This window comes from Sciurus carolinensis, chromosome 8 (assembly GCF_902686445.1).
Source record: "Sciurus carolinensis chromosome 8, mSciCar1.2, whole genome shotgun sequence".
NCBI lineage: Eukaryota > Metazoa > Chordata > Mammalia > Rodentia > Sciuridae > Sciurus > Sciurus carolinensis.
In genome coordinates, this window is record NC_062220.1 from 124257809 (window position 1) to 124329897 (window position 72089).

Genomic DNA, 72089 nt, shown 5'->3' on the forward strand with positions numbered 1-72089 from the left:
AAATGTTCTTGTCTGTTGGTGATGCTTTCCATTGAATTTATAATTTGATATATTAATTCCTTCTTTTTGAGGATTTCTGCTTGTTTTTTTCATGATCTCTATATCTTTATTGAAACGATCTTTCAGTTCCTATATTGTTCCTTGATTTCACTCTTTATATCATCCTTTACTTTACAGATCAAATTGACTTGTACATTCTAAACTATTCCATGAACATTGCTTCAATTGTGATGTCAATGGCTTCTCTTCTTGGGTCATCTTGGTTTGTTTGTGACACTTTCTTCCCTTGTTTTCTTCATGTTGCTTGTGTGTTTTTCCATCTAGTGGTATGGATCTGAGACAATACAAATTCTACCCCATAGACCTATATTGTCACTGATTATTTGCAGTATCCTGGTTTCAAAAGGGAGACCAATATCAACAATACCCAGTGCAAATAAATTAGTGCCTTAAAGCTAATAGTTTCCAGCAAATAGTACACTGCCCTCTCACTATAAACAGCAATGATGAATTCAATTACCGTAAACAATAAAAACAGAAAATTTGTCAAACAGATTTACAGTGTCAAATAATGGACAAAGAAAGAACAGAGGCACTGCAAAACATGGAGTTCAAGAAGAAGAGAGAAGCCAGAAGAAAAATTCACAAAAAGAGTGGAAAAGGAATCAACAGAAATTGCCTGTTTAGTGGAAAAAAATATACAAAGGTAATCTAGGGAGACAGAGAAGCAAGATTAGGTATACATACAAACAGAAGAAAAACATTAAAAATATAAGACTACACAGACTATTCAGCAGAATTGCAAAACAGCATGCATAAAACAACACTTCAACAAACTAATGAACAAGAAAAAGTTTAAAATATAATGGAGAAATATTACTGAGAAGAAAAATATAAACAAAATAAATCTCTGTGGAACATTGAACAACAATCTCTGCACAGAATGGAATTCAGAGGAGAACAGAATGAAGTCACGAACCCTATTGACCTTCTTCAGACATTCCAGAAATTGAATGCCGTTCATCATTTTCTCCTCTTTTGAATCACATCAATAGATTGTGACTGGAAATGTAACAGGATTCAAATGAAACCATCATTTCAATGAGCGTTTTCAGCAGGAAGTTGGGGTAAGAGTCTCCAATACATTCTTAGTAACCTTTCCATGAAGTAATTTTGGCATCTGTCTGTATGGGATCACTCTCAGAAACTGATAGGTAACATCATTCCCATGGAAGACATGAAGAGGTGTGTTGATCAATCTGTTGTTGAAGACAAAAGGAGGTTGTCAAGGTGTGCTTGGCATGAAATTTGAAGCAGCAGCTGCACTGGGTTTGCCAAGAAGTAGCCTTGTGGGGCTGCCCCTAGCTGAATGCAAATTAAGTGGCCTTGTACAGGTGGGCAGGGTAGAATTCAACCTCAATGTGATCTGGGGACACTGTGAGTGATGATAAAGAACTGTTCTTGTGCTCTATATTTTCTGCATCTCTTGTGTTTCAACTTGACAAGGTTTTACATTTCCCAGGTGGAAATGTATGTAGAGATTGTTAATAAATAACTCTACTGTGACTCAGCAGCAATAGCAGCTGTCAAAAATCCTGGCTTTCATGTACCTGAGTACCACCAGTTCCAAGCCTTTTGAATACTTAAGAGGCTTTTGGAGCCTTTGATCAATGCTTGACAGCCACCCTGTGTACAGTTGGATGTAGGGAGCTGTTTTCTCTCCTCCTAAGTTTTCTGTGGACATTTTGATTGGTTTCCTTAGGTAAAGTCATTAAACATGAATTTGTGTTTTGAAACTTTACATTGAAGGCAATGATAGCAAAGTTATTGAGAAAGGGGCGTGTTCCACATGGATGTAGGCAATTCATTGAGAATAATTGGAGATGTATTCAGGATTGCGTTCAGATATGATTTTGGGGTTGTGTAAATATCACAAGGCTCTTAGTGTTTAGAACAAATTTTCAATTTATTCAGGGTAGAATCTACATTTTGTTCTGCAGTAGAGTTTTTCCTGATTAAGTATTTATGAGCAGGTTGCCCTATTTCTTTTGAGAGATATTATTCTAGGTTGTCTTTCAAAATAGGCACTTGTGTAATTTCAAATGTGTGGGGGCCAGTAATGTGGTATAAGGAGTGTCTTTGACTTTATGGTATGTTCCATCAGATGAAAGTCAGGCATTATGTAATCTGCAGTCCATTTCAGGCAAGAGGATGGAGCCCAGAAGCTGCAAGTGCATTTAGGACCTTTAAATGTTGAATTGTCCTCAGGTCTTCTCTTTGCTGCAACTCATCTCTACCCCATTTGTACTTGCTTATGTTTCCTTGGAGTTGAGGAATTTCCTGGTATTATTCAGGAGATACTCTTACCATTTTTTTCAAAGTCTTTTAAAAATTATTAACTTTTCATTTTCAAAATCTTTCTGTTGGAACTACTCTAGAGAGAAGGCTTTAGTTTTTCTGCCATTTAATGTAAGGTCTTTGAGTCATCCTAAGTTTCCTGCCCTTTATTGCAATGCAGATGTAAATTTGACTTTATGAAATGGATAATTGTGCTGATCACTTCTCTCTGAGGTTCTTCTTTCTTTGATCTCACAAACATTTTTGGACTTCTCTTTGTCAGGACCTGTGACACCGTATGAGATCTAATTCCTCCAGGATCAGTACAGGAACCGTTGGCACGCCCATGGAGTGCCCTGTGTCTGAAGACCTAGAGTCAGGCCAAGAGGCTAGATCATTATGATAAGGCAAGTTGGCCAGATGTGATTACCAAAAAGTCAGAGGGTGGAACCTTTGGAAATTTCAACATAAACAGTTTCTAGGCGTGTTCTGGGTGTAGGGAATCCTGGCTTCTGCAGCAGGTTCACAGCCTGGGATGCTGGCTTGTTCCCTTTCTCTGATCCTCCCTCACCCATGCTCAATGACACAGTCCCTCCTTCCCTGGCTTGAAAGCACAGCCTCCACCCACCTCCCCTTAGCTTTCATCCTTCAAAAGTTTCAACTTTCACCTGAATGGGTTTTCCAGGAACAGAAGCGCACCCTGCCATACTGTGCTTGATGTTTTCAATCTGAAACTTGTGGAAACACACATCTGATACTCCACAACCATTAGATATCGAAAGACAGCACTTCTTGTGGCTGCTGGTATCCTAGGCCAGTTCCCTGACTTGACCAAACTTTGAGTGAGCCTGGGGCTCCAGGAGGGCAATGGCGCTGGAGCCAGAACTAAATTAGGTGATTCTCTTGAACTGGCACCACCTCTGGCCCTCCATGATCAATAGGACCTGTGGGGTCCGCATTCCTGAGCTCCATGAGGATTTCAAGGTGCCCTTCATGCCTGGTACTGACAAACACAAGCTGCGACACCTAGCGGCCATGGTGGGTCATGCTGAGTTGTGCTGACAGGTGGGAGTCACTGGAGTCCAAAGCCCTGGGAGGAGTCAGACAGCCCATTGGCCAGATGGGCCGCGCCCCCGACACACTCAAGCTTCACTTCCCAAGCTCTAAAAACTTGGGATGGCCTTTGTTGAGAAGCACATGGCCCTGGGTCATACCTTCTTCGTCTTCTCTCACACCACCACTGCTTATGTGCCTGTTTGAATGTTTTCTGAATCCTCCCGTCCCACAGGTTCTTCAGAATGCCAGAGCACAGCAAAGTCATTGTGCTGTCAGTCAGCCCCTCTGTGACTTCAGAACAGCTGGCTTGTCTTAGCAGGCACCAGGTGGAAACCTTGGCACCCAAGGCTCAGAAAGTTCTGCAGGGAAGTGAGTGCAGTCTCCTACCAGATCCAGGAATTTCCAGGTCTTTGTATCCACTGTAGACTCATGACAGCCTTTTCCACATTGAGCATCCTAATTCTCACATGTTTGCCATCCATTCACAGGAGCAGAGTGGCATTTCTTTGGAAAGAATCAAATCCAGGTTAGCAGGATTTTGAGAGGAAGTGGAGGTTGGCATATTCTATTGGGGGACAGTGTAGAAATTAATCTCATTGCCATGATTCCTGAAGGAAATTGCAGAAAACACCACCAAGAGGAAGCCTGAATATTCAGCATTTATTTTTCCTATGCTTTATTGTTTTTTGTCACTTTTCTTTTACAAATATTGATCCCTGAGGCACATATCCACTGAGCCATATCATTTACCCATTTTATATTCATATTTACAGAAATTGGCTGGCTTAAATGTTAAGTCCTCCATAATTTGCTGAGGTTACATTTGAACTCAGGTTTCTCCTGCCTCAGCATCTGCTGTCCATGGGATCACGGGCGAGAACCTCCACACCACTGGGTTTTTCATTCAAGCCAGAAGTTTGCTGGTAATTTTTTATTTTAGGGAATATCCAGGAGGAGGACAAAGGTGTCATACATGAATGACCTGTTTTTCTAAAGAGCAGTTGTTTAGCATTTGAATTAACCCAAGCATCGCCTTAAGTAGGACGACCTGAGATTTTATTTGATCCAATAGATCTGTGCCTCTCCATCTGCCCCATTCCACCCTGGATCACTGAGGCTTTTTGATGGTAAAGTCTATCCACCACATTTTATTCCCTTCAGAGACAGGGATAAGTTTTTCTTTAATCACACTTACCTGGTCTGTCATTCTTCACAGGTCACTGAACTTTTGACAATATGACTTTCACTTTTAAAACAAGAAAATTATTTTGTACTGATGGAGTGTTTTCCTGGGAGGTGCTGCATGTGAGTCTGATGATAAGAGGATGCAATCACATACAGTAGTGACCATCTTCAGAAATTACAGATATTCAATGCTGTTCACCATTTTCTCCTCTTTTGAATCACATCAATAGATTTAGATTGGCAGTGCAACAGGATTCAGATGGAAGCATCATGTCAATGTGTGCTCTCAGCAGAAAACTGGGGTAAGAGTCTCCAGTACATTCCCAGTAACCTTGCCATGAATTAATATAGGCATCCATCTGGGTGGGAGAGCTCTCAGAAACTGATAGGTAGCAGCATTCCCATGAAAGTGCTGAAGAGCTTTATTGTTGAAGAAGAAAGGAGATTTTCATCCTTTCGTTCAGTTCAGAATGTTGCCAGTTAATTTTTTTGGTGGCAAATATCCAGGAGGTGAGTGAGAGTGTCATACACGAATTTATTTATTTATTGTCTGAAGGGCAGATGCTTAGGATTTCAAGTTTCCCTATAGTCTTCTTAAGTAGGATGAGGTGAGAATTTATTACATCCAGGTGGATCCTGACTCTTCACACACCCCATGTCACCCTGGATCACGAAGACTTATTTTGTAAGAGTTCATCCACAAAATTTAAAGGCAGGGGTAAGTTTTACTGGAGTCGCTCATCCCAGGACTGTGTGTCTTAAAAGTTAACTAAACTCCTGGCAGTATGTCATTCACCTTAGAAACAATAAATGCATGTTGAAATGATGTATTTTGACTATGAGGGTTTTCCTGCAAAACTCTGCAAGGTAGTTAGATGAGAAGAGGATGCAATCACATGACATTCTTACCTTCTTCAGACATTCCTGACATTCAACGCTGTTCATCAGTTTCTCTGCTTTTGTATCTGCTGTAGAATGTGGTTGGCAATGGAGCAGAATTCACATGGAATCCTGATTTTAATGAGTTCCTTCAGTAGGAAGCTGGGGAAGGAGTGTCTAGTACTCATCCAGTTCCCTTTTCTTTCCTAAGCTTAGGCATCACTCTGGGAGGCACAGGTCTCAGAAAATGATAGGTAACAGCATTCCCATGAAAGAGCTGAAGAGGTGTGTTATTCAGCCTATTGGTGAAGATGAAAAGAGAATTCAATATGTGCGTGGCATGAAATTACATGGAGCTGCTGCACTGCTCTTTGGGAAGTAGTAGTATTGTGGGGCAGGCACCTGATCGTGTGCAATTTACATGGCCTGGTCCAGGTGGGCAGTGTGGAAGTCAAACTCCATATGAACTTGGGAAAATAGTGGAGATGATAAGGCTGAGATTTTCCTTGTAATTGTATTTTCTCCATCTCATGTGCTTCAACTTAGGAAAATTAAACACTTCCCTGTGAAAATGAGTGGATACATTGTGAATTCATATTTCAATTTGACCTGATGTGTCTCTGCAGCAATAGCAGTTGTTGAAAAACCTGGTTTCCTTGTAACTGTGAATACTACTCAAATCTTTTGAATATTTAGTGGCATTTTGAGCCTATGGTCAAAACCATTTAGGCATGATGTGTATATTTGGAAGTAGGAGGCAGTTTTTTCTGCTTCTAAGGGATTCTGTGGACATTTGAGATTGGGCTCCTTGGGTCAAAGCATGAAACATGGATGCATGATTAAGAAACTTAACATTTGAATAAACTATATCAATATCTCTCAGGATGGGACACTTTAAGTTGGATGATAAAGTTAAAGTTGCATATACAAATGCTTCAGATCTAATTTGGGGAGTAAGTAACTATAAACTTGCTTAGTGGTGAGTAAAACTTTTCTGTTGCAATACATTCAGAATAGAATCTACAAGTTTGACTTGAAGTAAACTTTGATCCTGTTTAATGATTTCATTATGATGAGGACTATTTATTTTTGAGAGGCATCATTCTGTGCTGACTTTCAATATTGGCACTTGTGTATATTCCAATACTTGGGGAATGGTGCCATTCTGTAAAGAGTGCCCTCAATTTTAGGTTATGTGCCATCAAAGCAAAGTCATCCCTTGTGAAATCTGCACTCCACTGCAGACATAAGGATGGAGCCCAGAAGCTACAAGTGCATGTATGACCTTGGAATATCAAATTATTGTGAGGTCTTCTCTTTGCTTACATTCATCTTTGTCCCTTTAGTACTTGTTCATGTTACCTTGAGACTGAGGAATCTCTTGGTATTTTTCAGGACATGATAAGTTACTATTTTACTTAATGTCTCTTAAAAGAAATGAAATTTTCTGTTTCAAAACTTCTCTGTTTGAACTGCTCTAGAGTTGAGGCCTTAGCTCAGGTGATTTTGAATATTAGATCTTGAATCATTGTTATTAGATCTTGAATCATTGTACATATCCTGTCCTTCAGTGGACTGCAGGTGTAAAGTTGACTTTAAGAAATTGATAAATGTGCTCCTCACTTCACTCTCAGGTACTGATTTCAATCACCTCCCAAATATCTTTTGAGCAACTCTGTGCCAGGGCCTGTGACACTCCATGAGATCTGTTCCCTCCACTGTCACCTACAGGATCCCTTAGCACTGGAACAAAAGGCCCTGTGTTGGAAAGGTTAGAGGCAGGCCAAGGAGACAGATTATCTTGTTAAGGAAGATTGGTGATATGTGTCTGCATCTAATAGAGTAAGGGACTGTTGGAAATGTCAGTAAACTGAGTTACTGGGCAGGGTCTCATTGCAGGGCAGAAGCAGAATCTGCAGGGGATCCTGGATTTTCCAGCTGGCTTACAGCATTTGATGCTGGCTTGCTCCCTCTCTCCTTCCCTTCCTCCCCCATGCTCAGTAGCACACTCCCTCTGACTCTAGGGAGCAGGACTCTACACATGTACCCTTTGCCACAATTCTCAAAGTTTCCAGTTGTCACCTGTATGTGCTTTCCAGGAGAGGGGCACCATGTAATACTGTGCACAAAGTTTTCAATCTCAATCATCCTCTAACACACATTGGGAAGTTCCACACACTCAGATATCAACAGATAGCACTGCTTGTGGTTGCTGGGATCTTAGGCCAATTCCCTAAGTGTGCAACACCTTGAGTGAGCCTGGGACTCAAGAAGGAAAAAGCTGTTGGAGGCAGTGCTAAGTGCTAAGTCCCAGCTCTCTCAAGCTCTCCACAATCCATCAGAACTGTGGGATCCGCAGTGCCTGCAGCTTTCAAGACACCCTGCAGGTTTGCTGCTGACAAGCATCAGCTGTGCCATCTAGTAGCCGAGGGGGGTAGTGCTGACAAGTGGGAGTCCATTGGGACCAAGGCCAGGAAAGGAATCAGACAGTCCATTGGCCACATGGGCACAACCCCAATCACAGCACTCCACCTACACTTTCATGATGTTTGAACTATTGGCATAGTCTTTGTTGAAAAGCACCAACCTGAGTCTCCGGTTGGCTTAGTCTTCCTTCACACCACAACAGCCTCACATGCCTGTTTTGAATCATTGCTGAATCCCCCTGTTCCAGAAGGTCCTCTGCCTAGCAAAACACAGTGGACCTCACTGTGCTGTCACTCAGTCAGCTTTGTGATATCAGAGGGCCCAGCTTGTCATAGCAACCACTAAGTAGGATCCTTGTCACCAAGACCCAGAATATCTGCAGAAAAGAGTAAGCAAGTGCAGTCTCCATAGTCGATCCAGGAATCTCCTAGTATCCAGACTGATGCCAACCTTTCTACTTTGAGCATTGAGACTCTCACATATTTGCCATCTGTTCACAGGAGCTTAGGGAACACTGGCATTTCATTTGGCAAGAAATAAAACTTGGATAACAGGATTTCACATGAAAGTGGATGTTGGCATATTATATGAAGTGACATTGTGAGATGTAATCTCAGTGCCATGACTCCTCACGACAGTTGCACGAAACAGCACCAACAGGAAGGTTGAATATTTGAGGAGAATTTTTTCCATTTTTCTTATTTCTTTTTGTAAACCACTTTTATAACCTGAGGCACTTATCCAGGAGCTATATGGTTTGCCATTTTACGTTTCATATGTACATACAGTGCCTGGCTAAATTTTTAAGGCCTCCATATTTGCTGAGAATGTCTTTGAACTAGACGTTATTCTGCCTAAGTCTTTCCAGTCCCTGAGATGACAGGCAAGAACCTCCACCCAACTGACCTTTTTATTCAGGACCTTTGCTGGGAATTTGGGAATTGTTTTTTGGTGGTGAGTATCCAGGAGTGTGAGAGGGTGTCATACATGAAGTTTTTTTTTTTTTTTTTTTTTTTCTGAAGGGTAGGTGCTTACGACCTCAATTTTCCCAGTGGTCTTCTTAAGTAGGGTGAGCTGAAAATTTTATTACATCTATGTGTATCCTGACTCTTCACCCATCCCTGTACCACCCTGAATCATAAAGGTTTTATTTTGTAAGAGTTCATCCACAAATCTTTATTTTCCTTAAAGGCAGAGATAAAGTTTTCCTGTAGGCGCACATCCAGGAATGTGTGTTTTCAAAGTTAACTAACTTCTGGCAGTATGTCTTTCACATAACAAAAAATAAATTCATATTGAATTGATGGGTTTTGACTATAAGCGGTTTTCCTGCAAAGTACTGCAAGGAAGCCAGATGAAAAGAAGATGCAATCACATGCAGTTCTGAACTTCCTCAGACATTCCTGTCATTGATGCTGTTCACCACTTTGTCCACATTCACGTCTGGTGTTAGAATGTGGTTGGCAATGGAACAGAATTAAAATGGGAGGCATGATTTCAATGAGTGTTTTCAGCAGGAGGCTTGCGTAGGAGTTTCTAGTACTTCTCTGGTTCCCTTGTCTTCTCTAAGCTTAGACATCACTCTGGAGGCACAGCTCTTAGAAACTGATATGTAAGAGCATTCCATGAAAGAGCAGAAGAGTTGTGTTGTTCAGCCCATTGGTTGAAGAAGACAGGAGGTTTTTCAATCTGTGTAGTGACATGAATTTTCATGGTGTAGCTGGCACTGGTCTTTGGCAAGTAGTAGCATTAGCATTGGGGGAAGCTCCTGATGGTACACCAATTACATGGCCTGGTCCAGGTGAGTAGTGTGAAAGTCAAACTCAATATGAGCTTGGAAAAATAGTGAAGATGACAAGGCAGAGATTTCCTTGCCACGTATTTCTCCTCATGTCATAGTACTTCATCTTAGCAAGATTAACCCTTTCCTGTGGAAATGAGTGAGTAGGCTGTGAATCCATATCTTGGTTTCACCTGATGTGTCTCTGTGACAATAAGTTGTTGTTGAAAACTTGACTTCCATGTCACTGTGTTGACCACTCAAAAGGCTTTTGAATATTTAGTGGCATTTTGAGTAATTGTTCTAAGCTTGACATGCATGATGTGTACTTTTGGAAGTAGAAGGCAGGAATTTCTGATTCTAATGAATTCCTAGGAAATGTGAGATTGGGTTCCTTAGGTAAAGGCATCAAACATGAATACATGATTAAAATTCTTAACATTTACATCAACTGTATCAAAGTCTCTAGGAATGGGGCACCTTGTACTAGGATCTAAGCAATTCATGATAATTGTAAAGTTGCATATACAAAATGCTTTCTGATATGATATTGCGGGTGGAGTACCACTAAAATGCTTATTGTGGAGTAAAACTTTTTTTTCAACATTTCAGATAGGATCTACATTTTTGCCTTGAAGTAGACTTTTATCCCTGTTAGTATGTATTAAAGGGGAGGTTTATTATTTTCAGAGGCATCATTCTATGATGCCCTTCAAATTGGCACTTGTGTAAATTCCAATGCTGGGGACTGGTGCCATTGGGTAAGGAATTGCCTTCAATTATAGGATATGTGCCATCAAAGCACATATTTTTAAATAGAGAATCTCCTGGTATTATTCAGGACATGGTAAATCTTACTATTTTTATTCAATGTGTTAAAATAAATGAGCTTTCCTGTTGCAAAACCTTTCTGTTGGTATTGCTCTAGAGTTAAGGATTTAGCTCTTCTACTTTGAATATTAGGCCTTCAATCATCATACATGTCCTGCCTTTCAGTGAATTACAGAATTAAAGTTGAGTTTATGAAATGGATAAATGTGCTCATCACTCACTCTCAGACACTGGTTTCAATCACCTCACAAATATTTTGAAGCATCTCTGTGCCAGGGCCTGTGACACTTCATTGAGATCTCTTTCCTCCACAGTTGCCTACTGTATCCTATGGCACTAGAACAGAGGACCCTTTGTCTCAAAGTCTAGAGTCAGGCCAAGTGTTAGATCAACATGTTAAGACAGACTGGTGAGATGTGTCTTCTTCTCATAGAGTAAGGGACTGTTGGAAACATCAGCTAAATCAGTTACTGGGCATTGTACAGTTGTAGGGTAGAAGCAGCATCTGCAGGGGATCCTGGCTTTTGCAGCATGGTTTACAGCATGGGATGCTGGCTTGCTCCCTCTCTCCTTCCCTTCTCAATCATGCTGAGTGCACACTCTTCCAGACACTCTCTAGGAAGCATAAACCACCCAACTCCCCTTTTGCCTCATACTTCAGAGGTTCCAGCTTCACCTGAATATGCTTTTCAGGAAAGGAGGGACACCATGCACATACTTTTCACAAACGTTTTTCAATTTCAAGCTTCCACTAACACACCCGGGATGGTTCACACAATCAGATATCAACGGCAGCAATTATTGTGGCTAGGGGGGTCCTAGGCAGTTCGTTAGTGGCAAAACTTCGAGTGAGCATGAGGCAGAGGAGCAGTGCCTGAGGGCAATGCAATGGAGCCAGTGCTCAGTTTGGTGATTTCTAGTGTGCCTGCAGCCCTCAGGTCCTCCGGGATCCATATTAGGACCTGTGGGATATGCAGTGCCTGCAGTTCCTTGCGGGATTCATGCATGGCACCCCTTCATGCCTGGTGCTGACAAGCACAGGCTGTGCTACCTAATGGCCAAACTGAGTTCGTGCTGATAGTGAGAAGTTTGTGGGGTCCAAGGCCCTGGAAAAAGCCAGGCAGCCCATTGGCCATGATGGGCCATGCCCCCAACACACCCATTTCCTACTTCCTGCTGTTGAGATTCTGGTATATTCTTGTTGAAAAGCACATGAAGCGGGTCTCAGTTCCTTGTCTTCCCTCACACCACCACATCTCCTGTGCCTGTCTTGAATCATTTTACTGAATTCCCCCTGTCTCAGAGGCTCCTGTGCCTGGCAGTGCACAGTGATGTCATCCTGCTCTCAGTGAGCCCCTCTGTGACATCAGAGTCCACAGCTTGTCATAGAAGCTGCTAGGTGGGATCCTCATCTCCCAAAGCACAGAATATCCTGCAGGGAAAAGTGAACAACGTGCAGTCTCCTAATGAATGCGGAATCTCCAGACTTTTGTATCCAAAGTAGACTGACGCCAGCCCTTTTATTTTAAGCATCCTAACTCATGTGTTTGCCTTTTCTTCACAGGACCATAGGGAACCCTGGCATCTCATTGGAAATAATCAAAACCAGGATAAGAGGATTTTAAGTGGAGTAGATGTTGGCATATTGCATGAAATGACATTCTAGAAGCTAATCTCAGTTCCATCTCCTTCTTAGGAGTTTCAGGAAACCCCATCAACAGGAAGACGGAGTGTTTGGGGAGAATTTTTTTTTCTTTTTTCTCACTTTTAATTTTTTGTAAACCACTTTCATCCCTGTGACACTTATACAGGATTCATGTCATTTACCCCTTTTATATTAATATTTACAGCAGTGTGTGGCTAAATTTTTCAGGGTCTCAAAAATTTGTTGAGGCTACCTTTGAACTTGAGGTTCTTCTGCCTCAGCCTCTCCAGTACCTGAGATAACAGGCAAGAACTCAAGCCAAATAGCCTTTTTATTCAGGTCAGAACTTTGCTGGTAAATGTTTTGGTGGTGAATATCTGGAAGGTGGGAGAGGGTGTCATACATGATTTTTTTGTGTCTGAAGGGTAGGTATTTAGGATTTCAATTATCCCAAATGTCTTCTTAAGAAGAAATGGGCTGAGAATTTATTACAACCAAGAGGACCCTGCCTCTCCACCTGCCCCATGCCACTCTGGATCACTAAGGCTTATTTTGTAAGAGTCATCCTAAAACATTTTCTTTCATTTAAAGAAAGGGATAAGCTCTTCTGTAGTCACACATCCAAGCACTGTCTGTGTTCAAAGATACCAAACTTCTGGCAATATGGCTTTCACCTTAGAACAGTAAATTCATATTGGCATTGATGGGTTTTGACTATGGAGGTGTTTTGCTGCAAAGCTATGCAGGAAATCAGATGAGAGAGGGTGCAATCACATGCCATGTCTGACCCTCTTCAGATGTTCCCAACATTCAATGTTGTTCACCATTTTCTCCTCTTTTGAACCATGTGAATAGAATGTGGTTGGCAATGGAACACGATTCAAATGGAAGCATATTTCAATGAGTGCTTTAAGCAGGAAGCTAGGGTAGGAGTCTTTAGTACTTCTCTATTACAGTTGTCTTTCCTAAGCTTAGGCAACACTCTGGGAGGCACAGCTCTCAGAAACTGATAGGTAACAGCATTCCAATGATAGTGCTAAAGAGATGGGTTATTCAGCCTACTGGTGAACAAGAAAGGAGAATTTTAAATGTGTGTGGCGTGAAATTTCATGAAGCAGCTGCATTGGTCTTTGGCAGAGTGTCATTGAGGGGCAGGTCCCTGACTGGATGAACATTAGGTGACATGCTCCAGGTGGGCAGGGTGTAAGTCAACCTCAATGTCAGCAGGTACATAGGGGTGATAATAAGGCAGAGATTTTTCTTGGACACTCGATTTTCTCCATCTCTTTGCTTCAACTTACCAAGATTAAAACCTTCCCTCTGGAAATGATTGACTAGGTTTTGAATCCCCCATCTCAGTTTGCCCTGATTATCTCTGCAGCAATAGTAGTTGTGGAAAAAACCTGACTTCCATGTACCTATGTACTGCCAGTCACAAGCATTTTGAATATTAGTGGCATTTGAGTCTTTGGTCAAAGTTTGACAGGCATGATGTGTACATGTGGAAATAGAAAGCCTGTTTATTCAGTTTCAGAGGGATTCTGTAGAAATTTGAGATTGGACTCTTTAGGTAAAAGGCATCAAACATGAGTGCATGATTGAAAAACCTCACATTTAAGTCCACTGTATCAAAGTTCCTTAGGGTTGGGCACCTTTCAGTTGGATGTAGGCAATTCATTGATAATAGTTGAAACCACATCTACAAGTGCTTTCTGATATGATTTGAGGGATGAGTAGCTATCCTAACATGCTTTGTGATGAGTAAAACTTTTCTGTTCAAACACGTCAGGGTAGAATATACACTTTTGCTTGAAGTAGACTTTATTCTGTTTAAGTGTTTATTGATAGGGAGCCCTATTCATTTGAGAGGCACTATTTTATGCTTGCCTTTCAAAACTGGCACTTGTGTAAATTCAGATGCTTGCGGTCAGTGCCCTTTTGTAAGGAGAGTCTTCAATTTAGGTTATGTGCCATCAAGAAAGTCAGTCCTTTGGGTTCTGCAGTCCATGAAGCCAAAAGATGCAGCCCAGAGGTGCAAGTACATTTAGTAACTTGAATAAGAGAATTATTGTCAGGTCCTTATCTTTGCTTAAATTCATTCTTGCCCCCTTAGTACTTGCTTATGATACCTTGAAGCTGAGGAATCTCCTGGTATTATTCAGGACATGTTAACTCTATTTTTGTTCTATATCTGTTAAAATTAATTAGCTTTTCAGTTTCAAAACTTTCTGTTGGGACTGCTGTAAAGAAGAGGTTTTAGCTCTCCTGCTTTTAAATATTAGGCCTTGAGTCATTGTGTATGTCTTGCCTTTCAGTGCAGTGAGGGGCAAAGTTGACTTTAAGAAATGCAATGAATGTGCTTATCACTTCACTCTCAGGCATTTGTTTCAATTACCTCACAAATATTTTTGATCATCTCTGTGCCAGGACCTGTGACACTCCATGAGATCTCTTTTCCTCCAGTGTTGGCTACAGGGTCTGTCCCTTGTCAGTTGGACAGAGGGCCCTGTGTCTGAAAGTCTAGAGTCAGGCTAAGAGGATAGAACATCATGTTGGTGAGTTATGTCTGCTTCTAACAGTTAGAGCAAGGGATGGTTGGAAATGTCAGCAAACAGTCACTGGGTAGGGTGTGGTTGCAGGGTAGAAGCAGCATCGGCAGGGGATCCGGCTTTTGCAGCAGGTTCACAGCATGGGATGCTCTCTTGCTCCCTCTCCTCCTTCCCTTCCTCCCCCATGCTGTGACACACTCCCTCTTACCCTGGCTAGGGAGCACAGCCCTCTACCCTTCTCCCCTTTGCCTCCATTCTTCAAAGTTTCCAGCTGTCACCTGAATGGGTTGTCCAGGAATGGAGGGCTACCACACCATACTGTGCACTATGTTGTGAATCTCAAGCTTCCCCCAACACACATGGGATGCTTCACACACTCAGGCATCAACACACAGCACTGCTTGTGACTGCTGGGATCCTAGGCCTGTTACCTGACTGGGCAAACCATTAGTGAGCCTGTGCTTCGGAGGAGTAGTGCCAGAAGCAATGCTGCTAGAACCAGTGCTAAGTTGAGTGATCTTCCCATGCTCCCACTGCCCTTGGCCCTGCGGCATCCATAGGACCTGTGGGGTCCACAGTGCCTTCAGCTCCATACAGGTTTCAAGGCACCCTGCATACCTGGTGCTGACAAGCATGGGCTGCACCACCTAGTAGCCAAGGAGAATTGGGCTGATAGGGGGGGGAAATTGGTGGGGTCCAAGGTCCAGGAGGGAGCCCAAGAGCCCATTGACCAGATGGGTCATGCCCCCAACACCCCCCCCCCCATTTCTGGTTGAGAGATTGGCATGTCCTTTGTTTAAAAGCACAAAGCCGTCTAATCTCAGTTCCTTCTTCTTCCCTCACAGCACCACAGCTCATGGACCTGTCTTGAATCTTTCTGAATCCCCTTCTCCCAGAGACTCTTCTGCCTGCCAGCACACAGCTACATGAGGGAGGGCAATTCGACTGGGGCCTGTGCTGAGCTGGGTATTCCTCACATCCTCTCGAGCTCCTCAGTTCCTCCTGGGTCCAATGGACCTGTGGTTCCCCATAGCCTGCACCAGGATTAGGTCTTCAAGACATCTAGCATGCCCTTAACTATGGACTGCTCCTACTAGTGGCCATCAAGGGTAGTGCTCAAGGATGGATGTCAGAGGGGTCCCAGGCACCACCGGAATGAGGGAGATTGCCCGTAGGCCAGATTGTCTGCCCCAACATACCATGCTCCACTTTCAGTGTGTTAAGAAATTGTGGTCCCCTTTTGAAAAGCACATTCCCCTGGGTCTCTGTCCCTTCATTTTCCTTCACACTATCACAGTTAATATTCCTGTCTTGTGTCTTTCTGTAATGGTCAGTCCCAGAGACTTCTCTGCTTGCCCAGGATCAGTGACTTCATAGTGCTTTCATCAGCCTGTCTGTTACATCAGGAGGTATCTGGGGAGAATCCAGCATCTCACACCATGCACTAAGTGGACCATTGGCACTCAGTGCTCAGAAAGACCTGCAGGGAAGAGAAAGGAAGTACAATCTCCTACCAGAACTGGGAATATCCAGGACTTTGAATCCAAAGTAGAGGAATGCCAGCCTTTCCCACTTTGCATGTTGTAGTTGTCACATGTTTTCTGTCACTGCACAGGAACATAGTGAACATAGTCATTTCATTGAAAATTATCATAACTAGTTTAACAGAATTTTGATAGTGAGTGAATGTTGGAATGTCCAATGAAAGTGACATTCTGGAAGCTAGTCTCAGTGCCATAATTCCCAATTGGAATTTCAGAAAACAGGAACATCAGGAGGGCTGAAAATTTGCTGAGGTTTTCTTTTTAATTTCTTTTCTTTTCTTTTTTTTTTTTTTGGTACCACATATTTATCCCTCAGTTTATCCACTGAGCCATATTCTTTGCCAATTTTATATTTATATTTACAGACAGGGTCTGGCTAAGTTACTTAGGGCTGTGCTAATTTGCTGAGACTGGCTTTGAACGGGAGGTCCTCCTGCCTCAGCATCTCCAGTTCATGAGATGACAGGTGAGAACCTCCACCCACTGTGGACTTCTCCTTTAGGTCAGCTCTCCCTTTTGTTATGCCCAGAAGTGTTTCAAGATGTCAAAACTTCCTAAAAGAATCTGAACATATCTTGTCCTCCACAGTCTTCTTAAATGAGTCTCCTCTATGGAGACCTGTGTTTTGGGGGAGGTGGAGAGGCACTGAGATGGTACAAGGATCATGCTCTGGATTGCAGGAAGCGTTAGTGCCCAACACAAGAGAGTCAAAGTCATTCACAGGGTGGTCCTGACATCCCATAATCAACTTCAGAAAGCTTTTGGCTCCCCAGGACAGGAGGGACATGAGCACTAGGGCATAGCGCCATCCCACCCCCAGAGGCATGCTGTACATCTTCTCAGTAGTACCTAGTTATGCTCCAACACAAGGTTTTTCAAATACTGTTCATTAACAGGAACCTGATTTTTGAAAGGCATCCAAAAGGCAGGAGATCTCATTCACCAACTGGTCTAAAACAAGATTATGAAAGTGTTCACCTACTTTAATTTCATTATGCTTAAGACTTCAAAATTTTAGTTTAGTTTTCCATTATTGGGAATGGACCCAGGGGTGCTTCACCACTGAACTGTATCCCTAGTCCTTTTTTTATTTTGGGATGGAATTTCCCTAAGTTGCCAAGGCTGGTTTCAAACTTGTGAGCCTCCTGCCTCATCCTCCCAAGCTGCTGTGATTACAAGTGTGTTCCACCACACCAGGTATGTGTCAATTTTTTAAATTGGTACATTACAGTTATACAAAAGTGGAATTCATTATGATATTGCCACACATGAATGTAGCATATTTCATTCAATTTTATGCCACAGTCAAATGGGACATTTTTATAAAAGAAAAATATAATTTTTTATGTAAATAAGGCATTAGCAAGTACATTTAAGAAGTTTCATTAATTAAAGCAATGTCAATAATTTAATCCCAAATGCTGGATGTAGTCATGCTCACCTGCAATCCCAACAATTTGGGAGGCTGAGGCAGTAGAGTTGCAAGTTTCAGGCCGGCCTCGTCAACTTAGGCAGGTCCCAAGCAACTTATTGAGACCATGTCTCAAAATAAAAAAAAAAAAATAAATAATATGGGCTGGGTATCTGGATCAATGGTAAATGCCTCTGGGTTCAATACCTAGCATACACACACACACACACACACACACACACACACAGACATAAAAATCACACTTATCTTAATGAAAAACTGGACCATGTGCCTCCATATGAAGATTTACCCTTACAAAGATGTTAATGTCCCCCCAAATATGGCAGAAATTTAACATGATCTCAAAGCAAACCTCAGTGGCTTTGTGACAGCTGAAAAAAACTGATTCTAAATTTTTTTTTCAGAATGATAATAAAGTGATAAATATATGCAATTAATCAAGATTTTGTAATGAAAACTTTTAACACACACATGCCTTATGAGATACAAAAATATGGTAGAAATACCACTTTCGGATGTGTTACAGATAAAGGAATAAATAAGTAGGCTAAAAAATAGAGCAGGAGGTTTAGAAATAAACCAAGTTTATGGAGTCAGCTCTCAGCGATCTCAATCAGATGAACTAATTCCAAACAATAGTAGCAAACACACACACCTGAAGAAGCACACATTGTACATAATAGTTAGGTCGCCAGTGCGTGCCTCCTGCTGTTGCACTGGGTCCCCCTGCTCACCAGCCACTTTCACAGGACACAGTATCCAGCTGTGAAGATGGAAAAGCTTCCCTTTAGGAGCTTCATCATCCAGGAGAAAACCCTTAGTCTCTGGGAGAAATGCTGGGGAGTTCCTGCATGCCATGGCCGTGGATTTGGTAACTGGGTTCCCACTAAACTGCAGTTCTTGGTGGAATTCCTTCTCAAGATCTGCTAGTCCAGTGCACTGGACCTGGTCAAAGTCCATATATCCTGTTCCTTAAGAGAGGAGAGGCAGTCTTTCCTGGATAGGGCTGCCTTCTCTAGGCACTAGGCAGTTTTGGGACAGCTTTATCACCACATACAGGTTGCTCCCTCATCAGGGGATGAACCAAAGACAGGGATGATGGAGTTTTGCCAATTGTCTGCTAGTCACTCAGAGGCACCATGACCTTGGCCTCCTCCAAGAAGCTATCGAGCAAAGAAGGCACCTCTTAGTGTGTTGGATAGTGCAATAAGAAAGTTTTGTTGAAATATCATGTTGGCATAGACATATTTTCAGACTGAGAGTTTGTTCATCTAGGACTGGTGGGGAAGGTGTTAGTAAGCATTTTGAAACACTTCAGTGATTTTCATCACAGAGAACAGAAATGATGGCACCCAAATAAGTGGGCACATTCATGGTTTGTCTCCACTTTCTCTCCCATGGCTGAATGCCATTGGTCCAAACATTGAGGCAAAACCCCATTGTTTTTACTGCACCTGACAAGATAATTCTGGTGAAAGCAAAGTTTGAGAATTTGGTTGAAAACTCTCAAAGAGAGTATGAGGGAGTGACATTCCCTTATGACTGCTGGAAGGGCCTGGCCTATGAATGGGACTCTGTGGTAATAGAAAGTGGGACTGATTGCAGAGGAAGGAGATTTTCATTTATTATTCTTTGGTACCTTTAAAATATTAAAATAAATGTATGTTATTTTTTAAATATACCATAATAAAGAGGCCTAATATTCCCAAACTGAATACATAGACACTTCTGAGGGATCTACAATCAGCATAGTTACTGTTTTCATTTTTTCAAAAATGAATCGTTCTAAGTTCAGCATGATGCTTTGACTGCTGTTCCATTCTCATGCCCTAGAAAGAGTTGAGGCAAATATGGTAGAAAATTATTTACAGTAAGGATTATAGAAAATGGTTAATACTATACTTTATTTCATTTCATTATTAAAATTAAAAATTATAAATTTATTTTATAGTTGACAGATAAAAATGTATCTACTTCTGTTGCACAGCATATTTTGATATATGCATACATTGTGAAATGACTAAATCAGTATAGTTAACATACCCATTGCCTCATATACTTATTTTTTGTGACCTGAACATTTAAAATCTACTCTTTAAGCAATTTTCTATTGTACAATGCAACATTTCTCACTATAATCACCATGCGTACGAGAGATCTCTAAAATTTATTCCTCCTATCTAACTAAAATCTTGTATCTTTTGAAAATCATCTTCTCAATCCAACAACCTCAACACAGAGCCCCTGGTTTCCACCAGTCTGCTATGTACTTCTATGGGTTCAACTACTTTAGATTCTAACCAATATGTGAGATCATGCAGTAATTTTTCCTGCTAAGTTCATTTCACTTAGTGTAATGTTCTTTGAGTTCATTCATGTTATGTCAAATGACAGGATTTCCTTGTTTTTTAAGGTTGCATAGTGTTAACCAGTTATGTACTCCATTTTGTTTATCTGTTTGTTCATTGATGGACACTCATTTGATTTTGTGTCTTGGCTTCTGTGAATGATGCTGCAATAAACACAGGAATGCAGGTGTCTCTCTGACATACTGATTTCTTTTCCTTTGAACATATATGCAAAAGTGGGATTGATGGTCATAAGATAGCTCTATAATTTTTTGAGAAACATCCATAATGTTTTCCATACTGGCTGTACTAATTTACATACCCACCAAGAATGTACAAGGCTTTCCTTTCCTCCACATCCTCACCAACACTTATTTCTTGTCTTTTTGATAATAATCATCTTAACAGGTAGGAGGCAATATCTCATTGTGGTTTTAAATTGCAATATATACTTTATAACTTTTTTGAAAGAAAAACCTATATGGGTGGAACAAGGACAGAAACTAGCAAAGAGAAAGGAGTATGCTGCTATGTGGAATGTTAAGCTTTAACCCAAAAGGGACTGAAGACTGTTTTCGATAAGGCTATCATAGCCATTTTAACTCCAAAGAAACACGTGGTTAAAAAAAGAATAGTATCAAGATGTATAAACTGTTGTTTGATTACGAGAGAAACATCTTCAGTTGCCAAGGAAAATGTCAACTTCTCTCAGAAAGCGTGTGAAAATGGTACAGCTATATAAGACCTCTCTTAGATAATGAAGCAATTTAAACTTGACAGGAAAAAAAAAAACAGTCCTCAGAATTCTATGAAGTTCATTAAGAATGTTTCTTAAAGGTCTAAGAAGCAACAACAGCATCTGAAGCCACAATCTAGTATAAATACTTTATTTCAACTAGAAGGTATAATCTCTCAGGGGTTTCATAGTTTAAAAAGCTACAATCACATCATGTCGAAACTACATAGCTATCTTGATTGAAGACTTGTAATAAAACCCTTAATAGAAAATTGAGTAATCTTCATAGAAAGCAATGTACTCAAAAGAAAATACATTTAGAACATTCAGAATTTGAAACGTCTGTAGTAATTATACAAAGGAAATTAAAAAATGAGGCAGTATTTTCAATCACAAAATATTTTAAATGTATTCTGTTATATATAACTAATTAGAAAAAAATTTAAAAAGAAACTTAAATACTGTATGTTAACTATGTTATAAAAATAAAACTCAAAAAATAAATAAAGTAGATGTCTTAGTTTTTTTTAAAGCAGAATACTCAATTCTGAAACAAAGTATGGTTTTGGAGCAGCTTTAACTTGTTACAATATGTATTTGTAAAAATACGTGTACACACACACACACACACACACGATGTGTATCAATTGTTCTAAAATATTGATATCCTATGTTTGACAAATCTCAACTTAGAATAATTTGTCTTAGGATATTATCCCAATGAAGCTTAACCAAATATATAAAATATTATTACCCCAATATTTATAGTGTTAATAAAATTTAATGTAATTGCTGTATAGAACTTACTGGAATATTACATGGTCTTTGAAAACAACAATTTTTCCAAATAAGGGTGGAGCAAAGTCTAATTGCCTGGATATTCCTTAAGCATTGTTTATGATAACAGAATTCACAATATGGGATTCTAAATATTTATTTAAATTGGTGCTATAGAATTTGTTGACATGCAGATGTGAATACTTCCAAGTTTTTGAAGTGAAACTTTACAAGGAGTGCTAAAGTTAAAATCACACTTCTCAATTTCAAAACTTACTACAAAGCTAGTCATGACACGGTGGTACTGACATAAGAAAATATTTATCAACCAATGGAATTGAATTGAGAACCAGTATAAATACATATCTGTGGTCAATTTATTTTAACAAAGGTGCCAAAGCCCTTTGATGAGAAGTCTTTTCAACAAATGGTGCTGTACAACTAGAGAGTCACATGCAAAGGAGGGAAGTCAAAAAATTAACCTCAGGTCACATACAAAAATTAACTGAAAAGAAATTAAAATGTAAATATGAGAACTAAAAATTTAAAACTCTCAAGAGAAAACAAAGATGTGTATTTTTATGATTTTGAAGTAAGCACCATTTCTTAGATATGACATTGAAAATATAAATGATTAAAAAAAAAAACAGATAACCTGGATTTCATCAAAAGTGAAACTGTATTTTGTGGGGTGGGCAGGAAAGGACTTTTTTCAGATAGTGAAAAGACAACCTACAGAAAGGGAAAAAATATTTTCTCATAATTTACCTGATAATGTCTTTATCCAGAGTGTATAAATTATTCTTGCAATTCAATAGAGATAAATGACTAAATGTGGGCAAAGTACTTTGAGAGACAGTTCTCTAAAGAAAATGTACAAATGGTCAATATCATGAAATGATGCTCACTAGTCATTAGGGAAATGCAAATTAAAACACTAGAGAGATACCACTTCACTGGACACACACCCTCCTTTAAAATTACTATACTAAAAAATGAAAAAAAAATTATTACAAAAAATTTGGAAAATTAGAGTGCTTACACTTTGGTGGTAGGAATGTGAAATCATGTAATTACTAACCAAGATCTCATGATCCAGAAATCCCACTCTTGCGTATGTCCAAAAGAACTGAAAAAGATATGTCCATGCAAAAATGTGCATATGAACATTTAAAATGCTATTTATAATTATCAAAAAGTGGACAAAATCCAAATGTCCATCAGGTGATGAATGTATGTACAGAATATGGCCTGTGCATACAATGGAGTTTTATTCAGCTATGAAAAGAAATGAATTGTTGATTTCATGCTACACAGATGAACCTCAAAAACATGCTAAATATAAGAATTTGGTCACAAGGGATTGCATACTATGATTCTATTTATTAAAATGTCCAGGATATTAAAGAAGAATAAAACTAAGGCATTTGCAGGTAAATTGGATGGACCTGGAGAACATCATGCTAATCCAAATAAGTCAAACCCAAGAAAACAAGGCCAAATGTTTTCTCTGACAAGTGAATACTGATCCATGGTGAGGGAGGGAAGAATGAAGGAACTTTGGATTGTACAGAGGAGAGTGAGGGGAGGGGAGGAGATGTGGGAGGGACAGGATGGTGGAATGAGATGGACATTATTACCGTATACCTTATATATATATATATGCTTACACTACTGCTCTGACTGTGCATCATGTACAGAGTGCATTCTACTGTCATATATAACTAATTAGAACAAATTTTAAAAATATACAAGATAGAGAAATCCACAGACAGAAAGTAGATGGCTGCTTGCCTCATGCTTTGAAGATGGCAGGCACTGGGATGTGACTAACAATGGGTATGGGGTTTCTTTTTGTTGTGAATGAAAATGTTCTAAAATTGATGGTGGTGATGATTGTACAGTATAAGTAAACAAAAATTCTCTGAATGGTACACTCAAACTTTGACTTTTATTATATGAATTGTGTATCAACTTTAAAATTAAAATAAAAAGATTCCAATCCAAATGTACTTATGTATCTGGTTGGTGGAATTACATATATATTTTTAGTTTCTTCAGAATTCAACTCATTATCTAAGTTATATCCAATCAACATTTATAATTTTTTAAATTTTTTTTAGTCATAGATGAACACAATACCTTTATTTATTTATTTATTTATTTATTATTTTTTATGTGGTACTGAGTATCCAAGCCCATTCCTCACACATGCTGGGTAAGTGCTCTACCACTGAGTCACAATCCTAGCCCCAACAATTGTAATTGGAAAGTAAGGAAATTTTTGAAATTCTAATATAAACATGGACAATTTTAATAATCACTTATAAAAGAAAGGATATAAAATATTTGCACATTCTGCAGGTATGAAACAAATATGTAATACTACTAATGGAAAATAGAATAAAATGAAAATAAGTATGCAAAAGTGATAAAATTTTGCATGAATTTTAAAAACTTTAACCTTTTGTGGATGGTAATGTTTATCTTTACAAGTATGGGAAATGACCACATTTGCCTCACAAATTGAATTGGGGTTTTATTTGATGTTGAAAATCCTTATGACAACATTGTCAAGGACAGGTGCCCTCTTCATTCTTCAAATCTTCACTCAATACATTTCCCCTATTTCTTCCTGGAACTTTCCATTCTCCTAATTTTCCCTGTTGTTCAATCTGAGTTTTCTTTTTCCAATTGTGTTACTTTATCCAAAATTGTTCATTTCCTGTAATGGCCTAAAGGTTTTAAGTTTTAACTTTGAATAATTTTTCTTAATAATTTAAACTTTTTATTTATTCCGTTTTTTGAATTTTATTTTTTTGAATCTTTAATTGATTATATTAGTGGCTTATAAATATCACATCTATTTATATCTCATTTTTGCATACTAAACATTCTCTTCTAATTTATTTCACTTCATTTTCATTTCTTTTCTATTTTAAACTTTATGTATATGTAAGTTAGGAAAAACTCTTATTTTTCTTTTTCCTTCTTGTTACCAGGGAAAGATAAAAGTTCCTCTGATTCAGCTTTATCTGATGTATATATGTATATATATAAAACAGATATAAATACAACAGATATATATATAGGTGACACCCTGCTGGGTGGCGAACAACCCCAAGGGCCCAGGGCGGGAGTGCCCCTCGGTGGAAGGGGGGCCCTTCTGGACAGGAAGGCGTCTCAGGGACCTCAGGGACAGCCTTCACTGAAGCGGGCAGGGACAGCGAGTTATCCCCGGGCCAAGCCTGAGAAGCCGCTGCGGCCTCTGGCCCACCCCTTCGCCCAGCCCAGCAGAGCGCTTGCCCGCGAACTCCACCTCTCACTCCTCTGCATGCGTGGCTCTTGGTTCCACCCAGCGGACGTCGCTCTAGAGCTCGCGCCCAGCACCCAGAAGACCATTCTCCTGGACAATTTCGGGACCGCCAAGGAGCCGACTTCCAACTTCCTAGAAGCAAGGGTGAGTCCCCCCCACTTCCCCAGGCAAGCCGGCCGAGGACACCGGGCCTGGCCTCCCAGGGCGTCAGGATGCTTCATTCAGCACCAAAGGCGGTGGCCCTAGGCGACCGTCCTCCGCCTCTGAGGGCTTTCCCTGGCCCTGGTGCCACGCCTGTCCACACACAGCCTCTGCTCCTAATGCTGGTGACCCCAGCTGGCATTCGCCCTTCCCTGCCAGGCAGAAAACCCAGCCCAGCAGGCACGTGGGAGGCAGGAAATCAAGGGTCAGCAGAGCAGCTGGTCATGCTCAGAAGCAAGGCAGGTGTGGGTCTGAAAACAGGCAGTTTGTGCGTTACACCTGTGCTACCAGCGCTAGGAGGAGGAGGGGAAGGAGGAAGGCTGGGAGGAAGGAGAGGAGGAGTGGGCCAGCAGAAGCCAGGACCACTACCACCAGGTAGAGGAAGAGTTCTTGGGGTGGGAAGGCCTTCCTAACACTTAGAGTATCTTTAGTCCCCTTTTTAAAAATGGAATACAAAATAAAGGAGACAGAAGGACTAGAGGAAAAAAGGAAGAGGGTAGAATGTGGGCGGGGGGAAGCATGAACAGAAAGGACCAGCGCATGCAGGGGAACCAGTGTCGTGGGGGCAGCTCTTCCCAGTGAAGAGCGCTGCCATTTGGGCAGATGCCATAACTGCTGCCAGAGGCGGCATATGACACAGCTGCCCGTCGGTGGGGCTCTCTTGGCTCTGGGAGCGCATACCAAGGGTCAAGTCTGTGCCATCCCGGATCCCATGCTCTTCCTGGGTCCCCAAAGGTGGCAGCAGCGCTTCTGGGAAGACGAGTTGAACTGAAGTGCAGCTTCAGATAGGGACTTGAGAGCCTAAGGACAGCAGCTTTCTGAACGCTGAGAAGAATACCAATCGATGGTGACCCACACTACCCCAGCGTTTTGGAGAGGCACGGAGGACCAGTGTGAGGCAGCCACCTGTTCAACTGTCAGATCAGGACTGCACTTGCCACCCAGGATTTAGCAAAGCCAGTTGCAATAGTGGATGACCTGGTTTATTGGCTTATTGCCTTACTAAAGAGTGAAATATTTTTGACTCTAGTAGGAAATGTTTTTGCTAGAGGAGTTAAAAGAAGGAACTATGGAGGAAATGAAAGATGTTCTTCTGTCAGTTTGGGGCTGGGGTGGGACTGGAACCTCTGGAAGGTGGTCTGCTGCAGAGTTGGAGCTCCAGGACTGAGATTGGGACTGAGTTCCTGTAATGTGACATGACTAAGGTAAGAGTTGGATGAAAAGAGAGCACAGTCACCCCTCCCAGTTTACTTTGGCTTTGATTTTCTCTCTGTTCAATGTGGGATCCAAGGCACCAAGCTTCAGGACTGGTGGAGCTCCTGGGTTGAGTGTGTGTGTGTGTTTGTAACCCTGCCTGTACACCCTTCACTCACCTTAAAACGTTTTATTGTTTTTATAAATACACGTTTGCTAAGTGGCAAGAGAGGGTAGAGAGACAGTGCTGTATAGAACTTGTATAGACTCAGGGCTCGATGCCAGAAAGAAGGATGCACAGAGCCTGCCCAGTAGGGCAGGCCAGACAGCATTCTGGGCCCTGGAACACTTGGTTGGTGGGTGTAAGCTGATAGGGGATCTGGTCCAGGCCTGGTGGGTCCTGGGCACGCCAGAATCTTCCCAGTCTAGTCCGAGATCCTAGGTGGCATTGCAGTGTTACCTGGGTTCAGCACACTTTGTTCAGGGCCTTGTGGGCAAATTCAGGCAGCACAAAGGCTGCAAGGTTCACATCCGTGTTGTAGTATTTCAGCTTCATATGCTTCACTTATGTCTGTATCAGCCACTGCCAGCACTCCTGGAAATTGGTGCTCTGGGTTTTGCTGCATAGCTTGAAGCCAATTTGGCCACTGTGTTAGGTGGGAATGGTGCAGCAGGCATAGGCCACCGTCAGGAAGAACTGCCACATCTCCTTGATGAGGTCCAGGTGCAGCTTGTGGTAGTTGCCCTGGCAGCAGAGGATTGTAGCTCAGTGGTAGAGTGCTTACCTAGCATGGGTGAGAAACTGGGTTGGATCTTCAGTACCACATAAAAAATGAATAAATAAATGTTAAATTCTTTAAAAAGAGAACATTACACAGAATTATGGAATAATGTCACAACTATGTTACTGACTTTGACAAAATATACTTGTCTTAGTTTCCTTAATTTTAACAGCACACATTTGTAAACATGTCTATGTAAATGTGTAAATGTAGTTTTGTTTACCACTTGTCTTTGTTGTGCTACTACTATAGATACCATACTGAGCAGTTTCACCACAAGAATCCCTTTTGCTGTCGTTTTATAACCTCAATCACCTCCCTCCTGGCTCCCTTTGCACTCAAACTCCAATTATCAATAACCTGTTTTCTATTTCCAAAATGTTTCCATCTCAAAATGTTACATCATTGGAATTATACAGTATATAAGCTTTTGAGTTTTAATTTTTAAAAAAAATATAATTCCACTGATGAATATGTATCGATGGAGTGTTTCTTTTCAATATTATCCATAAAATGAAGGTATCACAATTTGCCTTATAATTTATCTTTTAAAAACACCTGATTCTTTTCTGGGTTTTGCTATTATAAATAAAACCGTTATGAACATTTGTAGATAGTATTGGCATTTCAATGACTAAACTGAATCTGTAGATTAATTTGGGTAGTGTAACCATTTTAACAATATTAATTATACCAATCCATGAACATTTGAGGTCTTTCTACCTTGAAGTGTTTTCTTTGGATCATTTCTTCAGTGTTTTGTAATATTCATTGTAAAGGTTTTTCTCATCCTCAGTTAATTCATTTTCATGAAAGATACTGGTCTTTAGTCTTCTTTATTGTCGTGACCTTGTCAGATTTAGTACCACATGATATTGTCTTCATAAAATGAGTTGGAAAGTGATCCTTTCCTTTCAATTTTATACAATAGTTTGAGAATTAGTGCTTTTTTTCCCCAAAAAATCTGTTCAAATTCAGCAGTAAATCTAACTGAACTTGGATTTTCTTGATCAGTCTTTCTATTCCTATTTCAATATTATAACTTATTACTGATGTATAAGATTTTCTGTGTCCTTTTATTTCAATTTCAGTGGTTTTGTCTCCAAAATTTGCCTATTTTTTAAGATTTTAAAATTTATTGGCATATAGTCTTTCAAAATATTTCTTAGTGATCTTTTAAATTTCATTCATGTCTGTTCTAATGTCGTCTTCTCCATCTTTAATTTAGTTGAGTTTTCACCTTTTCTTTGAGCTCTTTCGCTAAGGCCATTTGTTCATCTTTTCAAAGGACCAACTCTCAGTTTTACTAATCACTTGTATTGTTCATTTAGTCACTACTCATTTATACTCTGAGCCTTTCTATTTATTCCCATTAATTTGGGAGTTTGATCTGTTTTTTTAGTAAGAATTTTAGGTGCATATCATGAAGGTATTTATGTAAGAGCTCTCTACTCTTTTAATGTAATCTTTCATTCTGTAAATTGTTTCTTTTAGGCTACTTTAGGTATATCTCACAGATTGAAGTGTGCTTTGTTTCCATTTTCATTTAATTCAAATAAACTTTAAATTTCCCCACTGGTTTTTTCAATGACCACTGTTCTTTAAATAATGTGTTACTAAATTTCCATGTATTTGTATAATTTCTGCATTTTCTCTTGTTGATGTCTAGTGTTATTCCATTTGCGATGAGATCAGATGTAGTAAATTATTTAAATTCAAAAAACTTGTAAAGAAGTACTTGTGGAATTTATGTGGTAGATTTTGGAAAAAGTTCCACGTGTTGATGAAAAGAATGTGTAATCTGCATAAGGTTGATGGAATATTCTGTGGACATTTGAGAAATCCACTTGATGTTATTAATATAACTATTGTTTATTCATTGATTTTTGTCTGGATTTTCTATCTGTTGGTGAGAGTGTGGTATTAAAGTTATTCATCATTCCTATATCAGGGCCTATATCACCCTTTATGTACAGTACTATTCATTTTATGAAATTGGGGGTTCCAAATTTCAGGACATTTACATGTGTAATTGTTATACCTTCTTGATGTATTCGTCACTTGATCAATATATAGTGAAATTATTTGTTTCACAGATCTTGTTTAAAAGTCTGTTTTGTGGAATATAATTACTGCTATCCATGTTTTAGAATTCCATTTGCTTTTAATACTTTTTTCGTCTTTTCACTTTCAGTCTGTCTGCATTTTAGATAAGTTTCTTATATGTAGCACACTGTTAAGTCTTATTTATGTTTTCATGTATTTAGTCAGCCTGTTGTTTAATCAGAGAATTAAGACTATTTCATTTCAGAATTATTATTAAAATGTATGTGTCTGTTCCTGTCATTTCAGTGATTTTCTTCTGGTTGTTTTGAATATCCATTGTTCATTTATTCTTCTTTTTTACCTTTCTAAGTTTGATGGCCTACTACATAAATATTTGATTCCTTCCTATATCTCTTCAGCAGGCTACCTTTTGTGATTTATTCTTTCACATAGTCTCATGATTATGATTGTCTTTATTTCTCTTGAGTTTAGATAGGGTTCTCCTAAATATCATCTATAATGCTGTCCTGGTGATTATGAATTCCCGCTGTTTATGCTTATCTTGACATGTTTGATTATTATTCAATTCTGAATGATAACCTTGCTCTTATATTAATGTTCTTTGACAGTTATTTTCTTTCAGGACTTGAAGCACATTATTTCATGCCCTTATGACCTCTAGAGATTTGGCTGTAAAATCTGTTGTTTGTCTAATGGGTTTTCATTTATTGTAGCATGACTCACCTTCTTTTGCAAATTTAATATTCTTTTCTTCTGCATTTTTGACAATTTACCTATAACATGTCATTTAGTTGTTCATCTCTGATTATTTATATATTGGGGCTCTAAATATCCCTGAAACATGAATGTCCAGGTCTTTCCTAATATTTGAGAAATTTATGGCTCTTATTTCAATTTATATTTTTCCTATGCACTCTGAATGTAGCTTTTCATCTTCTGGTATGCCAATTATATGAATGTTTGATATTTTAATGGTGTTTTGGAGGTTTCTTCTTTTTATTTATTTGTCTGAATATAATATTTTGACAAAATCATCTTTGAATTCAAATATTCTCTCTTCCTTTTGATCTAGTCTAGTATTTTGGTATTCAACTGAGCTTTTATCTAACAAAGTTATTGAGTGTTTCAATTCTAAGATTTCTGTTTGGTTCTTTTCCTCTGAATTTTCTCTTTATTTGATTTCTCATTTATATTCTGTATCTTTTTCCTTAAGTCTCTGAATTGATTATTTGTATTCTCTCAGATTTCACTAAGTTTTTTTTTAATCGTCCTTTGAATTCTTTGTCTGGCCTTTCATCCACATTGGTATTTTGGAATGATAGTATGGAACTATAAATTTTAGAAGATGACACATTACCTTGTTTGTCTATATTGCTTGTGTTGCTATGGTAAGATTTGCTCATCTGCTGGGATGGATGTTTCTTGAATTTCATGTGGTGCCATCATAGTATGCAAATTTCTTCTGTCAATGTGACATAGGTTTGTTGTATAAAGTGAGTTTATTATGATTCCACAGTGTAATCTTCTATGTCCTTGTTTGCAATTTATGGATTTACATACAGAGTGTACTGCATCATGGTCAGAGAGATCTCTGTCTCTTTAAGACATGTAAATATGGAATAACTCTAATACTCAGGCAGGTGTATTATAGGCAGTAGAGGATGTGATAGAACACAGAGATAAAGAGAGAGAAAGAAAAGAAAATCAAGAATTCATCTTAGCCAAAGGGCTTAGAATATTTCTCAATAAGTTCTCGAAGGCTTAGGTTTATTTTGGGGAGTTTGTGGAGTCTAAAGTATATCCAAATCATAAACATATCTTTGTGTATGTTATTTAATATTGTTATTAGCATTATAATTATCTCCTTTTAAATCATTATTTGAATAAAGTGGAATGGTATTTTGGTTATGCGTAGTTCTTGTGAAATTTCTATGAATTTTCTCATTATATTGAATGATAGTATTTCCAACTATGTTCTTATAAACTTTCATAAATTTCAGCTTTTCAAGAAAATTAGAGATTTGGTACATAGCTAATTTTATTTTATAGAGTTCAATAGGAACTTACATATAAATTTGTAACACTATAAAATATACAATGTAATGATATATTGAATACATTACATTTTTTCAGATTTAAATATTTATATTAGTATTTATTTAGCTTTCACATATACATTTACAATATAACATTCACTTTATATTTTATGCATGGTATAATCATATGTGCATTGTTATATTTATGTATTTTGTTGTAAAATTTACATAAGTTGATATAGTATTCATGTATACACACATCTACCTATTCCACCATAATAATTTATTCAAGCCAATTAGTGTTGGCTTTTTTTGGTGCCATCCCTTTTTTGCACATTCTATAGAGACAGGTTCACATGCCCATCCTAGTGTTGGCTATTATCCTGATTAAATCACTCTTCTTCCTTCTCTTTATTTCATCAAATATTAACTCTTCAGAAAGAGTGCATAGAGAATTTAACAGACAGATTTGTAAATATACAACTCTAAACTCCTCAGCACAAAACTTTATGATAGCTTACCTATATTTAATTTAGTGTATAAAATAAAGCTAACTACATTGTGGAGGCACCTGTGTGAGACCATAAATATGAGAAATAAGTATCTATCATTTTTTTGGCTTCTATTGCATTAGTTACTTTACTTTAAGAAATACACCTTTAGTTAAGTTTTCCTTTTTGGCTACTAGGTTTTTTAATCCGAAATATCTATTATACAAACATAGTTTTCTGTGTGATAAAAACCATGTGATGTTTTAAAACATCTGTTTGGATATTAATATATTTATATTTTTCCATTTCTTATTGCATGGTCTTAGTATCTTTGAAATTGCTTTTCTTTTCTGCTTGGTTTTATTTTGTTCTGTTTTAATGCAAGCTATTTCCAGCAAATATTTTAGAGTAGTATTACAAATTTTATTGGAATGCAAGTGGAGCAGCAGTATGTTTTAATTAGTGGACATTACTAAGGTGACTTTTTCCCTCCTGATGAAATAACAGCAGTGCTCAACATTTATAGCTCCTTTTTCTTGAATTGATTATTTCCTCTACAAAGAAAACTTCCAATATCTTAACTTTTGCACTGAAACCTAATAACCATCTTTCTTAGAACTGAGAGTGACCTGTTTTCTCACTCTTTAGCTCATGGAATTTTATTGCACGTATTAAGTAGAATTATCAATAATTCTTTAACAGCAGGAGCAGGGAGGGTGTTCACTAGTGGAGAGGTGTTGGTGGTGAGGCAAGGGAAGATTCAAGTGGAAGATTGCCCTCTGGCCGGTGCATCCTGGAAGCTGCAATAGGGGCACCTGTCCCTGCCCCAGCTTCCCAGGCCTTGGACTGGCACATCTGCACGGATGCATATGAGCTGCAAGGGGTTACCTGCAATGGAACTACTACTGTGGTTCAGGCTTCTCTATGCAAATCTAGGCAAGAACATGTAACAATAAAGTGTATCAACCTGGAAAAATTCCAGACCAGAATGTATGAACAATTAAAACAAATTCATGTCATGAATCAGTGCAGCCATCCCAATGTAGTGACCTATTACAACTCATTTGTGGTAAAAGTTGAATTTGGCTTGGTCATGAAATTGCTAAGTGGAGGCTCAGTTTTAGACATCATCAAATACATTGTCAACTGAGGAGAGCACAAGAAAGGAGTGGAAGAGGCAGTAATTGCAACTGCCTAAAGAGGTTTGGGGAGGCTTAGGCTATCTACACAGAAATGGTCAGATTCATAGAGATTTGAAAGCTGGTAATATTCTTCGGGTTGAGGTTGGTTTTGAAGAAATTGCAGATTTGGGGGTAAGTGCATTCTTAGCAACAGGGGTGATGTTATAAGCAATACAGTAAGAAAAGCACTGTTTGCACCCCATGTTGGATGGCATTTGAAGTTGTGGAACTGGTGAGAGCCCATGACTGCAAGGCTGACATGTGGACTTTTGGAATATTGTCCATTGAAATAGCAACAGGAACAGCATCTTATCAAAAATACCTTCCTATGCACATGTTAATATGGACTCTGGAAAATGACCCACCCAGTTAAGAAACCTAAAGAGAAGATAAATGATGAAAAAATATGGCATGTCTTAGAAAATTACTTTCACCATGTTTTCAAAAGTATTCTTCCAAAAGACTCACAGCAGCAGATCTTTTAAATGCAACTACTTCCAGAAAACCAAGAACAGAGAATACCTGATTAAGAAACTGCTTACCAGAATGGCCAGATAGCCCAAAGAGGAGTTCCAGGGTCAAGCAGTCACGTCAAGAAACACAAAGAAAGGGACTGGGAGTGGAGTGATGAGGAAATGGATGAGAAAAGTGAAGAGAGGAAAGCAGCTGCTTCTCAGGAAAAGTTACAAAGAGTAAAGAAGAAAATCTAGAGATCTCAGTGAACACCACCAGCAGCCCAGAGCAAATACAGTCCTTCTCTATGCATGATTCTCAGGGCCAACCCAATGTGAGTGAAGACAACAGAGAAGCTTCTTACACCACAAACCTCATCTTAAGATTGAGAAACCTCAGCAAGAAACTTAATGATATAGAATTTGAGTTTATTCCAGGAAGAGATACAGCAGATGGTGTATCTCAGGAGCTCTTCCCTGTTGACCAGGTTTATGGTCATCATGTAGTCATAGTGGCTGCTAACTTACAAAAGATTGAAAATGATCCCAAAGCTTTAAAATATTGACATTTATGTTGACTTTTGGCTGTTATGGGTCAGAGATTTCTGATGAAGTGAAATTGATTGGGTTTTCTCAACTGATATTGGCCCTTGCTATTACGCTGATCTGTTGTGCCCTCCTCCATACCCACTCCCTGTCCATTTCCACACAACCCCCATTCCCAGCCCTAGCAAAATCAGAAGATTGAAGAGACTGACTTCAATGAAATGGAATAAAATTATTTTTAAAACAATTTCAACACTCCAAATTGTTTTCTTATCTAGCCATCCATTGTATAAAAATGAGCTAATGCTAGAGCTGCCAGATCCTGATTTTTCCAAGAGCTCTTTAATATTCTTAGCATGCAGTTTAGATAGCCCATAAAAGAAAATAATCTGAAATATACTCATGTGGTCCTATTTACTGGCAACAAAATGAATTTTCTATCAGAAACCTATTTCTCCTTTCATTGTTGTTATTTCTGTTATAATTCAATTGTACATCTAACAATACTGCTCCTTTTATGTTGTACTTAGATGTTAATATTCTTATAAAGAGGTTTACTAATTCTAGTTTTAAAAACTGTGTATTTTATTTTTTATATATTTATGCATAACACATATTAGCTATAAGAAAAAAGGTTTTGATTTTATGCTTCTTGCAGTTGATCTCTTATTATTTAAGCAAAAATTTCAGGTATCTCCTTATAATATTTATAAATTTTAATTTATGAAATGATTGAATTATGAACTAGGATGCTTATTCTTTTTGCCTAAAAAGCAATCCACAATCTGATTGTCTCTTTGGAAAGAAAGGTGCTTGCAAACTTTCACATGAAGAATGTGCCTGAGGCTGATATCCCTGGGAACAATTTCAGATCTAAAATTTCTTCTACATCCGGTGGCATATGGAAGATCTGCTTCATTAAAACAGTTAGAATGCTATAAATGTGTTGCTATTCTGTTAGGTTGCTCACTCTATACCCCTCTATGATTTGGATCTCTTTAAGAGATAGGATTTGTTATTCTAAAAGTAATAAACTTGAAAATCCCAGAGTCTGTTTACTTGAAATTCTGAAAAAACATAGTTGGAGTGAAAATAAATAAGAAAGGGATTTGTGCAATGACTAATAGATAAATTCCTGTTAAGTTTCAAGAATAAATACTTTTAACCAAAGTAGCCTTGTGCTAGCCTATATATTCTGAAACTAGTATACCTAAGGATTTTCACAGTTGGCATCTAAAGTTTCAGGGAGGTGAGCTCCCAGGATGTCACTATGGTTCTTTCCTAATTAATCCCAGATACAGTCACTCTTTAATTTACTTTAAAAAGCAAATATATATTAGCAATAAAGAAAGGTATTTTAATAATTGACTTGTCATAATTGTTAAGGTGTATTAGAGTCATTTTCCATTCCATTTTATTGTTTACACAATGATTCCTCAAAGATAAAAGAAAAATGAAATTGTATTGCACAACAAAAAAATTATTGATGAGATATCATAGAAGCATAGTCTGAAATAGGACAGATACTTTGTACTTACTGAGAGATGTTTGTTCTCTTAGGAAGAAACTTGCACTGGAGTGAAAAAAGGCAAATAAGGAAGAATATATGTGATCTCTGATAAATAATCTGATCTATGGAAGAGCAATGTGTGATCTAGAACATCTTATTATATGATGATCCTGTACTTCCTTTAATTTTTATCAGTGATTTATTGCCATGTGTCTTCATAGAGCTGGTGGTATGGACATGATTCTCATTCATTTCTGGGTAAGCAAAGAGAAAGTTTCCAGGTCTAGTAATAGATCTAAGCTGCTGCACACTGTCACTGTGGGAGGAAAACTCTCCTTAGAAAATAGGTCTTGCTGGGTGAAATACTGTTAATGGTCTTGATGTTTGTGTCTACCTAAAATTCACTTGTCGAGATCCTAACCCACAGGGTGTTGCTCTTAGAAGGGGGTCGGAAGTGATTATGTCGCCTATAGGATTTCTGTGTTCCCAGCACAGGCTTACAACTGCACACTTGGAACTCTTCCACCATGTAGGACCCAGTGAGAAGGCCCTGGAAATCAGGAAACTTTCCCTCAACAAAGTCTGGACATTCTGGTACCTGGATCTTGGTCTACCCAGTCTCAGAAAATGTAAGAAACTGAATTTCTACTGTTTGTAAACTATTTAGAATATGGTGTTTTGTTGTAGCAGCCCAAATTGTCTAAGACCGGTATCCAAATGCCAATATTCTAATGTTCAAAATCTGTTTCAACAGCTCCACAGAGTAAACTGGTTGGATAAATAATGTTCTAAGATTTTAATTATGTGATATATATTTTTAAACCAATAGTCTTCATTTTTGAACCAACAGCATCTACACTTTTAAAAGAATCTATTCATTTAAGTTCTTGACTCTTTAAGTGATTTTTAAGTGTCACGATTTACTTTGTATGTGAAATTTCCCCTCTTGATGGTTTAAGGTCTAATTATTTTTGCTTTACTAAGTCACTTATGACTTTTTTTTTCATTTCCAGTTGTAAAAGTGATGTTGCTCTAATTTTCTTTATTATTTTAAATTTTAATAACTTAACACTCTTTATGTCCATTTAAACTTCAGAATTGATTCAGGAGGGATAGATTGTAAACATGATTTGACCTTTTCATTGTTTGTTATATTTAGTTACACATGATAGCAGAATGCATTTTGATTTCTTGTACACAATTGGAGTACAATTCTTCACTTCTCTGACAGAATATTCGTATTTGAGAAGAGTAACCTAGGGAACATGGAATAATAATAGTAAAAGCAAGATAATGCAGTGTTAATAATTAAAATATACTGAATAAACACCATTTAACAATTTTGCAAAGGTCAGTTTATTAAATCCTGACAGCATTTTCAAGTAATAGTTGTGTTTACTCTGAGACATCCATTATTAATATTACTATTCAGTTGAATATTCTGTAAAGTGGAAATAATAATAGTAGCAAGCAAATACGTTCCTGTGGATATGAAATACATAATTATACTCTGAAATATGTGAATTTTGCCCAATAAAATTTATATGAATTTATAAATTAAGTTAAACTAAATGTAATACATAAAAGATATAGAACAGTGCCTGAATCATTTGCATTTGTGGGAGGTATAAAATCATTACCCTTTCAAAGATGTTCCCATCCTAATCCCCAAAATTAGAGGAATTCAATGTTATATGAGCAGAGGAAATTAAGGTTGTAGGGAGAATTAAGGTTTCAGTCAGATGATAAATAGATCACCCTAGAACAGCCAGGTTAACTCAATGAAATCACAAGGGATTTTCAAACTTGAAAGATTTTAGAAGATTCAAGAGAATACATGATAGAAAGCAAATTTGGAATCGTGCAAAGTGAAGCCTCATTCTGGTTCTCCTAGTGTAAGAGATGATCAGAAGCCCCAGGCCAAGAATGCCACTAAATCCTGGAAGATAGAAATAGTTAAAGCATGGGATTCTTTCTTCAGTCTCAGGCTTTATTTGAATCTAATAAGTAAGTAAAAATTTTTGCAACAGCAATTGGAAACACATGAATGCTCAACAAGTATTAGTTTTCATAAATCCCATAAATTTAAAGATGAATAAAATGAGCAAAAGAGGATTAAGAAACATTCCTAAGATCATTTTGTAAACTTTAGAATTAGAATTGCAGATTGTCTAAATTAACTAATATCCTTAGTTGTAATCACAGTGCTAAAGTATTTAATGCATGTAATACTACCAGAAAAACTTAAAGAGAAAGCACAACCTTATGTATACAGCTTTTCTTAAATTTTCATTCCCTATAATTAAATAAATCATTCAAAAATCAAACATTTCTAATTATCAGAGGTCAAAAGACATGTAGGTTAACTTCTAAACTCACATTGGATTTTATAAAACCAATTTATGGTAAATTATAAAATATATACAGTATATTTTGTACATTTTATGGTATTCAGTAATAAATTTTTTATCATTTCATAATAAATAAGAATGTTTGCATTTTAATTCCTGAATAGCTTAAGTAACCTTATGTCACATATAACTACAATAAAATCAAGTTGTATACATGGAAATAACCACTTTTTAGTGAGATTTATATAAATACAATAGATTTAGATTTATAAATTCATATGATAATTCACTTTGCATAGTGTATACCAAATCTAGACTATTTTAGGAATAATTTTTGTTTTGTCTTTTTGTAATGTGGGGAAGACAAAATTTGAAGTCCCTATTTATATAACACTGACTCACTGTAATATAGTCAAGGATAACAAAACTTTATATACATAGTAAATACAATATTCCAGAGAAAATAATTTTTAAAGTATCCTTCACAGGTATTTCATAAACATTTATTGAATAAAATAAAAAGCTATTCCTTTATATTTCAAGTTCCACATACACAAAATAGTATGCATTAAAGGAGGCCATTTTATGAGTAGAATTATTATATAAAATAATATTAAGTAAATATACTGTGCATTAGTAAAACAAATTTTACATATTTTTTGATGATTATATTTTATTATAACTAAAATAAAGATAAACCAATAGAATTGAATATATGGAAATACAGTAAAATATTTTTCTAGACAAATACCAAAGGGACATGTCATCAATGTTTTAGATTAAATATTTGATGTGAACCAAGCCTAAGAGTTCTTTTCTTTCCCTAACTGTTATAATTATAAATTTAAGTAATCATTTTTCATGTTCTTGAACAATTTGAGAGAATTCTATGTATTCTACTTTTTACCAGAAAAAAGTTTGAAACAAAATTTGTAAAATAATTTAATTTAAAATATGGTTATTTAAATACATAAGTATGTACTCAAACTGTAATTAACTAGTTATTTGCTAAAATTGTAATTATTTGCTGAATTGTTTAAAATTTTTATCTTTCATATAGTAACATAATGATCTTCTGCATCCTAGTAGGAATACAATTTAAAATAATTTCTAACTCAATTGCATGGTCTACTTCACTGCATTAACTTTGAAACATTTTATTGCATTTCTTTTTCAGTGAGTCTTGGCATTAGACCACGATCTTTGATAGCTTTCTTATAGTCAAATGTATATTATTTATGATAAACTTTAATAGATAACCGAAGAGTAAAATGGTATTTTGTGGACTAGGTGATAAAATGGAGAAAGATTTTAAATTTGTGTTAAAAGGCTAATGAACAATGATTTAATTGTAGAATAAGAGCTTAGACTGGACCCAGTGGCACATGCATGTAATCCCAGTGGCTACGGAGGCTGAGACAGGAGGATAATGAGTTCAAAGCCAGCCTCAGCTAAAGCAAGATGCTCAGCAACCCAGTGAGACTTTGTCTCTAATTAAAATATAAAATAGGACTGCGGATGTGCCTCTGTGCCCCAATATCCACTCCCTGCCCCCAAATAAAAGAACTTAGGGAAAGGAATTTTTTTTTAAGAAAAATAATTTAGTGTGATTTGTCAAGTATTTCTGAAGGCAAAGTGAATACAATATTAGGGGGATCTTTAGGGTGGAAACATTTGTTATAGATGGGATAGGATCCCACTACCTCAGAGCAATACTTTGTACTGAAAATATTTCATTTAAAATGCCAAAATCAGGAACTACCATAAGTTTTCAGATGAGAAACAAGATACTAGGGAGCAGAGAGTGAGGTGTGCAGCTAGTGGGAGACGGACCCAGCCTGCTTGGCATTTGAGACTTTACTCAACAACAACCACCCCTGTGAGGCCACTGAGAAGTCACTGGGTAGAAACGGGTGTACCCATGAGATAAACATGATTGTGGCATAGACCAGCTCTGAGTGAAACCCTGAATCCTGGGGGTCCAGTCCTGCAACAGGCATCTGGAAGAGAAGCCATCTTCACAAGGTGAGGAGAAGGAAGAAGTATACTTAGAAAATTAGCTGAGCACAGTAACCTCTTCCAGATTCCCAAAAGCCAAGTCCTGCAATGCTAAGCCTTTGCTCTTTCCAGTTTCACAGTTAAGAAGTGCTGCCAGTGCACATCAACACACATGAGCATGAAACACGACTTCTTCATAAAAAACTGCTGGCCATGACTGGTAAGGTGGTAGCCTATGCAGGAGGACCTTCCACTCCAGTGTAAGGTAATTCACTAATGATATGCAGATTTCTCAGGGGGATTCACTGGGCTTCCCCCAGACTCCTCAGTTACCTTTGGACAGTCAGAGTCATTGAAGCATAACCCCCAGTTCCCAGGAAGAGCAGCCTAGTCATTGTACTGAATTTCAGCCTTCGGCTCTTTGGTGACATAGTTCACCAGCATCGCCATTAGCTGCCCATAACTAGAGTAGTCAGTTGCACAGGTCTGTCCAATCCAAGTGCCAGACACTGGCAGTGGCTTCATTAAAGAGCTTCTGCTGTTCAGCGGGAGGCAGCTCTATTAAGATCTGTGGAATTGGCTTAAACTGTCCACTTGTCATCCAGGCACCTAATAGACCTCCATCAGCACCCCTGGCTGTGAGGAGGGCCTGCCACACATGCCTCTGAGGTCAGGGGCCATTGCGCGTCCTTGAGGGACTGACTCCTGCTGCAGCCCAGGGCCACTGGGGCCCCACATCTGCCCGGCCCCGACTAGGGACACCACCCAGCTCAGGCTCTGACCTGGCCACCAGAGGCTTCCCCAGGCCACCACATAGACCCCCAGGTAAAGGAATTATTTAAGAGCAAATTGGATATTTGTTATGCTTAACTGATTCTATGTGGTACATCTAAATTTGAGGTAAAATAAAATATATAACTACTGCTGAAAGAAAAGATATATTGAAAGGGAGAAGAATAATTCAATCTTATTAAATCAAATTTAATTTTTTTTTAATTTGAGTAGTAAATAAACAATCATACTTTTGAAAGATTTTCAAAAGTCAAAAATCTCTTATTTCATACAGTTGATTTTGATTTTTACCTTTGTTCATATTTTATACCATTCTGATATACATATTTATTTATTTTTGTACCAGGACCTGAACCCAGGGGTACTTAACACTGAACCACATCCCCAGCCTAATTTTAAATTTTTATTTTGAGACAAGGTTTTGCTAAGTTGCTTGGGGCTTCACCAAGTTGCTGATGCTGACCTCTAACTTGTGATCCTCCTGCTTCTGTCTCCTGAGTCACTGAGATTACAGGAGTTCACCACTGCACCACACCCATCCCCAATCTCATTGTTTAAATTGTGTTTAATCTATAGGATATTTTTTAGATAATTAATTTTTAATATGTGACTGCTTATCAGTTTCCTTTTCTTTCATGTTGTTTTATAAAAATAGTCACTATGAATTTTTGACTCCCTAATAACCCTTTAGTTCTCAGTTTAAACTTCTAATCCTTATAAAGAAAGATCAGCCTTTCCCAGTGCTGTGTCAAACCTGGTCTTCATAAATTTTGGGCAACTCATATTTCTACAGTGCTTTCTTTGAAGCAAATATTTCCTGTTTCCTTTACCAAATTTTAAGCTCCTCGGGAGCAGGAACCATATCCAGTTTTCTACTCTCAGGCTTTTGTGTGTGCCACACACATAAAAGGTATGGTGGTACATATTTGGTGAATGCATGAATAAGTTGGGATGTGATACCATTTTATTTTGAAGGCAGGGGTAGATCATTTGACAAGAAATTTTAGGAGAGGAAAGTTTATTTGGCACTCAATTTTAGGGTCTCAGTCCTTAGATGAAGGACTCTATTGCTGTGGGCCAGAGGTGAGGCAGAACAGCCTGGTGGAAGAGTGTGGCAGAGAAAAGCAGCTCAGGATGTGGCAGTTAGGAAGCAAAGAGCAAGCTCCACACATCAGGTGAAAAAGCTTTTCTCCAGTGACCTAACTCCTCCAACCACTCTCTACCTGCCTAAGTTACCACCCAGTTACTTTGTACCAGTGAAATAATGCACTGAATTAGGTTAATGTACTCATAACGCAGTCAGCTCACTTCTAAATTGTCTAACATGAGCTTTTGGGGAACATCACATATCGAAACCATAACATACAGTAAGTTATAAAACATAGAAAAAACAAATATTTTACAGCTCAGATAGCAAAGTTTTATGTTGCTCAGACTTCCCATCTTCTTCTTGTTAGTACAATGATGATTTTTTCAGGGTCAGGACTAGAATCAATTTACATGTGTGTACAAAATAAAAAGTTGATTACTTATTTATCCTATCTTCTAAACATGGGTTATTATAAAATTAAAATTAATTTACAAATATCTAAAAGAGATTAAACTGTTTCTAAATTCAGGGATTTTATCTTTTATTCTTTCATTATTTTCAGTTAGTTTTGTTTATGGATAAGTTTCAAATTTTGTACTAACATAGAAGGACATTCATACTTTAAAAAATGTGTCTATTCATTCCTGTTACAGACATATGTAATCATTTAATCCTTATATTTGCATTAGAAGAATTTTCAGTGTTTGAAAGATAGTCATTCTTATTACCTTCTCATAAACAAAACATGGTAAAGACATGTTAACTAATAAGAAATAATTCTTTCTCTCAACTGTCAGTTTTGATGATAAATAATATATTTGAAAAATGAAAGAGAAAATATTTTGCCAAAGAGTGAGAATAAAATCCCTGAATTATAAAATTAATTTTGAAAACAGCTGAGGCTCTTATCTTACTGATTCCAACTACATAAAGAAATGTTATAGTTTTTAAATAAATTATTTAAATATATTTTTAAATAATCAAATTAATCACATAAGCAATTTGACTAAAATGGTACATTAATTGCTTATTTTAATGGATAAGATTAAATTATTGATCCTCACCTGAGGAAAACCCTAAGGAACTAATGTGTTCTTTGAGTTTGCAACTTTGACTTCTTTAGCTTTTAAATCAGATTCACAGTCTAATTTTTTGGGATGGTGGATTTAGTCATAGAATATATTTGCAGGGCTATGTTTCGCCTTTCTTGATATGGAAATATGAAGGAATAACTGAGATGTTCCTGCTTATGATATTCTATATCCACAAAAAATTAAACAACATAAGCTTCTATGTAGATACTTTTTAACACATTGAGCAAAAAATTAAATATTGCTGAAGAATGTTACAGAAATTTCACAGTATGAATTATGAAAATCAAGAAAATATGTGTAAACTATGAATATTTTTTTAATTTCTGAAGTTTATTATTAGAAGGAATGACAGAAAGATGAAAGGAACCACAGTTTCCCACCTTCCCCACATGTGTTCTCCAGCCAGCTGCCAGCCTGCCCCAGTTACCCCATCCTTCTCCCTCTGTCACCCCATGAAAAGAATGAGGCACTAAGACCTAGGAACTGGCTACTTTGCTTCCTCCTCTGTCATCAGGTTCTGTCAGTCAGCTGAGTACAGTTGGTCTTGAATGCATCCTTTTCCCCAAAGCAGAAGCCCCACCCAGTGGGGCTCATTGAAACCTCTTATTTATAGTTTCCAAAAAGTTTTTGCATTTGGTAGTTTATTTAATCTCATTTAATCCTCACAACCTTGAGGGGTGTATATTTTCCCCATTTTTGCAGCTAAGTCACCTGAGGCTCAGAGAAGGATGACACAGTTAGGGCCTTTGTTTCCTGACCATGTGGCTAGTTAGTTGCAGAGTGAGGCTCAGCCTGGGTTTTCTATCTCAGGAACAAAACAAGACCCTGTCTGGGTCCATTTCCAACCTCAGAGAAGAGTGCAGGGTTTGGGCAGCTCTACTATCCTCTTTACTGCTCAGCCCCTACTGGGAAGCCCCTGGATAAAGAAGCAGTGAGCCCAGAGGAGAGCAAGGGAGAGACAGGTGGCTCCCTGTTCTTGCACAGAGGGGCCTGCACTGGGTGCAGACAGAGGGTCCTGAGGGCCTGCAATCCTCTGTCCAGGTCTTATTTAGCTCCCACTCTTTGCAGAAGGGGCTCTGCATTAAATATGAACAATGATTTCTGGTTTCCAGAAGCACTTGACTGGTGAAATTCCAAAAATCTATGGGCAATTTTCAGTTGAATTTGTGAAAACTCTTAAATTGAGACCCAGCATCTGACAACTCTTCAGTTACATTCTTCAGAACTCCTGAAAAACTATACCCATGCATGCAATAGCTGATTGCCGAGACATTGTACCATCATAAGGCATCATAAGTCATAAGGCAGTTTCTGCCCAGTTCCTTTTTTATTGTTCCTTTAATTTTAAGTCTCATAGAGTTCTAAAATCTCTTCATTTGCAGCATCTTCATGGCATTTACCTTATGGAGAGCTCCACGTTAATGCCTTCCCTCATGGACCAAATCAGGTGTCCCCTCTCATGAGGTCTGAGTTGGAACACAGGTGCAGGATCCCTTGGATTTGCTCTGAGTTGTGTCTGCAGCCTCTGGTAGTGGGGGAAACACTTCATCTGGAAAATGCCCCAGAGCTCTCTCCTGGGCCTTCAGAGAGGAGGGGATTGCAGATGAGCATCATCCTGTCCCCTGCACTGGCATCTCACAGTGAGGCTTGGTCTAAGCTGAGCAAGTCCAGGCGATGTGGATGAATGCTTCAGTGTAAAGCTGCCGGTTTCTCATTTTGCAGAGTGATTTTGCAGTTTAGTGATTTACTTGGGGTTATGTCACCAGTGTCTGGTGTGCTAGGCCCTGGGCAGTTGGGTGAGTGGTTCAACCTCCTGAACACAGCAGATGCACATACAAACTGGGCAGGCCAGTTACCACATCTGTCTGGTGGAGTGTTGTTTTGTTTATTATAGTGCTGGGGATTGAACCCAGGGTTATACACATGCTCAGCAAGTGCTCTGCCACTGAGGTATACCTTCAGCCCTTTGTAAATTTTATTTTGAGAGAGGACCTGGGTTGCCTAGGCTTCCCTTGAACTTGTGATCCTCCTGCCTCAGCCTCCCAAGTAGCTGGTATTGCAGGTGTGCACCATGCATTTGGTTGTCTAGTGGGTTCTTACCTCTTCTTTGTAGAGCCCCTGCCGAATGCCAGGCAGGTGTCCTAGGTGCTGGGCTACAGCAGGAACCAAGAAAAGTCCCTGCTATCACTGAAGACACCTTCTATGGTGGCTCAACCCAGGCAGTTTACTTCTGAGTCACACACAGACCTGGCAGGGACATTGACACTGAAGAACCAACCTGGAAGCTTGTTCAAGTTTAAAACAACCACTGTTCTCCTGGTCTTCTCTCAAGAACTATTTTCTTTCCCATGTGTCTACTTTCTGTGAGGTGTTTAGAAATACAACTTGCAGGATATGGTGGTGTATGCCTGTAATTCCAGCAACTTGGGAAGCAGGAAGATTGCAAGTTGAAGTTCAACTGTAGCATTTCAACAAAGCCCTAAGCAACTTAGTGAGATTGTGTCTCAAAATAAATAAAAAGGGCTAGGGATGTAGCTCAGTAACAAAATACCTCTGGGTTCAATTCCCAGTCCCCCCAAAAAATAAAATGATAAAAATGTGGGTTATTTTCAAGTAATATTTTTGTTACTCAAATGACAATTTAGAGAGAAAACTCTGATTCTAAAATTTGAGTTATGTGCACTTTGAAATACATATTTTATGACCTTGAACCTGAATGTCCCTTTTATTAGACTCTGACCTGACTTGATTCCTTTCCAGCAGCTGGAAATTGACCAGGCAATGTACTCAGAGGCAGCACCCACTCCTGACCTAGACTAGAGGGAAGCCCTGCTTTGTGTGTGCAGCATACTTTGGAGCCCCCATGCCATCTTCCACACAAGCCAGCTGCTCTTCTCAGAAAGCAGGATAATGACTGCAGAGTGACACTGAGAATGGTTTAGTGACCAATAAAATAAGTGACTGCCTGCACATTGGACTTCCACAAGGCCCCAGAGGCTTCTTGGTGTCCTGAAACCAAGAAGCTTGCTGTGGGTAAGTGACCCAGATTCCAGCTGCCTATCTGGAGGCCATTAAAATGAGGACAGTCTCATTTAAATATTTGACTCATAATATTATAGGTTTGCAACCCCACTGAGGTACATCAAAGTCTCAGACTTACAGGTACACAGAGTGGACTAGAACATGCCATCGCATCAGCAACATCAACAGAGGCAGGCCGTATCCTGTTCTGCTTTCAGGAGAACACTGCATGCCTTCGTGCAGTGAGACAGGAAGAAGTGTTATCATGACTTCTGTGCTTGACTGTCAGTAAAAGCTTTTTCCAGCCAGATAATGGGACAAGATAAATTTATCAGTCAATAGTCTCCATTTGTAAAGCTAAGGGGTTCACATCTGGGAGGGTGGCCAGGTTGAGTTTCTATTTGTTTCTGTATCTGCCTCCCTGCAATCCTGTCTGCTACTATAGCCATTGCTGGAGCTCTTCATGGGTCTTCTCTGAGTGTCCTGGAAACTCTGCTGCTAACATGGCATTTGAAGGGAACTCTTGTCCTCATTTCCTCTCTAGCTGTGCTTTTAGCACTCTTTAACTACCCCTAAAGCAAAGTCATCTGCCAGGACTTGTTGAGGGGGTGGAATTATCTGTCTTCTCTGTATCTTTAAATTTTTCTATCTGGTTTCAGGTTTAAGTTAGCTGAATAAATGAACTGAAGAGAAGATAAGGCTAAAATTTGCCATGGTCTTGGTCTCTCCCTCTGGGCTAATGGAAACCTGGAAGAGACCCAGCAACAGGTGAGCAGGAGAACCCCAACCCCAGTGGAGCTCATTTCCAGAAGTGTTGGAGAGATAGCAGAGGTGGCATTTGCCAGAGATGCTGACCTCATGCCCTAGGTATCCGATGTACAGGATTTTCAGCCTATGCCTGCCTGGAGGTGTTGAAACTTCACACAGGGAAGAAGATCCTTGCTCACTCATATGATAGGTGTCTCAATCATTTCTTTGGAATTCCTGAATTATGTGCTGCTGTTCCTCATTAAACTTAAATATGAAATTATATTCTTTATAACAGAAGATAAACAAGAATTCATGATTATTGGATTTAATATCTTTGTCAGTTTCCAGTTATAGCAACACATATACTTAACTCTCTCCTATGGTAAGTCCATCCCTGTGCTTATATATAATTGAAGAGCAGTTCCTTGTCATGCGGCTCTGGAAAGTAGAAAGATCCCTATAGTTATGACTTCCTCTGTTAGGTAGTAGGTGGAGAAAGATGACTGCTTCTAAGATCACACACTCACACCCTTAGCCTGCTTGTGACCCCTGTGCATATGGTACTAGGCAAAGGGGAGGAAGGAGGACAAGTCAATCAAGGCTTCTCCTGGGTTCCCACAGCACTGAGAATGTGCCATAATCTCCTGGAATGTTAAGGCACTTTACTGTACTTTTAAAATATTAAAGGGAATTTAAAGAATTAACTCTGATTTACTGACTGCAAAAATTAAAATTTATATTGATATATTAATTTACTATTTTCAAAATACTTTTAACCACTGAATTTTTTTCTTCAAAATACCCTGTGAAGTCAAAGGATGATTACTGCCTTCAAAGAGAGGAAGCGCTAAGGCAGAGTCTTGCCAAGTCACAGGGCAGCTCAGTGGCACATTCCTTGCTCAGTGCTGTCCTAGTCTAAGGCTCTCAATCTTAGAATGCTCTTCTTTCACTTTGGAGAAACAGCAGGACAGGATCTCCATCAGGAATGCCAGTTGTGTGGTCCTCAAGGTGCCCATGCAGTGGGCATGGCCAGCCTGAAAGAGGAGTCCATTCCAGTGTGCAAGGCTGTCCTCAAGTTATCCATATGAGTAGACATGGGTCCATGGAGAGCTTTTCCAGTAAAGTCCTGGCCCTGGGGAGGGTGATGGGTGATTAGCAACTGAACCATCTGCAAAGTCTGCCACCTTCCTGAGAGTGTGGTCCCCTCTTCCTTTCCCTGGTCTTGTGCTTCTCCAGAGTGCCTCCACTACATGGGCACATTCCCATCCTCTGCACCCTTCTGCCTGGGGACATGAAGAGAACCTTTTTTTATTTTTTTAAATCAAAGTTAGCACGTTTTTGATTACAGAAGCTATAATTTACTGGGGATGATATGACACTTCAAGTTCACAAAGAGCTACCTGGAAATAAAGATTCTTTTCAGACCTTTAAAAAATATATTTAGATTGTGTACCACAATATAAGCAAAAGTCTGTATTCTGTAACAGCTGACACTGACTTCTGGGAAATGGATGACATTCTTCCTCCTGTTTACAGCTTTATAGGGCATCAGCCTTGCTCAAAATCATCCAGTAGGAGCTGTAGCTGAGCACCAACTACCAACTCTTCCTCTTCAACCTGAAGATTTGTCCTGCCAGTCATTGCAGCGGGTGGCCATCAGCCTTGGTGAGAGCAATTGGTGTATGCTCATGTCCCCAAGTGTTTGACGACTGCTCTGATGAGCTATGATTTGCTGTCACAAAAGATTCTGAAGGCACAATTAGCAAGGAATGAACACTCATTCATTTATTTGACAAAGATTAATAGAGCATCTACAGAAGCTGAATGCCAGCCCTGGGGATAATAATTAAGATGCTCTCAGACTGTTGAATCATCTAAATCTCCGAGTCCAGTACCAGGTGATTGGTACTAAGGTAGAGAACTCTGGTGCTAGAAACTATGGCAGTCGGGGAGCCAGAGCAGGTGTCCCTTACCCTCCTGTTTCCTCCTTCTACGACCTGGCTCAAGCCTCTGACTAAGGGGAAGCACCTGAGAAGACTCAGGCCTCTACTGTTTCCCCAGTCACACAGCCTTCCAGTGAGTGCACCCTCTGGGCCTGTCCTCTGGGCTGTGACTTTTATGGTTGGGAATTGTTCTACCAGGCCTGCATGCCCCAGGGCACTGGAGCAGGATGCAGCTCCCCTCACCCAGGCCTCAACTGTCTGCTTCCAGCTTCTCTGTCACCTGCCTTTTACCAGAAGATATTCAATGAAACTAAAGAAGTCTTTGAAGTTGAATGATAAGGACTTTTCAGTAACCTGTCCTTTCCTACATGTAGAGGAACACTCAAGTTTCCCCTTGAGAAATTAAATGTCCTCATTTCCTAGGGTTATAATATATTATTTATGATAATCACAGTGTTAAGTCTACCCAACACTTTGTGACTGATTTTCCAACATGCACAGAAACTGTCCCTTTTGCTCCAGTTAATAACTTAATAAAGGACACATGTGCATACACTCCCATAAATCAACACTGTGCTGATGCCTGAACAGGAGGCAGCAAGGTATTCTTGATGTGCCACCACAGCTGTGGCATCTGCCTCTACATGCTCTCTCTGTGGCTTCTCCCTGGTTCTAGTAATTCTTCCATGTTTGTATTTACCACGAGATCCAGTCCTTTGCATTATGTTGCCTCACTTACAAATAAGTCTGTCTGGAAGGTACAGGACTTTACATTTTTTTGAGCTTTCACTTCAGTATATCAGCTTCTAAGGAGTTGGGATTATAAGTTGGTTGAAAGACTGGGAAAAAACTTGAAACAGAGAAACAATTTTAAAGCAATAGAGACCTCAGAGGTTTAAACCCTTTGCCCAGAGGGTCTAGAAGAGAGAAGATGTGAGGAAAGCATGTTGGAGCACAGTGTGGAATGAAGTGTCAGACTTAATGTTAACAGTGCCACTTGTGGAATTTTGCTGGAAGGAGGGACAGCTTGGATGCGAAAAGGAAAAGAAGAGAGACAAGGAAATAATTGACAAGTGTAAATAGAGGAGGTCTGTCCACTGGGATGAGCCTACAGGAAGAAGCAAGGCATTGCTCATAATAAAACAATAAAACAAGTATAAAAAGATCTTGTCATTTGGTACCTATGGCATGTGAAATGTGAAGACCAACTCAGACCCACATTCTTTGGTAAGCTCCTATTGTGAAAAACAGAATCAAGCTTGGTAGACTATTTGTATGACTTCTGTGTTACAAATGCAGCCCTTCTGATAAAGGAAAGATAGAAACTTGAGGAAGCTGGTTAAATAGGCCTACTTGGAGATTTTCCTGGAAAATGAATGTAGAAGATAATAGAGCACAGGAAAAAATAACTGCATTTTTAGTGGGCAGAAAATGTGATAGTCCTCTCTAGGGTTATCCATAGAGCTTCTCTACCTATACTGTGGGTATTAGAAGAAAGAACAAAGACTGCTTATTTCAAAGAGAAAAGCTCTTTCTGCCTGTGGTTGTTATGTCTTAGGGACATGATTTGACAGGTGGCATATCCAGATCCCTGTAATAATAAGCCATGTGTAATGAGCCTCCTATTATTTCGTCTTTCATTCCTCTTTGCTCTTAATGACACTCCAAAACTTTCACTGGGGGCCCTAATCCAATCAGCATGGATCAGCATTTTTCAGGGCTGAGACTGCCCTGAAATAATAATCTCTTGAGAATATGCCCAGTGTTTATTACCAGAAAATTAGCAGGAATGGCTTCAGTTTCATAGAGACATCATTTTTTGTACCTTTAATCCATTAATGACCACTGACCAGTTAGTCTTATTTTAAAAAGGTATTTTCATTTGACCTTTATACTCTGTTTATTTTTATTTGCTTTTGTGATTTGAAAGGTCTTTGTGACAGTTTCCACGTGGCTAATTATATTTATGTTCAAACCATATAATAGTACCTGGGCACATTCATGCACAAATCCTGAAAGGAGAATGTCCCTAGCTGGTGATTCTGAAAAGCATGAGTTTGGAAATGTGTAGGGTGTAGCTAGTTTTCCAGGAGCTTCTGAATGTATCATCAGAAGCAAAGGCAACATCTTGATTCCCTTGCTTCAGGCACCACTGTGATGGCAAAATCTATGGAAAAGGTACTGACCTGAGTTTAGAAGGCCCTGGGGTGCTTTTCAAAGAAGTCATGTGGCATTGGCACTCCCATGCCCTGCTTTTCTTCTTTCTCTCTAGCCTCCGTCTTTCTCTCCATCACCTCACGTGATGTTGTTTGTGCCTGCCTGGTTTCAAGAATTCTGAAGTTCCACAAACACTACCTGGGTGACAGCATGGTGGAAAACTCTAGTGATTTTGAGTTCAAGAGCAGTGCAGTGCTTCCAGCAGCAACCAACTTGGTCCTGGAGCAGCATGTTGCCAGTGAGAGAGGCCCTGCGGGTAGAGTCTTACTACTCAAGGTGGAAGCACAGTGCCCCAGGTCATTTTCAGATATCTCACAGGGCCTCTCTTTTATAAGCCACCTGTTTGAACTAGCATCAGAAATTTGTGAAAAACTGTACTTTTGTGTACCATCTATGCACAGTTGCTGTGGCAGAAACAAGTATGTATCTCTGGTGTGCAAGCACTGTGGGTTGTCTTGATTCTTTTTGGTGATTTCCCTTCAGATGGTAAGGGCCCCACCATAGATGCTCACTCCATAAGCAGGGTGTGTGGACTGTTTAAACATGAATATGACTTTGTACATAGCAGGCCAGCTAATTAAAAGTGAGGCTGGTTTGGGTTTATAAACAGATTATAATGAGTGAGATTGGACTATAGTTGATGATCTAATTGAGAGCATAATTTAATATCAGTAAGGGATTTGTGCACAAATTTGAGTGTTGTGGCACTGAGGAGAAGGGAGCTGAACTCCAAATATCAAAAATTAGAAGGCAAGTGCTTTCTGCAAAGCTTGTAAAGGTATAAGTTTATGGGAACATTTTATCATAATGATTGACTGTTGAACATATGGAAGATAGTTTCTACAAACACTGTGTCTAGGTTATAGCACCAGAAGAGGGTGCATGGTACCATATTATCATGTACCCAGATTTCCCAGGCACCTCAGTCCTCCAGGCATGATCACCCAGCATCCAGTAGTTCTCATGGTAGAGAATCTGTTCTGTTCATTGTGTCAGGTCCCAAGAATAAACATCTTCTTGTCTCTCCAGTTATGTCAATTTTAGTTGTCAAAGTCCTGAATTGTCTCCATGATTAGTCCCTGTAGAGATGCTTTGCCCAGACTCTGTGTGTGTGGTGGTCATTTCCAGAAGTCAATCTAGTCTGTGGGGTGCTTATGAAGTTGAGAGAGCTCTTGGGTGAGATAAGCATTGCATGTAATATCAAGAGCAGAAGGGGCCAAAGTGGTCATCTGGTCCAGCCCCTCATTTAACAGAAGCCAGTACTGAAATAGGACTCACTGGCAGCCTTGCAGGGTTGGAGCCTAGATCTGAACAGTCAAGATCTGACCTAGAATTTTAGGCCAGGGCATTTTCCCTTTTTCATTACCAAAATGAGTATCATATTTTAAGAAAATAGCCAAGGCATATAAGAATGTCATTTTGGACGGGGCGATCCAAGATGGCGGCCTAGAGGGAGACTGCACCTCCGGTCGCTCCACAACCCAGGAGTTAAGAAGGGGAGGCATTGAGAGACTCGGACTGAAGTGGAGCCACGGGTGAGTCTGCCCACTGGGTAAAGCTCGGCCCGGGTGGCAGGCCCAGATAGAGGTGGCTTATCGGAGCCGGGCAGGGCAGCTAGAGTCATCCACAGGCAGTCCTGCGCACTCCGGCGGTGGGCCCCGCCCACACAGCCAGCTTCTCCAGGTTCTCGGAACGGAACTGGCCCCCTAGTGAGAGCCTGTCTGAACAGAGCACGCTCCGAGTCCCGGAGCCCCTGCAGTGCAGTGTACTCCTGCAAAGAACCAGCGGAGAGCCTCGATCTGCAGTCAGCCTCAGGGATAAGAGCAGAGCAGCCGGAGACCTCTTCAGGCGGCTCCGCCCACTCCGGCTGCGGGCTCTCTTCACGGGGCGATCCAAGATGGCGGCCTAGAGGGAGACTGCACCTCCGGTCGCTCCACAACCCAGGAGTTAAGAAGGGGAGGCATTGAGAGACTCGGACTGAAGTGGAGCCACGGGTGAGTCTGCCCACTGGGTAAAGCTCGGCCCGGGTGGCAGGCCCAGATAGAGGTGGCTTATCGGAGCCGGGCAGGGCAGCTAGAGTCATCCACAGGCAGTCCTGCGCACTCCGGCGGTGGGCCCCGCCCACACAGCCAGCTTCTCCAGGTTCTCGGAACGGAACTGGCCCCCTAGTGAGAGCCTGTCTGAACAGAGCACGCTCCGAGTCCCGGAGCCCCTGCAGTGCAGTGTACTCCTGCAAAGAACCAGCGGAGAGCCTCGATCTGCAGTCAGCCTCAGGGATAAGGGCAGGGCAGCCGGAGACCTCTTCAGGCGGCTCTGCCCACTCCGGCTGCGGGCTCTCTTCACGGGGCGATCCAAGATGGCGGCCTAGAGGGAGACTGCACCTCCGGTCGCTCCACAACCCAGGAGTTAAGAAGGGGAGGCATTGAGAGACTTGGACTGAAGTGGAGCCACGGGTGAGTCTGCCCACTGGGTAAAGCTCAGCCCGGGTGGCAGGCCCAGATAGAGGTGGCTTAGCAGAGCCGGGCAGGGCAGCTTGAGTCTTCCCAAGGTAGTCTTCCACACTCCGGCAGTGGGCTCTTCCCACACGGCCAGCTACACGGTGCAGGCCCACAGTGAGAGCATTTCCGCACAGAGCCAGTTCCAAAACGTGGAACCAGTAGGAGGCTAGGGGCAGTATTCTTCGAATGAGCTGCTTTATCAGATTCCTCCAAGACATCAGGCTACTGAAGGCTGGGAGGTGATACACTGGAAATCTACTGGGACACTATAAGCCAATAGTGGAAAACTGCAACATCTCAGGGTCCCACTGACAACTGACCATTATGAGAAAACAAGGGAAGAAAATGTCCCAAACAAACCTAGATACTACATCAATAAAACCCAATGACAGCACAGCAGAAGAAATGTCAGAAAGGGAGTTCAGAATGTACGTAATTAAAACGATCAGGGAAGCTAATGAGGAGATGAAAGAGCAAATGCAGGCATTGAAGGAGGAGATGAAAGAGCAAATGCAGGCATTAAATGATCGCACCAATCAACAGTTAAAAGACCAAATACGGGAAGCAAGAGATCATTTCAATAAAGAGTTAGAGATACTGAAAAAAAACCAAACTGAAATCCTTGAAATGAAGGAAACAATAAACCAAGTTAAAAACTCCATAGAAAGCATAACCAATAGGATAGAACACCTGGAAGACAGAACCTCAGACATTGAAGACAAAATATTTAATCTTGAAAACAAAGTGGAACAAACAGAGAAGATGGTAAGAAATCATGAACAGAATCTCCAAGAACTATGGGATATCATGAAAAGGCCAAATTTGAGAATTATTGGGATTGAGGAAGGCTTAGAGAAACAAACCAAAGGAATGAACAATCTATTCAATGAAATAATAACAGAAAATTTCCCAAATCTGAAGAACGAAATGGAAAACCAAGTACAAGAGGCTTATAGAACTCCAAACATACAAAATTACAACAGACCCACACCAAGGCACATTATTATGAAAATACCTAACATACAAAATAAAGACAGAATTTTAAAGGCCGCGAGAGAAAAGAATCAAATTACATTCAGAGGGAAACCAATAAGAATATCAGCAGATTTTTCAATCCAGACCCTAAAAGCTAGAAGGGCCTGGAACAACATATACCAAGCCCTGAAAGAAAATGGATGCCAACCAAGAATCTTATACCCAGCAAAACTTACCTTCAAATTTGACGATGAAATAAGATCCTTCCATGATAAACAAAAGCTAAAGGAATTTACAAAAAGAAAGCCAGCATTACAGAACATTCTCAGCAAAATATTCCATGAGGAAGAGATGAAAAACAACGATGCAAATCAGCAACAGGAGGCGCTAGCCTAAAGGAATAGCCAAATAAAGGAGAAACCAAATCATGTCAAAAACAAATATGAGTCAATTGACTGGGAATACAAATCATATCACAATAATAACCCTGAATGTTAATGGCCTGAATTCATCAATCAAAAGACACAGACTGGCAGATTGGATTAAAAAGAAAAATCCAACAATATGCTGCCTGCAAGAGACACATCTCATAGAAAAAGACACCCATAGACTAAAGGTGAAAGGATGGGGAAAAACATACCATGCACACGGACACAGCAAAAAAGCTGGAGTATCCATCCTCATCTCAGATAATGTGGACTTCAAACCAAAACTAGTCAGAAGGGATAAAGAAGGACATTACATGCTGCTTAAGGGAAGCATAAATCAGCAAGACATAACAATCATAAATATCTATGCCCCGAACATTGGCTCATCCACGTACGTCAAACAAATCCTTCTCAATTCCAGAAATCAAATAGACCACAACACAATAATACTAGGCGATTTTAACACACCTCTCTCATCACTGGATAGATCGTCCAAACAAAAATTGAATAAAGAAACTATAGATCTCAACAACACAATCAGCAATTTAGACTTAACGGACATATATAGAATATACCATCCAACAAAGAATGAATACACTTTCTTCTCAGCAGCACATGGATCCTTCTCTAAAATAGACCATATTTTATGCCACAAAGCTACTGTTAGTAAATACAAGAAGATAGAGATACTACCTTGTACTCTATCAGATCATAATGGATTGAAATTAGAAATAAATGACAGAATAAAAAACAGAAACTTCTCCAATACCTGGAGACTAAATAATACACTATTATATGATGAATGGATAACAGAAGACATCAGGAGGGAAATAAAAAAATTCTTAGAAGTAAACGAGAACAAAGACACATCATATCAAAATCTCTGGGACACTATGAAAGCAGTACTTAGAGGAAGATTTATTTCATGGGGTGCATTCAAAAAAAGAAGTAGAAATCAACAAATAAACGAGTTAACACTACAGCTCAAAGCACTAGAAAAAGAAGAGCAGACCAATACCAAAAGTAGTAGAAGACAGGAAATAGTTAAAATCAGAGCCGAAATCAACGAAATCGAAACAAAAGAAACAATCGGAAAAATTAATAAAATAAATAGTTGGTTCTTTGAAAAAATAAATAAAATTGATAAACCCTTAGCCACACTAACAAAGAGAAAGAGGGAGAAAACTCAAATTACTAAAATTCGGAATGAACAAGGAAACATCACAACAGACACGAGTGAAATACAAAACATAATTAGAAGCTATTTCGAAAATCTATACTCCAACAAAACAGAAAACCTTGAAGACATCAACAAATTTCTAGAGACATATGAACTACCTAAACTGAACGAGGAGGACATACACAACTTAAATAAACCAATTTCAAGCAATGAAATAGAAGAGGTCATCAAAAGCCTACCAACAAAGAAAAGTCCAGGACCAGATGGGTTCTCAGCCGAGTTCTATAAAACCTTTAAAGAAGAGCTCATTCCAATACTCCTCAAACTATTCCATGAGATAGAAGAGGAGGGAACCCTACCAAACTCATTCTATGAAGCCAATATCACCCTGATACCTAAACCAGACAGAGACACATCAAGGAAAGAAAATTTCAGACCAATATCCTTAATGAACATCGATGCAAAAATTCTCAACAAAATTTTAGCAAATCGCATACAAATATATATTAAAAAGATAGTGCACCACGATCAAGTGGGTTTTATCCCAGGGATGCAAGGTTGGTTCAACATTCGGAAATCAATAAATGTCATTCACCATATCAACAGACTTAAAGTTAAGAATCACATGATTATTTCAATAGATGCAGAAAAAGCATTTGATAAAATACAGCATCCCTTCATGCTCAAAACACTAGAAAAAATTGGGGTAATGGGAACATTCCTAAACATTATAAAGGCCATCTACGCTAAGCCCATGGCTAATATCATTCTAAATGGTGAAAAACTGAAAGCGTTCCCCCTAAAAACTGGAACAAGGCAGGGATGCCCTCTTTCACCGCTTCTATTCAACATCGTCCTTGAGACTCTAGCCAGAGCAATTAGACAAACCAAAGAAATTAAAGGGATACGAATAGGAAAAGAAGAACTCAAACTATCCCTGTTCGCTGATGACATGATTATATATTTAGAGGAACCTGGAAATTCCACCAGAAAACTTTTAGAACTCATAAGTGAATTCAGTAAAGTAGCAGGTTACAAGATCAATGCTCATAAATCCAACGCATTTTTATACATAAGTGATGAATCTTCAGAAAGAGAAATTAGGAAAACTACTCCATTCACAATAGCATCGAAAAAAATAAAATACTTGGGAATCAATCTCACAAAAGAGGTGAAAGACCTCTACAATGAGAACTACAGAACACTAAAGAAAGAAATTCAAGAAAACCTTAGAAGATGGAAAGATCTCCCATGTTCCTGGATAGGCAGAATTAATATCATCAAAATGGCTATACTACCTAAAATTCTATACAGATTCAATGCAATTCCAATTAAAATCCCAATGATGTACCTCGCAGAAATAGAGCAAGCAATTATGAAATTCATCTGGAAGAATAAAAAACCTAGAATAGCTAAAGCAATCCTCAGTAGCAAGAGCGAAGCAGGGGGTATTGCAATACCAGATCTTCAACTCTACTACAAAGCAATAGTAACAAAAACGGCATGGTATTGGTACCAAAATAGACAGGTAGATCAATGGTACAGAATAGAGGACATGGACACAAACCCAAATAAATACAATTTTCTCATACTAGACAAAGGTTCCAACAATATGCAATGGAGAAAAGATAGCCTCTTCAACAAATGGTGCTGGGAAAACTGGAAAACTATATGCAATAGAATGAAACTAAACCCCTATCTCTCACCCTACACAAAACTCAACTCAAAATGGATCAAGGACCTCGGAATCAGACCAGAGACCCTGCATCTTATAGAAGAAAAAGTAGGTCCAAATCTTCAACTTGTTGGCTCAGGATCAGATTTCCTTAACAGGACTCCCATAGCACAAGAAATAAAAGCAAGAATAAACAACTGGGATAGATTCAAACTAAAAAGCTTTCTCTCAGCAAAGGAAACTATCAGAAATGTGAAGAGAGAGCCTACAGAGTGGGAGAATATCTTTGCCAACCATACCTCAGATAGAGCGCTAATTTCCAGAATCTATAAAGAACTCAAAAAACTCTACACGAAGAATACAAATAATCCAATCAACAAATGGGCTAAGGAAATGAACAGACACTTCACAGAAGAAGATGTACAAGTAATCACCAGATATATGAAAAAATGTTCAACATCCCTAGTAATAAGGGAAATGCAAATCAAAACTACCCTAAGATTTCATCTCACCCCAATTAGAATGGCGATTATCAAGAATACAAGCAACAATAGGTGTTGGCGAGGATGTGGTGAAAAAGGAACACTCATACATTGCTGGTGGGGTTGCAAATTAGTGCAACCACTCTGGAAAGCAGTGTGGAGATTCCTCAGAAAGCTTGGAATGGAAACACCATTTGACCCAGCTATCCCACTCCTTGGCCTATACCCAAAGGACTTAAAAGCAGCATACTACAGAGATACAGCCACATCAATGTTCATTGCTGCTCAATTCACCATAGCCAGATTGTGGAACCAACCTAGATGTCCTTCGGTTGATGAATGGATAAAGAAACTGTGGCATATTTATACAATGGAATATTACTCCGCAATGAAGAATGATAAAATTATGGCATTTGTAGGCAAATGGTCGAAATTGGAGAATATCATGCTAAGTGAGATAAGCCAATCTCAAAAAACTAAAGGACGAATGATCTCGCTGATAAGCGGATGAGGACATATAATGGGGGGTGGGAGGGGCTAGCATTAGGTTTAGGGTTAGGTTTAGAGTTAGGCTAAGGAGAGCAGTAAGAATGAAGGAAAGAAGGACTGTGTAGAGGGAAAAGAGGGGTGGGAGGGGTGGGAGGGGTGGGAGGGGTGGGGGGGAGGGGAAAAAAATATAATAAACATCATTACCCTATGTAAACGTAAAAAAAATAAAATAAAAAAAAAAAAAAAAAAAAAAAAAAAAAAAAAAAGAATGTCATTTTGTAGCTTCTTTTTAAATTAAGTATAAACAGATAGCCACATGCACACACAGTTGTCTTATTTCTCCTGACTGCTGGACATTCTAGAGTGCCCTGTCCTAAATCCTAGGCAGTAGCTCAGTGGTAAAATGCTCCTGGTTTCAGACCCAGTAGGAAAGGGAGGGAAGGGAAGGGAAGGGAAGAGAAGGGAAGAGAAGGGAAGGAGAGGAGAGGAGAGGAGGGGAGGGGAGGGGAGGGGAGGAGAGGAGAGGGGAGGGGAGGGGAGGGGGGTAAAAAGGAAGAAAGGAAATAAGGAAACCACAATGAGATGCCATCTCACCTAGGAGAATGACAACTCTCAAAAACCCAAAATAAATAAACAAACAAAAATCAGAGTTGGTGAGTATGTGCAGAAATAGGAACCCATGTGCATGGTTTGTTGGAATGTAAAATAGTGCAACCACAATGGAAAACAGTATGGAGATTCCTAGAAAAAAATTAAAATAGAATTGATATATGATCCAGCTTGTCGGGGTTTCCGGGACCCCCAGCCTTGGGCATGGTCAAGATGGCGCCTGACGCTGAGCCAAAAGTGGCCAGCTATACAGTAAACAACCAGCGAATTCCAATGATTGGCTAGTTAACGATGTGATTAGAGCATGCCCCCCCTCATGTACCTATCCTATGCTTGCAGCTGTCCGCGTTTACCTCGTGTACTCTCCCCTGATTGGTTGAAGTGTATATAAGCCTGGTGGGTGGGAGAGTAGAGGGGTGGAGGCTGAAGCTGAGCTGGAAGCTGGGAGTAAGAAGAAGTCGAGAGAAGGGAAGCTGGGAGTGCGCGGAAGCTGGGAGTAAGAGAAGTGTAGGAGAGGGACTGTGCATAATAAACTTCCAAAGCCTCAGACATTTGTCGTGTCTCTCTCTGCGGCCAGAGGGAGCGCAATAACTGGTGCCGAAACCCGGGAAGATGAAGGCCTTATAAAGAAAACAAGGTAAGATATCTAAAAAAAATTTTTATATACAAGTTAAACCGGTTATAAAAAAGTTGAAGGGTATCAGGATACGCCATCAGCAGTCCTGGGGACACGCGGAATGCGGTCCGGTTGAAAGGTATCGGGATGCGCCATCAGCGGTCCTGACGCGTGGAACGCGGGTTAAAGGGTATCAGGATACGCCATCAGCGGTCCTGGGGACACGCGGAATGCGGTCCATTTAAAAGGTATCGGGATACGCCATCAGCGGTCCTGACGCGTGGAACCCGGGTTAAAAGGTATCGGGATATGCCATCAGCGGTCCTGACGCGTGGAACGCGGGCTAATTAAAGTGAAAGTAGAAACACGTTTGAAGCGGTCCAATTAGGGTGTAGGTAGTACGTGAAAAGCCGCTATAAAAATTCTAATGCACACTTGATAGTTTTCCTTTCAGTAATCTCGTTGCTCCTGGCAGCTAGGCCACTGTTTGTTATTGTAACTGCCATAACTAAAGCCATTCAAATTAGTAACAATGGGGTCTGAAACGTCTAAATTCAGAATGCAGCAACCCCTCAGGGAGCTATTAAAAAACCATGGGACGCCATTAAAGGAAAAAACAGCTAAAGTATTTCTTGATACTGTGGAAAGGATTTCCCCTTGGTTTTTGGATGAGGGCCTTTTGAATACCCTACAGTGGGAACAGCTGGGGAAGGACCTTCATATAGCGGATAGGCAAAACCCTTTGCCAGTAGGCACTATGGCTATTTGGTCTCTTATTAAATCCTGTCTGCAAGATAAAAACAAAAAACCTTCACTCACCGAGCCTTTAGCTGAGGGAAGACAGGTTTTGGAAGAAATAAAAGAGGAACGTTCATATCTTTCTCAAAATTCAGAAAAAGGAACTAATTCAGATGAGGAACTATCGGAAGGGGAATTATCGGGAGAAGAACTGGAAAAAAGAGTACAAAGATTAAGACTAGAAAAAAAGCCCCCTCTAGTGCCCGTGTTGCCTAGTGCACCTCCCATAGATAGAGAACCCCCTCATGAAGCATCCGGTTTTGGATTACGCTCAGAATGGAGTCATCTTGGATCTGTAGCGTATCCTGTTTTTGAGGATGCTCAAAATCAAAGATTCCACCAACCTTTAGACTTTAAAATAGTGAAACAGTTAAAAGAAGCAGTTAGCACATATGGTCCTCAGTCAGCTTTTACTATAGCCTTAGTAGATACCTTGACATCATTAAACTTAGTGCCCCAGGACTGGGCTAATCTTGCTAGGGCCGCTCTGTCTGGGGGACAGTACCTTATGTGGAAAACATCATGGCAAGAAATATCTACGGATACTGCCCACCAAAATGCGGCAGCGGGGAATCCCCAAGTCGATAGGGACATGCTTATGGGCGTAGGACCTTATGAAACCCTTCAGGCACAGCTTAATTATCATCCAGCAGTCTATGCGCAAATTGTCGTGGCTGCAACCAAGGCCTGGAAAACATTACAAGGAGCAGGAGATTTGCAGGGCCAGTTGTCAAAGGTAACTCAAGGGAATAGTGAGCCCTATGCGGATTTTGTCGATAGGCTAATTCAAACAGCATCACGCATCTTCGGAGATGCAGAGCAAGCCATGCCCCTAGTAAAACAGTTGGCTTACGAACAAGCTAACAGGTGGTGTAGGGAGGCCATAAGACCATGGAGAAACAAAGACTTGTCCGCCTACTTAAAAGTGTGTAGAGATGTAAATGATACTTCGGCGCAGAGCAGTGCCTTTGTAGCAGCCATAGACAGACAAACCACCTTGTTGTCTGCCGCACTTGCACAAGCCCAGGGGAGGTTCCCTTCAAGAACTAATAAAGAGTCTTTAGGATCATGTTTTGTGTGTGGACAGAAGGGACATCTAAAAGCCACTTGTCCAAACAAAAGGCCACCCTTTGCCCGGGGTGGGAACATCTATACAAAGAATAACCTGGGAACCGGACCTGGGCTATGTCCAAGATGCAGAAGAGGAAGTCATTGGAATAGTGCCTGTCAGCCTATTAGAGATAGGGAGGATAATCTCCTAGGGTTGAATCCTAAACTTCAAAAAAACGGGAGACAGGGCCCTCCCCGGGGCCCGCAACAAATATACGGGGTAATTCAACAAGTTCCCCGACGGTGGTATCCTCCCACAGAGAAGGGGAGCGCAGAGCCACCTCAGGAAGTGCCGGATTGGACATCTGTGCCACCTCCAGACTCATACTAACCCCAGATATGGGGGTGCAGATGATTGATACTGATTGGCATGAAAAAATCCCACAGAACAGTGTAGGACTATTACTAGGTAGAGGTTCCTCAACACTAAAAGGACTTATAGTACACCCAGGGGTTATTGATCCTGATTTCACTGGACAAATAAAAGCCTTGGTCTCTTCACCAAAAGGAATTACGGTCATCTCTCCAGGGGATCGCATTGCACAAATGCTTATATTGCCCAGTCGACATTCTTTGTGGCCCAGTAAAAATACAAATAAAAGACAAGGAGGTTTTGGATCAACAGGAACCACTTTAATAAACCTTACTATGGATATGGGACAGAGGCCCCTCCTAAAATTAAAAGTGGGAAATATGGAATTTACAGGTTTATTAGATACGGGAGCAGACAAAAGTATTATTAGCGCAATGGTCTGGCCAAAGCACTGGCCATTGATCACAGCAGCTCAGAGCTTGAGAGGCTTAGGAGTAGCAGAAAGCCCCAATCAAAGTGCTTCCTCATTATCATGGAAAGATACAGAGGGACACACAGGAATATTTCAGCCATATGTCTGTAATGTTCCTATTAGCCTATGGGGACGAGACGTCCTGCAGCAAATGGATATGAAACTCACCACTGATCAGACTTACCAAGGGACTCCTGTAAGAAATATGTTACAAAATATGAACTATGATGATAAAAAAGGATTAGAAGACATAGTCAAGGATCTACCCAACCACTGCCTTTACTTCCACCAAAAAATGATTCTCATGGATTGGGTTTTTCCTAGGGGCCACTGATAAACCATCAATCCCTATAATATGGAAAGATGATAAGCCTCGCTGGATTCCACAGTGGCCCCTAACAAAAGAGAAGCTAGAGGCAGCTCATAAGTTAGTACAAGAGCAGGTACAAGCAGGTCATTTACAACATTCTACTTCTCCTTGGAATACTCCAATATTCTTAACAAAGAAAAAATCAGGAAAATGGAGGTTATTACATGATTTAAGAGCCATAAATGAACAAATGTACCCTATGGGACCCATCCAATGTGGACTCCCTCTTGTCACTGCACTACCAAAAAATTGGCCTACTATCATTCTGGATTTAAAAGATTGCTTTTTCTCTATACCCTTACACAAAAATGATTGTTGGAGATTTGCTTTTACTTTGCCCTCTCTTAATCACACTCAGCCTGACCAGAGATTCGAATGGACCATGTTGCCTCAAGGTATGGCTAACAGTCCTACTATATGTCAAATATACGTAGATAAAGCGTTAACAACTACTAGACAAAAGTTTAAGAGATTGTTGATTTATCATTATATGGATGACATACTTATTTGCCATCCAGAAAAAGAAGTTTTGTTAGAAGCATTACAATTTATAACTCAAGCATTAGAAAAGAGAGGACTAACGATAGCCCCTGAAAAATTACAATTAGAGGAGATCCAAGAATATTTGGGTACAAGGCTCACTGCTACTACAGTCAGACCAACAAGGTTGACCATCAGGACAGATCAATTGAATACCTTGAACGATTTTCAGAAACTCTTAGGTGACATTAACTGGATCAGATCCTATTTAAAATTATCCACAGGGGAATTAAAACCTTTATTCGATATATTAAAAGGTAATCCTGACTTGAATTCCCCTAGGAAACTTACTCCCGAAGCACGGATGTCCTTACAGCTAGTAGAGAATAGACTTCAGCAGTGTTACGTTGATCGTTGTGATCCTACTCAACCATTAAGTTTAATCATAATCTCAGAGAAGCATACCCCTTTTGGCATAGTTTGGCAAGAAGGACCTCTGCAAAGTATAAATCTCCCTAGCTCTCCGGCTAAAACACTGCAATCATATCCCCAAGCTATTGCTCAGGTAATATTCAAGGGAATAGAATCTTGCATTACTGTTTTTGGAATCCATCTGTCTATTATTATAACTCCTTATTCCACTCAGCAAATTAAATGGCTAATTAATAATGATGATGATTGGTCAGTATTATATTGTTCCACTTCAGCTCAGTTCGATAACCATTATCCCCAACATCCCTGGATTCAATTCTGTAAAAATACTCCCATAGTTTTTCCAAAAGTGACTAGTGTCCAGCCTCTTAAAGACTGTGTAACCATTTTTACTGATGGCTCCAAAAATGGAGTAGGTGCAGTACTTATCAGTAAACAACTTCACACCATAATAGTTCCACCCAACTCCGCACAGGTTACTGGACTTGCAGCTGTAATAGTAGCCTTTAAATTAGCAGATAATCAGCCATTCAATCTTCTATCCGATAGCTTATATATCGTCAACGCTTTACAGGTTCTTGAAAGGGTACCCCATATTTCTTCCATGTCCACGGTAGCTTCTTATTTTACTACGCTACAAAACCTTATCCTACAGCGTAAACATCTATTCTATGTAGGACATATTAGAGCTCATTCTAATTTACCAGGACCTTTGGCCAATGCTAATGACTTGGTAGATATGGCCACCAAATCAATCTTTGTTTTTTCCATAGAGGAACAAGCAAAACTCTTTCATGAAAAATTTCATGTAAATTCCACTACTTTGAGCAGAAAATTTCCTATATCTAAATGTATGGCTTGACAAATAGTAAAAAATTGTCAACACTGTGCTCCTTTAATCCCAGTACAATCCTTTGGAGTTAACCCCAGGGGACTGCTGCCTGGTCATATTTGGCAGATGGATGTAACCCATATTTCTGAATTTGGTACTGTTAAGTATGTACATGTGTCAGTAGACACTGCTTCAGGGGTCATTATGGCTTCCGCTCATTCTGGAGAAAAGGTAAAAGATGTCATTCAACACTGCCTACAAGCATTTGCTGGCTGGGGCATACCTAAAGTTATTAAAACAGATAATGGTCCTGCTTATACTTCCAAAAGCTTCCGGTTGTTTTTACAAACATTTAACATCCAATCAGTCACTGGCATCCCCTATAATCCTCAGGGACAGGGCATTGTGGAAAGAGCACATCTTACTTTAAAAAATTGTCTAAATAAACAAAAAGGGGGAATAGGAGCCTCCTACAAGTCTCCTAAAGATAAACTTAATTTAGTTCTTTTCATTCTAAATTTCTTAACTCTGGATAGGGACGGCCATTCTGCAGCTGATCGACATTATAATCCCCATAATACTCCTCAAGTATGGGCAAAATGGAAAGATATTCTGACAGGTTGTTGGAAAGGACCGGATCCAGTCCTTCATTGGGTCCGAGGGTCTGTTTGTATTTTCCCACAGGATCAACAGACTCCAGTCTGGATTCCAGAAAGGCTAATCAGAGTTTTACAGCATGCAAGTGATGCTGCTCCTCCTCGCAATGGCGAGTCTGAGCCTTCCTTCAATAACAAAAACTCAGACGGAAAGGCAAACCCGGAACCTATGGGCCATTGTTAGCCTGGCCATATTTTTCATTTCTAACTAACACATTTTTTATCCTTCCTTTTCTTGTTTTTCACCAATTCCTCTACAAGCCTGTCAACTCTACTGATGATTTTTCAGGTCGTGCTGCTTTTGGTGACAAGGATACCTCTAGTCTTTCTTTGCTTTAACAGGAGGAATTTCTGCACTTTGCCGTTGGAATCATACTACAAATCAGACCCAGAGTAGCTGTGATATTGCTTTTCCTCCCACGTCAGCTTGTGTATTTCTTCCCTTTTATGTTTCTACCAACTAACATTTCTAATAACACCTCTTAACTGTTCACTAACCGTGTGCTATCTCTCACAATGCTGGAATGGTTCTTTTGCCACCCGTGCAATTTGCACATTTCTATCTTCCTACCAGTCCTAGTTTCTGTTGCAGATGTAGAATTGCCAGTGCTATTGTCGAGAAGCAGGAGAGGCTTTGACATTGCAACAGCCGTGATCATTGTCATCACAGTCCTTGCAGTAGCAGCATTGACACAACCATAACAACGATCATTTGGCCGAGAATGCAGCTGCAGCCTTGCAGACCATAGAGACTCTATCAGAGAGCGGACTCATTATAAGAACAAGTGAATACCTTGCAAGAACTTTTGGGACTGGGATGCGTTTATTCCCTGAGAGCTGTTTGTGTTGCCCATATTGTAACACTACTGGGATGTATATTGTTTCTGTATTTAATATGGCTATATGGTTTTTCTTCTGTTTATAGATTTGTCAAACAGCGGGCAGGCTTAGGAGCTATGGTGGTACTCCTCTGCCTTGGCCTCCTTCTCTTCATTCGTTTTGGCATGCATCTACGAGCTAGCCAATAGAGAGATCAAATTATCTTTCATCAGGCCATGACCGCCCTAAAGGCCGACAGCCCCCCATTAGTATGGCTCTTGATGCTGGACCGGTAGTCAAAGACGGGTAATGAAGGAGGTGGCTGTGTACCAACCTAAGACAGGAGCTGCAGCATGCTCTGCAGGCTCTGATGACGGGTAAGGACATATGCTGACCACTCAGCCTAAGACAGACACAGTCCCGAGCCTTAGTTTAATAGTAAAGAAGGGGGATATGTCGGGGTTTCCGGGACCCCCAGCCTTGGGCATGGTCAAGATGGCGCCTGACGCTGAGCCAAAAGCGGCCAGCTATACAGTAAACAACCCGCGAATTCCAATGATTGGCTAGTTAACGATGTGATTAGAGCATGCCCCCCCTCGTGTACCTATCCTATGCTTGCAGCTGTCCGCGTTTACCTCGTGTACTCTCCCCTGATTGGTTGAAGTGTATATAAGCCTGGTGGGTGGGAGAGTAGAGGGGCGGAGGCTGAAGCTGAGCTGGAAGCTGGGAGTAAGAAGAAGTCGAGAGAAGAGAAGCTGGGAGTGCGCGGAAGCTGGGAGTAAGAGAAGTGTAGGAGAGGGAATGTGCATAATAAACTTCCAAAGCTTCAGACATTTGTCGTGTCTCTCTCTGCGGCCAGAGGGAGCGTGATACCAGCTATTCCACTTCTAGGTATATCTCCAAAACAATAGAAAACATGACCTCAAAGGGATACATGCATACTCATGTATCATATGTATCATGTGACCAGTGATGCATACTCATGCATCATTGGTCACAGTAGCCAAGAGGTAGAAGTAATCTAAATGTTCACCTATAGATGTGTAGGTAAAGAAAATGTGGTATTGACCTACCATGGAATATTATTCAGACTTGAAAAAGAAGATCCTCTCATATGCTATAACATGAATGAACCTGGAGGACATTATGCCCAGGAAATAAGTCAGACACAAAAAGACACATGCTGTGTGATTCCTCTTAGTATTGAAAGCAGCCGAACTCTTAGAAAATAGAGGGAGTGCTGTTCATTGGGGGCTGGTAGACTGGTAAGGGAAGCTTTCAATGGTTCTGGAGTTTCAGTTTCTTGAGATGAACAAGTTCTAGCAATGTCCATACAGCAAGGTACATAGAGTTAACATTACTGTCTACAAAAAATAGTTAAGATAGTAAATCTCATGTGATTTTTACTACAATCACCTATTAAAATGCATTTTTAGTCCTTCCACCTCTGTCCCCTTGGCTGCCAGCATGGTGCAGGTTGCTGTTTCCTGCCACTGAGCCACTGCCACACCCTCTTCTCTCGCCTCCCTCCTCCTTCCCCATGCATGGACCTCCTGTTTCCTTTAGCCAGACTGGTCTTTCCCAGGTATGTTGGGGTCTCTGTTTCCTTCCACTTTGACCCATCAAAAAACCCTGAAAACACACTCAAGTTCCCTGAGGGTTCTGCTGGCCTTTAGACTCCAGCTCATGTTGCTTACCCCAATCTGTGCACCCGTGGGATCAGCATCTGCCTGCTTTCAACAGCCCCGAGTCCTTGTGTGCTTGGCATCTCCCCATGGGGCCTGACCTCACTTCCCCTCCTGGGATGCACCAGGGGCATTCTTACCCTAAACTTCTGTACATGCTTTCCTTCTCTCCATAAAGTTCTGCCTGCTGTTTTTGTCTGGTTGTCTCTTTTCACCCTTCAAATTCATGCAGAAATGGTAACTTCCCAGATGGTTAAGAAGCTGTCATCTGTTTCATCCACCTCTGTGCTCCTGGTCCCTGGGCAGCCCTGGAGCACGGGAGGTACCTGGTCAGTGCTGGAGTGCACAGCTGACTTACTTTGAATGAGTGGGCCCATCTCCCTTCTGTGTGAGTTGTCCTTCATCTTCTCCTGTACACATTCTAACCACCCTTTAGGGCTCAGTTCAACTCTCATACTGTTTCCTTTGGAACTACCCTGATCCTTACTAGTCCAAATCAGGTTCTTACTCCCCTATGTGGTGCCTAATATCAATACTTCCTTGTTTCTTTTTTACCATAATCTCATGGTTTGCCATCCCAAGAAGATGACAGCACCCTGGGGAGAAGGTGCTTTTTCCCATCCTGAATTCTCCTTGGGCAGTGTCTAGCTCATCATGGGACATAAGTGATTTGAAATGTAGTCACCAGAAGATGTGCTGTGAGCAGACTCTCTTCGTACTGGGCTGAGTTACTGCTTCTCTAGTGGTTGTAAAATCTACCATGCCCCTAGAAATTGAGTCCCTGTGCCTTGGGGAATACCTTCATTCAATTACTCACCACTCACCTGTCATGTCCCTGTTATTCTACAGTCAGTTTTGCTCTCCTGAATGGCATCTTCCTGCTGAAAGGAAGTAAAATGCTACAAAGGAATTTCTGAAAGTGGATTTTTTTAGTAAGTGTTTAATAGGAACTTCTAGTCCCTTACACTCTGATCCAAGGAAGCAGGGATGAAAACCTCCCATGAGGAAGATGGCATGAATTTCTAAACATATCTTCAGTTTTTAACTCTTATTTGTTACCAGACTCTTGCAGCATGGAAGCTGCTCTCTGGGTACCTGAAACAATGCAGTGGCACTTTGGGGACCCTAGGATTGCTTAGCACATGGCAGAGCTGTGTTCAGTATCAGACAAGTTGTGGAAGAAGTGTTCCCAAGGGGCTTTAAGTAAATTGCAATTGTGGATTTCCTTTTAATGGGGAAAATGTTCCTGCATTGTGAAGGAACATTGCGAAGGAAGGTTAAGCCATGGTAAACTGTAAACTATCACTGTAATTTTTTCTCATGTTTGCAACTTTTCTATAGTCAGAGTTGTTTTTGCAATCAGGCATTTTCTTATTTCAATACACTGGTTTATTTCAATTCCACTGCTTCAAATATGCTGATGACTTCTGTTGGTTCTACACTGAGAACAAGTGGCAGATATTAATGAGTCTGATTATATAAGCACTGGAGGGGATACAGGAGGCAATGGGGCCTACAGACTATCTACCATGTGTCTTGGGGGAGAGTGAGTTGTCACAACCACATCAGTAGAAGTTTGGCCTTACCCTCTACAGGTAAAGGATTACATACCCTTTGCATCTTAGGCATGAGGCCTAAAAGCAGTGCTTGCCTGTGGGGGAGAATGATCAGAGCTGTGCTACGAATAGTAGCAACATTCTGGAAACAACCCAAATGCCATCAGCAATGGCAATGAGCAAATGGTGGTAAAGTCCCCAAATGGAATATTAGGCAGCTTTCAAAAACAAATTAGCCATATTGAACCCAAAGATACTGCTTTATAAATCTCAGAAATATTAAATGAAAAGTGAGCCCCCCAATTACCTACAGCCTTATGTATTCTTAATAAAGATAAAAGTAAAAATGTACTAGTAGAAGTACAGATGCATGCCTTGAACTTATGCAGAAAAGACAGCCTGACATGCTGGTTCTGATATTAGAGATGGCCTTACCTGAGGCTGGGAGGTTAGGGAATGGTAGGGGGTTACTGATAATTGATGTATTTCATTCTCAAGACCCTGATTTTGGATGTTGGTTTTGTGGGTGCTTATGACATTATTAAAAACTACCAAATAAATGAAATAAGGCCATGCATGAGTGAAGGACAGCACAAACCAAAGATTATAATTAGTGCAATTCCAAAAAGATCCCCACCTCAAAAAGAGAAAATCAAGAGTTCCTAAGCAACTCAATTGCAAGAACAAGATTGCAATTATAATACATGGAATCTATCCATAGACTTATTTAGATTACTTGATCTGTTCTTTAGAGTAGGAACCCAAGTACTCACCTATGTCAATGCTACCTCATTAACCCCATTCAAGATGAAAGTTCAAACACATCATTACAGTTAAATTTTCTAATTGTGGCTTTTTGTTAATCAAGACCACCACCCCCCAATTAATCCAAACTGGTAAGATTTCACTTTATAAGACAAATGTTCTTTTCTTACTTCAAATCCTTTTAAGAATCAGTGGAGAAAAAGTAGATATAGTGTGTTTTGCATTTATATTGATCCTTAAAACAAAGAGCTTCCAATTTCTCTGTGGATTGGGTAGTATCCCTTTGAAATGTTTTATGAGCATGTAGTGTATGCTAGGGTGATGCTGAGCCTGGAGTGTGAGCTGGGTGCCAGGTGGAATTCTCAGCCTTGCAGGAGCTCACAGCATGCAATTGTGAATTCAGTGCAGCAAGCTGTGAATTATAAATCTGCCACATGAGAAGAGCTGAGATGAAGGTAGGAACATAGAGACTCTCACTATGCCTAATTGGGAACAAGGGAACAGTTTGAGGAGTGTCAGAGGTGACATAGGAGGGGAGAATGTGTATTCTAATCAGGAGATCCTCACAAGGGAAGGGCATGGAAGAAGCTGGGGAGTGACTCTCCAGATGTTGAGTGGCCTCTGCAAGAGGAATGTGATCTGCCTTTTGCTGCATGAGTCATGCATAGCCTTCCCTATCACATTCCCTCAGCTGCTACCTCCTGGGACTCACCTCTTTCTTGCAAGATCCACCGGGACCCCTTGCATGGGCGGGTTTGCCTGACTCATCCTGTCTTGTGATGGTCCTTCCTTCCAATGTGGCTGGACTCCAAAGGGCAGGCATAGCCTTATCCACCAAGTGAGCACTATAGACAGAGTGAAGGAATGCATGGTCCATGCAGACTCTGGTCTTAGACCCCTGATTCTCCCACTGGTTTCTTCCCAAAGTCTGAGAAAAGGTGGAGTTCTGAAGGCTCAGGAAGCTCAGTGTAGCAAGGAGCATGAGTGTAGCTGGTGTTCTCCTGTGACCTCTGATTCAGCCTGCATGGAGTTCCCTTGTGTGTTTCTCCTGACCTTTCTTGTAAGTACAGATGAGTGTACCTGGTTGGTGTAATCCTTGATTTTTAGGTGTGTTCCCTCCTGCAACAGACTTCCAACATCTCAGCACATCCAGAACCAGACCTCCTCTCAGCATACCTGTCAGGTATACTTTTGGTTTCAGTTTTGTTCATGTGCTTTAAACCCTCCATCTTTGTTTCCAAGTTTCTTAGTTTTTCTTAATTTTGAGGCTTTTGCAACATTTGTCCCTAAATATCCCTTTCCTTTATTACCATCTGTTTGTCAGTATCCAGCCTCTGTCTGACCTTGCCCTTTCCCTCCTAGAATCATCCCTTGTCTCCTGCTGCAGGCAGGGCTCTAACAAGAACCCTTGAACCTGGTAGTCTTCCTGCCTCCTGCTCCATGGGTGTTTCTGGCCCTCTGCTGCCCTAGGGCCTTTCTGAGAGCTCACTGTCATTCATCTACTGTCATGGAGCAGCCACACAGAACTGTGGTGACTGAGGGATGCCATCAGGACCCATCATTCCGTACAATGTGTTCCAGTCTAGCTCCTGGTGCCAGCCCTCTTTTCCAACTGGACCAGCTTCCCCTGTACCCTCTGCCCCATATATTTTCCAATGAGCTTGCATTGGCTCTTTATTTTGATCTTCTTCCAGAGTTGGGTCCTCTAGAGCCCCATCCCCTAGGGTCTAGCCCTCTTTAGTAGTCTTCTGCACACAGTGAAGTCAGGAGTTGCTCACACAGTTGGGGAGGAGCACAACATGGCTGAACTGACTGAAGAAAAGGGTGTGTACAGGGGTACTCACCCACCTGTACTTTGCCCCTCTCTCCCAACCAGGATGTCGAGAGGTGTGCACATAATATGTGGAAGTCTGATGAACACTGTTATCTAAATAGAATTTGATAATTCAGATGGGCAGAAAAGTTATGTCCCAGTGATCACTGCCCTCAAAGCCAGAGTGAGGACTGACTGGTGATTATCTGGTCTCTACAAGACCAGTCCCTGATAGTTCCTAGGCCAAAATTGGACTTGTGGAATGCTGACAGAATGAGTGGACAATTGGGGGATGAACCAGGCCTTCCCCTGAACACAGTAAACATAGCATCATCAGCATGTGGTTAGCTTGTTGTCAATGTGACAAAGTGTGGCACAAGTGATAACATGTATTTCATAGTCACCTTCTTTATCTAGCCTTCTACCCACAAAGAATGTCATGAAGGCGTGTTCTCACCCCAGATGCTCAGGGAAGTGC

The 72089-nt window shown here is 40.1% G+C and overlaps 1 protein-coding gene and 1 pseudogene across 1 annotated transcript; one reads left to right on the forward strand and one right to left on the reverse strand.

The window, feature by feature from the left end:
• The first annotated feature begins 24860 nt into the window (after positions 1 to 24860).
• Positions 24861 to 33994, forward strand: LOC124991494 (STE20/SPS1-related proline-alanine-rich protein kinase-like; annotated as a pseudogene).
• A 6044-nt stretch (positions 33995 to 40038) lies between these two features.
• Positions 40039 to 40276, reverse strand: LOC124990168 (protein C19orf12 homolog). The gene is given in 3 exon segments (XM_047559903.1): positions 40039 to 40106; positions 40109 to 40135; positions 40138 to 40276. Coding segments are annotated over 3 exon segments (210 nt in total). The 5' UTR covers positions 40253 to 40276.
• Positions 40277 to 72089: the final 31813 nt, after the last annotated feature.